The sequence below is a fragment of the Ostrinia furnacalis genome, unplaced genomic scaffold, assembly GCF_004193835.3.
Source record: "Ostrinia furnacalis isolate ACB-3 unplaced genomic scaffold, ASM419383v2 OfSCF0312, whole genome shotgun sequence".
Classification (NCBI taxonomy): domain Eukaryota; kingdom Metazoa; phylum Arthropoda; class Insecta; order Lepidoptera; family Crambidae; genus Ostrinia; species Ostrinia furnacalis.
The window spans coordinates 758,399-830,487 of record NW_021130551.1 but is presented as its reverse complement, the minus strand read 5'-3'; the positions used below and the strand labels follow the sequence as shown (position 1 = coordinate 830,487).

General features: G+C 35.2%; 2 protein-coding genes across 4 annotated transcripts; both read right to left on the bottom strand.

Annotated features, from left to right (window-relative positions):
* Positions 1-44,708: 44,708 nt before the first annotated feature.
* On the bottom strand, positions 44,709-56,356 carry LOC114359174 (hemicentin-2-like). Of its 2 annotated transcripts, XM_028313460.1 has the most exons (24): positions 56,102-56,356; positions 55,792-56,027; positions 55,129-55,251; positions 54,837-54,926; positions 54,628-54,759; positions 54,310-54,478; positions 53,053-53,234; positions 52,610-52,688; positions 52,191-52,348; positions 51,940-52,111; positions 51,462-51,707; positions 51,051-51,193; positions 50,624-50,795; positions 49,451-49,699; positions 49,309-49,381; positions 48,898-49,091; positions 48,524-48,695; positions 48,276-48,370; positions 47,670-47,838; positions 47,116-47,240; positions 46,731-46,868; positions 46,014-46,148; positions 45,230-45,342; positions 44,709-44,874 (listed from the first exon to the last, which is right to left on the bottom strand). In XM_028313460.1, the coding sequence occupies exons 1-24, from the start codon at positions 56,343-56,345 to the stop codon at positions 44,737-44,739; spliced, it is 3,747 nt and encodes a 1,248-aa protein (XP_028169261.1). In that variant the 5' UTR covers positions 56,346-56,356; the 3' UTR covers positions 44,709-44,736. The 2 variants fall into 2 exon arrangements, with proteins under 2 accessions (XP_028169261.1, XP_028169268.1); XM_028313467.1 differs by lacking the exon at positions 55,792-56,027.
* Positions 56,357-57,026: 670 nt separating this feature from the next.
* On the bottom strand, positions 57,027-71,858 carry LOC114359066 (hemicentin-1-like). Of its 2 annotated transcripts, none has more exons than XM_028313326.1 (25): positions 71,575-71,858; positions 71,013-71,242; positions 69,942-70,064; positions 68,433-68,522; positions 67,425-67,553; positions 66,922-67,087; positions 66,136-66,320; positions 65,980-66,061; positions 65,636-65,793; positions 65,389-65,560; positions 65,066-65,314; positions 64,906-64,978; positions 64,630-64,826; positions 64,136-64,307; positions 63,868-63,962; positions 63,538-63,694; positions 63,084-63,211; positions 62,664-62,804; positions 61,522-61,659; positions 61,322-61,434; positions 61,011-61,244; positions 59,922-60,093; positions 59,167-59,843; positions 58,519-58,698; positions 57,027-57,357 (listed from the first exon to the last, which is right to left on the bottom strand). In XM_028313326.1, exons 1-25 carry the CDS (start codon positions 71,792-71,794, stop codon positions 57,079-57,081), a joined length of 4,560 nt encoding a protein of 1,519 aa, XP_028169127.1. In that variant the 5' UTR covers positions 71,795-71,858; the 3' UTR covers positions 57,027-57,078. The 2 variants fall into 2 exon arrangements, with proteins under 2 accessions (XP_028169127.1, XP_028169119.1); XM_028313318.1 differs by lacking the exons at positions 69,942-70,064; positions 71,013-71,242 and adding exons at positions 68,798-68,920; positions 69,547-69,776.
* Between the last annotated feature and the right edge of the window lie 231 nt (positions 71,859-72,089).

Here is a 72,089-nt window from a genome sequence, read left to right as displayed (position 1 = left end):
TAACCTTTAGTTAAAAATGAATCAAATGATCGTAGTACTACGGTGACCCACAAGCTAGTTCTCAGCGCGCTTCCCACGCATTGTCGTTGATGTCTTTTTGATGCGCCCGCGCAGTTTGCGGTTAAATTGGACTGCTATGGGTGTATAATTTTGTTTTACACTTAATTTAGGACTTTAAAATGTTTTACAGAATATTTACGATGACTTAAATATTAGAATAATATAAAATGTAAAAAAAAAATATTATTATGTGTTTTTAAATTCGTAATAATCATTTGTATTTTTGCGTAATTTTTAATTTCTAACCAAATCATTAATTACTAAAAGTTTTTAAGGTAATTATGAAAAATGTAATCGATTCTAAAATATTTTATGTAATTATTATTTATAAATATTATAAATTTTATTGTTTACCAAAATATTTACTAACAATTTTACATTTATCAAAAATTTAAAATAATTGCCAAAAATGTTTTTAAATTTTTTCATAATTACCAAAACAACGCGTCCCAATTCCTTTAATTTCCAAAAAAAAAACAACTCACCTTACGCACGAAAAAAAACACGACACTACGTCTCACAGCACTGTAACACGCGAGGTTAGAGTTCGCTCGCGAACGCGACTCGTGCGCACCGAGAGAGAAAGTGCTTATATAGCCTCTGCAGCGCGCTTAGGGGCGGCCGTCCTGATGACCCTTGAATAACTATTGAAACTGAAAGCTAGGATGAGTCAGTCAAGGTCGGAATTGCAGTCGCAGCGTCTGCCAGAGTCCCTTGGTATACACCAGCCAAGACGATATCAGTATTCAAAGCATTCCTTACTTTTGATGCATAAAAAAAGATGTAGCCTACACTGCCTAAGAATAATTGGGGCTTTACAATTATGATGATTAAGGCCCGACTCGACAAAACTTATATCCGAGAATAACTCCTGGTATAATTGGGACATTGACAGTTTCAGAGATATTTTTGGTCAAATCCCTAAATCGAACTTAAATTATTTATTTAAAATAATTTTTAACGTAACTCTGAAAACTGTATTTTAGGGAAAACTGTCACTATTATTTTATTGCATTTACGTGGAATAGCATATTTAAGTATATTGTATCTTTATTTACAATAAACAGAATTTTTTCAGTAAATTTAAGTGTTTTAATATAAGGTCCATGTTTGCAGCTTACAATTTTATTAATTGGGTCACAATAAATTGATGGAAAACTTTAAGCTAGCTAGAATGAACTCTGCAGCCTCCGCGCTTAGGGGCGGCCGTCCTGATGACCCTTGAATAACTATTGAAACTGAAAGCTAGGATGAGTCAGTCAAGGTCGGAATTGCTGTCGCAGCGTCTGCCGGAGAGTCCCCTGGCAGAGACACATCGGCCAAGACGATATCAGTGTCCAAAGCCTTCCCTAGTTTTGATGCATAAAAAAGATGTAGCCTACACTGCCTAAGAATAATTGGGGTTTTATTAATGATGATTAAGGCCCGACTCGACCAAACTTTTATCCGAGAATAACTCCTGGAATAATTGGCACATTGACAGTTTCAGTACCAATGGGAGATATGTCAAAACTGACGATTTATTCTGAGATTAATATTTTTGGTCGAATCCCCCCTAAATCGAACGTAAATTATTTATTTAAAATAATTTTTAACGTAACTCTAAAAACTGTATTTTAGGGAAAATTGTCACTATTATTTTATTGCATTTACGTGGAATATCATATTTCAGTATATTGTATCTTTATTTACAATAAACATAATTTTTTCAGTGTATTAAAGTGTTTTAATGTTAAGACCCATGTTTGCAGCTTACAATTTTATTAATTGGGTCACAATAAATTGACTGAAAACTTTAAGATAGAATGAACTCTGCAGCCTCCAAGTTTAGGGGCGGCCGTCCTGATGACCCTTGAATAACTACCTAATTGAAACTGAAAGCTAAGGTAAGTCATTCAAGGTCGGAATTTCAGTCGCAGCGTCTGCCAAAGTCCCTTGGTTGGTACACATGAATACCCTGGCCAAAGAACACGATATTGGTATTGAATGCCTTCCCATTTTATCCTATTTTAAAAAGAAGAGACTTAACTACCAATAATATGTTTTAGATAATATTAATATTGTTTTAAATGAAAGGCTTCATATCATTAGGTCGAACTAAAATTATTTATTCAATTTTATATTTTTTATCAAACAACAACTGAAAATAATGTTTTCAAAGTTACATTTACAACTCTGTAAATCTTTGTTTAGACTTATTCGAATATCACAGTTACATGTAACTTAGCTGGAATCTAAGCCGAGCTTAAATAATATACCTAAAGACTCACTCTATACCTACAATTTTGTCTTCCCGCATAAATACTAGTGCTCATCACATTAATCTTTGCACCCAGCTGGATTCGAATCCCTGACCAGCGGGGGTCGTGAGCAGGCACTTAAACTACCTGTATGACCTTCATTTTGATAGAGTATGCACTTGCTAGACAGACATTCGTTTTTTCATAACTTATTTTCATATTTCATTGCAATTAAGGGCTAATTTTTCAATCGTCGGATAACTTTTAACTGAAGAATAAGTTTGGCACATTGACAGTTTTAGTATGGGAAATATGTCAAAATGACAAGACTATTCGTCAGTTAAAAGATATCTGACGATTGAAAAATCAGCGCTAAATATACTAAAATGCAGTCGTTGTTTGTTCTATAATCGTTAGTGCAATAAAAAGGCAGAAGAATAAATGATTAGTGTGACGGCACCATTAAATTGCTCTATTACTATAATTAGGTATTTGTATCCTTTTCGGCCATTCATTATTATTAAATTATTATACTATTAATAACATGCTAATGCTTCTGCCGGCGGTTTTGCTTGCTTTTTGGACTTTCAAATATTAGGTACGTGATCACTACATCTCTTACATAGTATAATTATTCAGGTCCCTTAATCGAGAAATGACTGGTCCTTCATGAAAATGAATCCAAGCCCTACCACCAACTATACCAAGCAGAAAATGTTTCCCTATTGGAAATCAAACCCGGGATCTCTGAAATAGGTCGTCATTAGGCCACAGAAGCGTTCCTTATATCACTGACTAAACCCTGTGACATTATGTTCGTCTCAGCTAAATGACGTCCACTGCTGGACAAAGGCCTCCCAAAGTATTTCTTTAACAACCGGTCCTCCGCTGCTTGCATCGAGGTCCTTCCCGCGACCTTAACCAGATCGTCGGTCTACCTGAGGTGTCTGCCTACACTACGTCTTCCGGCCAGTCGCCACTCGAGAACTTTTCTGCCCCAAAAGTTCACGAGTAACACAATAATTTGTGGCATTAAGTACAGACTTTTATACGAACGATAAATGACTCATCAAGCTTATTGTAACAATAATGTAGGTAGTCATAGTGATTTTGTCTCCGTAAAAAACAGTTTTAAACAAAATTAAACTCAAAAATGAATCTTAAGCATGCGCGAACAAAAAAGAGCTACAATATTTTTATCTTTAAACACGTTTTAATCATTTGTATCCTCGTTATCACGATTACTGTCTCCAGTTGAAATAATGAGTAGTAAATTTTTGCCATACCTCGGGTGAAAAAACATTTTGTTTATGGCAAGCGGATCTTAAACGGCTTAATTAGGATCTCACAAAAACAATTACGTAATAGAGCTTACAATGTTCTCGGTGTTAACGGTGTCTTTGTACTTTAATGAGATTTAATTCAATTAAGTTGTACTTATTATGTATTTTTTATGTCATTCAGTGGAGGTAGTATTCTCGTTTCAAGCAACTGGCGTGTTGGACAATGGTGTCCACCATCCCATGGATCTCCACAACGACAGGTCTGTTTGCGTCAGTCATCTGTTTGTTTACTCACTGTTTGCATCCAGATGCTTCTCGCAATCTATTAAAATTCTTAGTCCTATTAAACCGGCAGACAGTGGTGACTGAGTTTGTTGCGGCGCTTCTTCTCAGCACTTGCCAAATGTTTGTCTCGAAGCGCTGGTAGGGCAAAAAAAGAATGAGACATGTATAGGCTCCTTAAGAGCATTTGACGTTTGTAAGTAGGTACTAATTTAATTAGTCTAAACAAATAAAGATAATTTTGATTTTGATTATTCTACCTACTCTGATGAAACCACACTGCCATCATTCCTTGAATAATAATATCAGGTCAGGCCTCCCCAAGTTGTCTTTTCAGCGTGAGGTCGCGTTAAGGCCAAATCCGCTGTTCGTCAGGTTTGCCATATAGAAGGTTATCTGATGATGATGACTGTGATGATATAAAAGGTACAGTAAAAATTACACAGATTCTATGTAGATGAAAAAGATAGAACAGGAATGATACAGAGCTTGGGAGTCAAAGCTTGATAGTTTACACGATAAAAATAAAGCGCGTAGCTAATTCTACACGGCAGCAGCAGACGATGTGTCGCCGCGACATACTATACATATATATTTCTATGACATAATGTGTACCTACTTTCAGACGACGTGCTAGCAACGAATGCTATTTCACAGAAATGCATAGAAACCAGTAGTCGGCTACGAAATTGTAAATATAAATGAATAGGTAGATTATTGTATTTCATGAATTATCATAGATCCAAAACATAACTTTGAACTTATTAAAAAAATCATTCAGGCAATGCAAATGCAAATTAAAAACTTGAGAAATGGACTACTTCGGGTGGAAATTGAACCCACGACCTTTCGGGGACTTTGGTAAACCAGACACTCTACTAGTGCTCATCACTCTAATTGAATTGCAGCCAGTGGGGTTCGAACCTGCTACTGGAGTTGGCCTTAAAAATCGGTGTCCAAACCTCCAGTCCAGGCGGCAGTCATTGCATACTTATGTATTCATTTATTTTATTTGGATGATATCAGATGCCATAAAATATTTTTACATTTATTTTGGTACATTCATTTTTAGGCATAAATTACCTAAATATAGAATTCTATATTTACATTAGTTAGGTATAAATTAAGTGAGTGAATGTATCATTACTTTTTAGGGTTCCGTACCTCAAAAGGAAAAAACGGAACCCTTATAGGATCACTTTGTTGTCCGTCCGTCCTTCTGTCAAGACCCTTTATCTCAAGAACGCGTGAACGTATCAAGCTGAAATTCACATGAAATACTCAGGTCTATTGTCCCTTTAAGCTGTGAAAATATCAAACTTCTAAGCCAAGCCAATCAAAAGATACAGCCGATTATGTCGATATTTTCAACAAATTTTCGACACTCGCAAAGGAATCAAAACCTACAGGATACTTCCCGTAAACTCAGAATCTTGAAATTTGGCATAAAGCATTGTCATATAATGCAAATATAGGAAAAATTGCGAAAATTACATTTTTTTAGTTATATAATATAATAAAAATATTTTAATAAAATGAAACTTACTACCTTATTTCTCACGAACGAATAAAGGTATCAAATTGAAATTTATACCAAATACCTAGATCTATTGTCCCTTTAAGAAGTAAAAAAATCAAACTTCTAAGTTAACGCGATCAAAAGATACAGCAGTTTATACCGACACCTTAGACGAATTTCCGTCACACGCTAGGGAATCAAAACCTACAAGGTACTTCCTGTGAACTCAGAATCTTGAAATTCGGCACGAAGCAACGTTATATATTGCAGCTCATTGTTACAATACTTTTTATTAAAATCGGATTTTATTCCGGAGGTTTTACAATTTCTTACTACTTTCGCAAATCATTACAAATGAAGAAAGGAATTTACGGTGTGGTACCCTCAATGTACAATTAGATTTCGAGCGATACCACTTTTGGGCATTCTCCTTTTAAGTAGTTACTTTCCCCATTGTAATGTTATGAATTTCATTATCACTTCACGGGATTTATTGCAACAATATCTATTTTAACGGTAAATAATATTTACCCTCCCGACGTTTCGGCTCGGTTGCACGAGTCATGGTCGCGGGCAGACTAAACGGGCGAAACGTCGGGAGGGTAAATATTATTTACCGTTAAAATAGATATTGTTGCAATAAATCCCGTGAAGTGATAATTTTATAGTACAAAATGCAACATAATAATTTTAAAATGTTATGAATTTCATTTTGCAATAAAAATACCATAGTTATGACTCGATTGTCGTAATGAACGAACTTTGTAAACCTTGCAGGTTTGTACGTAACCCTCGGTGCGCGAGTCCGACTCGCACTTGGCCGGTTTTTTATGAATAGACTACTACTATGGGCGGATTTCGATAACACTTTACGCTCTTAGGCTGAGTTGCAATACCTAACTTTGACCGTAACTATAACTATAACCGACGTTTTTTGTATGGAGTTTGATAGATTTTTGACGTTAGTCAAAATTAAAGTAAGATGGTGCAACCCAGCCTTAAAGTTGAAGTCACAATAGCACAGAGTGTAATATATTTTACCAATAACTTTTTCATGAAAAAACTACTGGACGGATTTTGATTTACGCTATTATAGTTCAAGTCACAATAGTACAGCACAGAGGCTATAATTCATCAAAACTACGCAAGCAGATCCGCGGGCAGATTCTAATCATTCACAGAGCCTATTCAATATCCCCAATCCCATCAGTCCATCACCAATAATTGCCTACGGACTGGTAATGTAAATCAGTTGCTATGATTAATCGTCAGCAGTTGACATATTAACTATTGTACGACAGATTTGGGCAACTAAGACAATGGCTGAAACAGTGTCAGCGCGGTCATAGGAAGCGTTGCGCGAGCGCATGTTTTTTGTTTTTTAATAAAGATCCCAGCGGGTCGTGATTTGATATGTTACAACACGTTGGGTAATTAGAGGAATCTTTCAAGATCTTTTTGGAATAATAGGCTATGTTGCTGTCTAAAATACTCTAGATTTTATTTGAGTTTGTTGAGCTTATACTGCAGTTATTTTTTTGGGACATCATTATGCTAAACGGTAACTTTAGGTTAGAGTGATGGTAGGGCTTGTTCTAAGTCCGCCTGGCTGGCTACCCACCATTTTATATTATCAACAATGTTAGAGAATTGGCATTATTGTGTTTTGGCAGCTGGTGGTAAGAAGTTTTTCGATGTTCAAACACTTTAAAATGTTATTTCACAAAAAGTAGCAACCCACGGTTTGGATGCACCATTACAAGGAGTATTTTTAAAGTAAGTTTCAATATATTTTTATCATAAATCTTGTATCCTAAATATCGCTGAAATCTATTGGCGCAAGCGATAGGTACTTTATATTCTACTTAAAAAGGGCTTCAATCACTAATTATTTCTTATTTTCCGAAAGTGGTAGACTTAGTGCTCTTTTAAAAATTGATTGATTCAAATGCCATTTATATAAAAAGAAGTGAATTAACAATAACATATTAGGCCTAAAACCACCTAATAAATAAACTTTATCTTAATTCTGTTGGAGATCCAATCGGTATTCATATCTACCGGTTTATTAATAGATGAATGAAATTCAAAACTAACGAGCCTTCACATATTTTAATACTTGTTTTGGTTCCGTGCCGTGTTAATGAAATAATTGATTCTGTTCTAAAACCGTGGTATAACGCACGTAAGTTAAAAGAAAACTTTACTAGAGGTCAGTTACGGTCTGCTAAACTTCACAACAAAACACCTACTGAAAAATTGGATAGCTGACCTGTTTTATTTCTCTCTAAAAATAACTGAACTTTCAGTGATTAAAACTTCAGATGGTAAACACCTGTGTAAACATCCAATGTAATTTTAAGGCAAGTTAAGCCAGTCAGCCATGATAGCTGACTTTTGCACTGGTCAGGTTTATTGATTCTAATTTAAATATTATAAATAACGGTAGATATTAATATTTCGTGGTGTAAATGGGTCATTTATACGATACTCTTTAGTGAGGGACGCAAAATATTCAACAAAACTTAGAAAAAAGTATCTTCTAACGCGCTCACAGAATAAAACCAAACGCAATGATTAAAAAAACACTGTAATATATCAAAAATATTGAAAAACAGACAAAATACCGTATAATATTGGGCCAAACACTCAAAACCAAAATCAATCAATAGAGCCTAAAGGCTTTAGCTTACATCTTTAGCTGTGAAGTATCGGATGACCGTCTACAAAAGTATGTCCGGCACTCCCTGACTGACCTCCTTAATCATAATATAGCTAGTGGACCTCCTCAGACAGGTCCCACGACGTATGTCGACATAAGGAAAGAAGTCTTAAGAACGGACCACATTAGTGTTTCGTTTTACCAGAATCTGCTTTGTAATAAGGCTGGGTCATCTTCTTAATTCATGTGAGGCCAAGTATAAGTTAATAAAAAAAAACATATGAAACTCTAATAGTGATTTTTTTATGAACAAAACTAATTTAATAATAATAGTTTTAGCTCTACACAAGCAATAACTACTGTTACCCATATAAGCCTGGTACCTAGTTCTTAACTTAAACGTAGCGTCAGTCGCGTGTTTGATGTTTGTTTGATTATTTATTTTATTCCATAATATTCAATACATAGAGCGTTACATTATACATAACTTTATATTAACTAAGTATGCCTTATTCGCACCTATGAATGAATGAATTCGCACGAATGACTTATTAAGGTCATTCTGATTGCTGGTTAATACCTGACCTAGGTACGTGTACATACTTGTAAATAAATAATTCGCACTACGAACAAAGTCACTGTAAAAATTGTAACTTAATTATTCGAAAATAAAAATGCCACAAACAGTCAAAATTACGAGTAACCAATAAACTTTTTTATTTCATCGATATGTTTTTCATACTAGAGTTCAAGTATAATCTTTAAAGATTCCACCACAAGAAAACGGGTTTATTTTGCATTCTAAATAAATATTCATGTAAACTCAAATTATCTAAATTCCTAAATAATCAATCAACAGTATTCAAGTGTTCAGGCGATAACTGAGCATGCTTGACCGTATCCAAACAATTATCACACTCAATTTAAACATTTTCATCAAGGGAACTCGTTTTATTTCCTTCTTACAGCGCGATTTATACTAACCGATTTTACGTTACAGTTTATTATAATGTTATTATGATAAGAGGCCGTTTCGAATTGAGCCATAACAACAAGTGCAAAAATATTGCATTTAATAGAGTCGATGTTTGCACTTTTCACGTGTAAAATTGTAATATTTTTGAATTTATGACTTAAGACTAAGGTTTGTTTCAGACAAGCTGATTTTTTTTTAAGAATATCATAAGACAATTTTATTGACTCTACCATAAAAAGTACAAAGTAGTAGGTCATTTCGACTACAATATCTTAACCCAGGGTTATTTAAATACAATATTTTATTACTTGTAGTTAAGGAATAAAAAATGCTTATAACAGAAAATATTGTAACAGTGATTTTTCAGGATGCCTGAAAATTTACAAGTAGGCAAGTGATAATTTAGATGTTGTTAAAGATAATCGTTAGGTGTAAATCGCACATCATAATTCGTGCGGTCGATTCAAGTTGTTGCACCTTGTATTGTGGCTAACCGCGTATTAGGCTGCATTTAGCCGTAAATTGGGCACAAATCAGCACCTCTGCGTTTTCTAGTGATAAATAATATTGATACGATAGCTCTCTAAAGTCAAGAAATTGGGGAAACATAATGTTTATTTCTTTATTTTATTTTGTTCGGGAAACATACAGTGAAACAATAACATGTTAATGTTAGCAGATATAAGTAGCTCAGAGTATATTGTTATCGTGTACTTGAAATTATAAATAATTCCAGCCTTGAAAATTGAGTCATATTAAATATTTTCATAAAATTCGATTTTTTAAATTTAAAAAAAAATATCTATTGAGGTCACCACCTGCAGGTAGGATGCGCGCTGTGACATAATCTTAAGGAGTCTTTTTAAACAGACATAGGTAGGTAGGTACATTAATTGTAGTCTAAAACTTACGATTAGATTATATTTTAAGGTGACCTTAATCCTTATAGGTCCCCTTTGAAAAACAAAATATTTAGAAGAGTCGCGTTTTTATAATAGCTCATAAGCTCATAAAAAGTTCAATTAATTGGTGGTGTCAAATACCCTACTGCAAAAAAGGAAGTACAATTTTGTTGTAAAATGTCCTGTCACTGTTCTAAAAAAGCAAATCTATTTATTTTTGATAAATTATTTAAGATTAATTGCAAGTTAATAACTGTGGAAGTCCACAGTTATTAACTTGCAATTTATGTAAATGCAATTTATGCTTGCAATTTATTTTAGAAGGTTTTCATGTAACTTTACGTCACATATTTTCTTGCCAAATAATAACCACGTTTTCGCAAGTAAAATTTGACTCCGGTCATTTACACAATATCTTCTTTTTATTTTTAATTGACAGATGTCAACTGTCATACGGCAATCATGCCAGACACGCTTGCGATAAATACCACCCCTCCGCCACTGGTAATAAGGATGTGTAGGTACTAAGACAGAAATTATTGTGTGATAGGTATGGTGACATCATCAATTAACTGTTTTAATTTTATGATCCACCAAAATTGGTAGATGGGAGTATAGCGATGTGACGTCACACGCCTTTGAAGTAAAGTAACTGAACTAATAAATATTTTATACTTTAGATTCTGCTTTATGTGCTAACGAAATGTCATCAATCAAAAGCTTACTATGCATGAGACTTGGTCAAGTTTTAAGGATTATGCTTTATTTGCAAGTGAGCTTACAGAGTGGTCTTTAATTACCAACTTTCTTACTATTTGTACGGGAATAACAAATAATTCAAATAGTACTATGAAAAAAAAAAAGATATCATGTATGATTTCGTTACGCTAACGGTTGTACTTAGCATACAGGTATTTTTTATTTTATAGTTACGTAAAAACTTTGACCATAAATCGTTTTCATTATACATTTCTGCATATCGTTTACACCATCTTGAAGTAAGATATTCATATCCTAAAAACCTAAAAACATTTAAAAATGCTATAACATAGGTAGGTACTTTGATCAGTATAATTTTGTTGTAATAGTTTGGTCTCATTCTATAATGTGTATTTCAAATTCCGTTTTTTTAATAATCTACGAGTATAATATAAAAAATAATTGCAAAATGTGTTGGTAAGCGCATAACTCAACAACGCCTGGACCAATTTTACCAATTCTTTTTTTTTAAATATTCGTTGAAGTTCAAGGATGGTTTTTACGGCGAGAAAAATTCGAATAATTTTCGGGAAAACCCTAAAACAGCCCTTTTTCACGTGGGCGAAGCCGCGGGCGGAAAGCTAATCATAAATATTGTTAGTAGATTTTTTTTTGTATGAGTATTTAGGTAGGTACGCATGCTCGAACTTTAACATGATTTTATTTAAAAGCTTGTATAACTAGGCTATTAAAAGAAAATTTCAATTTTGTGACACACCCACTGAATCTTTTCTCAGTTATCTTGATTTGGAAATTAACTTGGTATATGGTGTTTTATGTGGATGGATGTCACATTTTGTAAAAAAAAACCTAGCCAGCTAATAATAAAAAGCGAATAAATTACACCAACCTGTCTTCTATTGGAGACAGAAGGAACTACCTAATAATTTAAATAGTTATGTCATTTGTGTTGAAAGAATGTTTAATTATGATCCTACCTATTCACATAACTAGCTTAGGGGGCACGGCATCATTTCCATGCATTATGGTTGCCAAGACATCAGATATTAATGGCCATGGCCATAAAATCTCCGCCTATATAAGGACTAATCTCACCTAGTTCCTACGACAAAAACTATATATCGTTTCATTCACGAAGACGCGCCCCACCAATTTTTTGTCGAGGGAAGCGCAGGGTGCGGAGAGTTTGATCCGAGCAATCCGAGCGTCATTATTGTAGTGTGCGTGTGCACTCATGGATAATTTAGCGTGTACCGATAACAATCAAACATTAGCGGAAGAATGGTGGGGCGCGTCTTCGTGGATAAAACGATCTATATCCCAACGCCAACGAATCCAACTTGTGAAGGTTTTGTAGTCTCGTGGGGTAGCTGACTGTTTTGGAAGTATTTTATCAACTGGCCTCCTATTTGATCTATCATCATCATTAAGTCCTTAGTCTCCATTGCAGGAGAACAACCCTCTCTAATCTACCAGAGGCAAATGACTGGTTTTGCCTACACTCCTCACGCTGGCCAGACGGGTCGGCTTTGGAATATTATTTGACATATATTTCGTCTCCATTATGAATCTCGATATTCTACCTATACAGGAGTCCAAGTGACCTCGAGGAGGCTCGATTGACCTCTCACCTCATGCCCATTTTTGGCAATTAATTGATGTTGATCACAATCCGTAGATCGGCAGCGTATTATGTATTAGTTTTATTGCCAGTCATAAAGTTCGACTTCAACAGCTTCGAATAAGTCATGTCGAATCATAAGTTAGGAATCAGAGTGTTACAGGTACGATGTTTAATTGAACGTTTTGAAAAAAGCCTTTCTTTATTAGTTCTTATACTCGTTTTACCTTAGTGGTAGTAGTTGTTACTTACTTGGGAATTACATATTATAGCTCCATTTTGATAAGTTTAATAGAATAGAGCCGTTACGATCGAAATAATAGATGTCGAATTTTTTTTTCCGTAAAGTACCTAATTACAGTTATTTGCAGTTTTCATTATAAATTTGCTTTACGAAGCGAAGTAATCTGCTTGGAAAAAACATCGTAGCAAAGCGATTAATTGACACAAGTAACTATGTCTTGTGTTGATGGGAGGCTAATTTGGTTTTTTCTACTTATTTATTAAGTTAATTAACTGTATCTTTTTTCCATCATTCCTATTACTTGGGTAACTTTGATCGCGAATTATTATAAATATATAGATTCAGTCATATTTTTTTTATCTTAGATCTGTTTCATCATGAAATAAAACTTTTGAAACAAAAAGAGTATAAACATTTAACTACTGTATAAATCGGTTTTCAAATACCAAACCGATCATAACTACGATTCTGTATTACTACGACTTCAGCAAGGCAATGCCTAGACCCACTGTTAACACATCGTACAATACATTAGAACAAGATTTGCGAAACCCAATTTTGTTTTATGAGAGTCCACCACAGGTCAAATGTCAACAATTATACGTTAGTCAAGAGATATCATAAGTGTAATGTGTTCGGATCGATGTTCCGATGTAATGTAATTATTGACTGGGCTCGCTTACAAGTTACAGCGTTTTGTATTACAATTATTGTATTGCGTAACAACGTTTAGGCTTCTATGGTTTTTGATTGAATTCTTGTTCGTCATACGATTTGGGATTGCAACATCGGTCCTTCACTGGTTTCTACAACAACACATTTAAATACAGTATTTATGGAAAATATAGAAATAGTATGCTCGCGAGTTTTTTTGGAGAATAAAATCAAATAGGCATTGGTCCTAAACGGTTGTGAGAAAATATGATAGGTTCGGATTGATTAGCAAGCAGTGGATCTAGTAGTTACCAAGGCAATCTGTGGTTCTGTATTACGGCAATGAAATAGAGTAATAGAGCTGATTGTGATAATGAATAATGAATAACCTAGATGACTTCTTTTGATTGTAATAGCACGGATTGTCAGTAATATGTATACCTTTTTTCTCCATGTGACATCTTTCATGACCATAATCATAGCCCAATAATCCACTATTTTGTCATCATATTTGATACATACTCACATTTTTTTTTATTCTTGAACCTAAAGTACAATGACCTTATATCAAATGTTTATACGGATTAGCGCAGTTCACATTAAAATCAGTCCAGCCATGTTTGTCCAAGCATAGTTAAACACTCGAACACGTAGGCAATATTTGTGTGCAGTGAACATCAAATGAACCGATCATCCGAATAAACTGGCCATGGATATTGGAAATTAGGTTCTATTTACTTGTTTGATGAGTTGGTTCATATTAATGTTGCTTAATATCTGTTTACATAGAATGACATAATTATTATTGTAAGTAAACTTAGGTAACATTGTAATAAATCCTCTTTACAATATTGTACTCGTAATGTAAGTAGTTTTCCTTCTTTGGTAGATGAGATAGAGATCATCTTCAAGCACCAATTATTAAAATTACCTAGGATACTGGTATAATTTTAACAATCATCCTGTTAAAAATTTTTCCCATTGAAGATATGACGACTTCCAGAAGATAGGTGGCAGGGTCTAGATGAAAAAATTGCCAAGTGCGTGTGGTAGTTGTCCGTCGTTACCATAATATATTTCAGAAGCAAGCAAGTAAGTACTTCATCTAAAGTCACTTTTCATTATTTTCTTCTAAGGAATCGTGGAGTGCCATTGGCTGAAAAAAAAACGACGATGTCTTTACCGAAGGGGCAATACAAGTAAAGTAATAATTATATGTACATAGAAAGAAATAGCACCTCACCTATTATTATTTTAGTAGTTAAAGCAAGTTTATATTTATCGGTGTGGAAAGTCCTAAATTCCTAATCTTTAATTTTTATGCCTGGCCCGCTTTCCGAAGTCGGATTGAGCTGAAATTTTGCATACTTATGTAAGAGATGACAATACATTCTTTAAAAAACATCGCGTAGGTGTATCAACGAGGTCAACCCTGGCGTGGGACTTTAACCTTTGACATAGCTACTAATTCAGACGGACGACTTATAAAACGTCTGAGGCATAGAATTTCTATAAAGACAGTCGCAATGATTGTCTGGCTGAAAAATTACGCAATATCCATACAAGGAAACTACTTACACAAAGCATTTTTATTTAAGTGTTATGTTTATTTATGTTCCACTTGGAAATTGAGAGAGATTCGTGTAGTCTAAGGCTGAGTTGTACCATCTTAATTTAACTTTGAAAAACGTCAAAAATCTGTCAAACTCCATACAAAAAGCACCGGTTATCGTTATCTTATAGTAACCGCTAAAGTTAGGTGGTGCAACTCGGCCTAAATATCTAACTACACTCCATAAGACCATATAAAATGCTTTATTATCATTTACTAACAATTTCGTTTTCAGTATTTTTAATGTAGAAAATATGTAGGTAGCAGCCAAATGTACTCAGAAAAAGCATTCATTGTATTTATATCCTCGTAGCAAAGTACAATAACTTCCTTACTCCTGGTGCAAGTTTATTTATAAACGTAATTGTTTACAAAAACAGCCATCAATCAATGGATGCCAATGAGTTTTATTTATTGACTCACGCACGCTCTAGCGGATATCACACGGTGATGAGATCGTGCTATCGGCACTCATCGCTATAACTATAATTAAAAAACATTATATTTAATTTAAAAAATACTCATTATGTTTCAATAATGGTCTCATGGTCTGTCTGTCATTGATGTTAATATTATGTCATGTATTGTCTGACAGTTTCATGATCCTTTCATAACCTTTTCTAGTGTTTCTAACGTGGGAAACACTAGCTCTTCTTCGTTTAATAACAGACGAACAATCCTAGTTTTTGGTAAGCCGCCATTACAAGATAAGTTAAGATAATTTTATTGAATAAAAACTTAGCCTAAATACAAGTAACTTAAATGGGACTATGAAATTATCTGACTGAAGCGCAGATCAATCTGTTCAACGACGTAACAGGAATTGTCTCTATGGTCCAGTCTACCTTTCTCAGATCCAGCGATCCCGGGTTCGATTCCCAGGGGGGAAAAAATCTGCTCAGTCCAGTTGGCGGTAGCGCTTTTTCTGTTCGCATTAACCATGACAACACAATGTTAACAGCATTGTTAAATTCATCATGTAAATAAACAGTTTCAAATTACACTTATGGGATTGTTATTTGTAACTACGTTCATTCAGCACTACAACAATGATAATGTTATCTAATCGGTTACCGTTACCTGGACCCTACAAGTTATTCAATTACCGTGATCGCGTCTACTGTTCACAAACAAACCAATTGGCGGTCAGCCAATTGGTTTGTTTGTGAACAGTAGACGCGATCACGGTAGACTGAGGATTATCTAGACAATGCTTTGGACTAATGTTTTTGGAGTGAAAAAGAGGTTTAATTAAATTTTCCCTTGTTCACGGTAAGAAGCATGCTTTTCGTTCTTAGGTTTCCAGTTTTTCTAATTTATGGCTTCAATCTGAAATTATTTGCAATTTTGGTAAATAATACATAATATTTACAATGTTGAAAGTGTTTTAAATAACAGAGATATCAAATCAAACTTACTTGCCAAATTAACATGGTCCTGTACTCATCAGCATTCAGCTTATGGCAGTCCACTGCTGGACCTATGCCTCGCCAAAACATCACAAAGAACGATCTCCTGGTTTTTTCAATATCCGATGTCAGCCTTTCCACTGAGGTCGTCGGTCTATTAAGCAGGTGGGTTTCTTCCTATTCAATACAGTTATTTATTTGTACAAGTTTTAACACCCGTAGAAATATCAAAAAGTGCGTTAAAACTTTTAAAGGACAAAAGTCGAAGTCCAATCTATATTTTTACTGCTCTACATGAAGAACAGCAAACCAAAACCACAGATTTCGATATCGGCCAGTTCATTCATATCGGCAACAGTGCTAGAACAATAAAATTACACGCGCAGGCGCATTGGGCAACCGATGGCATCGCGAATGTGTTATATTAGCTCTCGGGCGCTAACGCGTCGATGTCTAAACAATGAGACAGTGACTTGGGTTGGGAAATACAATGTTTATATTGGTTTATTTAAACTATTTACTATCACAATGTCACGTCGAGAAAGGCAGCATTAGATGGTCACAGTGTTCATTGAAAAAATCTTTGGAGCTAAAAATACATTTAGTTTTTCGAACTGAGTTGACAAAAGAAAGTAAAATAAAACATTTAAAAATGAACATGTCTCAAAAATAGAAGTGAACTTCTTTTTTGTCCACCAGTAATTTTATACAACACATAATGTTTTTCAATAGTCTTTTGAAAACTAATTAATTATAGTCTCTTTTTAAGGTTTGTTTGTAAGCTTTATAGTTAATGTATGGCAACGCACAATGGGAAAGCTTAGTGCGACAAATCTACGTAGTCAAAGTTAGGATTTAATAGCGCAGTGTGAAAATGTCCAAGGACAATTTATTATTCGTCCGCTAATGCGTTCAAATTATCAATGAAAGGCTCGTTTTTTATAATGGCCTGTGGGCATAGCCATGAACAAAAACGTCAAATATCTTATAGAATTCAATCCCATTATTCCATGATATTTGTTGTCAATTTTCAAGGTTTAATTCAAGTTAATAATTTTACAATGAGGACGTCTATTGTGCTTTACTTAAATCATTGGTAAATTAAGGACGTAATTATTATCGTGATTTTGCGAAGGAGCTCTATTATAAATCTTTAGCCTGTATGACATACCTGCTTTAGCAACCTTATTTAATTCAGAATGATCATCTTATTAAATGCCAGTTTTCGGACTTAATTGAAAAAACTTTAAAAATACCTATTGTCAGTTTAAATCCTGAACTCAAGGTCAACCAAACCCATATCAAGTTAGATCCACAAATTCAAGCTGACTTCCAAACAGTTTTTTAATCTACATGACATCCGCAATCGATTAAAAAAGAAAAAGAAATGTTACCAACAGAAAAAGTATTCTAAAAGTTAAATAGAAAAAATAATGGCATCTATAAATCAATATTTTAATGAGATAGTTTCAAGTTTTACTCTTTATTAGCATATTGTGCCCATAATTATTATCTTAACTAGGCAAATTCTTTGGGTTTTGTTCCTTTGACACTATGCAGGATAGGCCACTGTACCTGTTTTGGCCACATAAGGTAAAATTACTGTATTATAAATATGTATATCACTGTAATTATACATTACATAGTTAAAATTGAAAATGAAAAGAAGGACCATTCATTATGGAAAGCCTTGGGGGAGGCCTTTGTCCAGCAGTGGATGTCATTTGGCTGAAACGAACGTAAAATTGTTTTATTTTTAATATTTTACATAGATTAGATAAAATTCCAAAAACGGTGCCACGTTATAAAGACGGCCAAATCCGGTAGGTACTTCTACCATACTCGACTCATGGTAGAGTAAAAAAAAGATTTTTCTCGCTCCGATTCATCTCGCATTCGACTTGGAAAAATAGAATTCCTTCGATAGTGATCTAATGTCCTTTTGTGAACAAAACAAAGGTGGAATCCTATTGACGAGTCAAATGAACTGGCAACACAAAAACTGTGGAGTTGACTATTTTAGGAATCTTATTCCATGCTTTGGACTAAATTTCTTAGGTAAGCCTTTTTTAAGTCACAATAAAAAGCACTAAATATACAATCGCGTGTTTATTTTGGACCATTTATTTAGGACAACTGATGCGTGTAGTTTTTTCAAACATACTTCTAAAAATTAACTTAAATAGATGCTCTATTTAAGTTCATTTTTAGAAGTATGTTTAAGTCACACAAAGTAATTTCAAATTTTGTTGAGTTTCTTCCACCACTTCTTCTAAGTACCTACCATCCCATCCGTTATGTAGGTAAGTGAAGATTGAGCTAACTATCTAAGTATATTAGGGCGTGAAAAAGTGCCTTGAATAGGGCCTACATTGTAATCAAGACAGAATAAGGTTAGAGCAGTCGCCCGACAAGCTCGAATCCCAACTCGATGGCTCCTACGTATACTGGCGTAAGTGAAAAAAGTAAATTTTACAGGAGAGCCATTTTAGTGGCCAGAACCATATTTATGGGTCATATCTTCTGACCTATTAAAACGAATTTAATGAAATTTCACATTTAGCCTTAACATGTAATGCTTTTGCTACTGCTGTTATCAATTTTTATATTTTTCTTATATATTTTGAGATTTTACGCATTGCCCTTTTACGTCGGCATATTTCTATAATTTCATGTATATTGTTCAACGTAAAGAGAGGTCCTTAATGATCTCCAAATATATGTAACACCTAAATGTACTTAAGGAAGCAATAAACATATTGAGTATTGAGTATTGAGACTTAAATGACAACGTAAATATAATATTTTAAGCGATTACTCTCTTTATTTATGCATGTAATTATTTTAATTGTTATCATGTGCTATATCAATAATAAATCAGTTAGAAAAAGTCGTTTAATGTACCGTTTTACGTTTTAACGCAAATACGCCCATATACTGTGCTCGAGATTTAGTTAGGTCTTTTAACAAAATGTGTCAAATTTTTAAGAAATATAATTAACTTGAAAAAATCGAATTGCCTAAGGCGGGAATTGAACCCACGATGCCTTAGGCAGTTCGATTTTTTCAAGTTATTTATAATTTTCAAATTAGTTTGAGATGCGACTCTTAACGCAAAAAATTAAATAACTATACCTTAAATGAAGATCATTCATAATTTATCCGTAGATCAACTAATATAGACCCAATCATTAATATAAAGATAAAATATAATAAAAAACATCATTTATTTTTAAAAGTGCACATACAAAAAAGATCAATTAGTTTTTAGAGGATCAAATAATATTGTCCCTTTTTTTAACGAATTCATAACTAGATTGAAGTCTTAAAATCAGGATGCCTGTAAATTTACAAGTAGGTAAGTGATAATTTTAGGGGATTTAATCGTTCTGTGTAAATCGCACATCTTAATTCGTGCGGTCGATTCAAGTTGTTGCACCTTGTATTGTGGCTAACCGCGTATTAGGCTGCATTTAGCCGTAAATTGGGCACAAATCAGCACCTTTGCGTTTTCTAGTGATAAATAATATTGATACGATAGCTCTCTAAAGTCAGCAAGATATTGGGAAAACAAAATGTTAGCAGATTGATAGGTATAGGTAGTTGTTGCAAATCACGATGGCGAGTGAGCTTTACATGTGTGGTGGCTCGCTACTGTTGCTACTGTCCGTTTTCCAAAAGTTTTGATAGAAATTACACTATCGTTATGTCATTATGTGCATGTACACGTACACACACAAATAAAGCTCACTCGCCTTCGTGAGTTGCAAGAATCATGTATGTAGCTCAGAGTTCTATTGCTATCGTGTAGTTGAAATGATAAACTAAAAATAACAAGATAATTTTCCTTAAAAATCACTTAAATACAGCCTAGAAAATTGAGTCATTATGAATTTTCTTTAAAATTCGATTTTATAAATTGAAAAAATAAATCTCTTTAGGTCACCATCTGTAGCTAGGATGCGCGCTGTGTGGCTGTGACATAATTTTAAGGAGTCTTTTTCTCTGAGTTGCACAATCTTACTTGAATTTAACAAACGTCAAAAATCTGTCAAACTCCATACAAAAAACACCGGTTATCGCTATAGTTACGGTCAAAGTATGGTGGTGCAACTCGGCCTAAAACTTACGATTAGATTATATTATCCTAAGGTGACCTCATAGGTCCCATTAGAGAAACAAAATCTTTAGAAGAGTCGCGTTTATTTATAGCTCATAAAAAGTTCAATTAATTGGTGGTGTCAAATACCCTACTGCAAAAAAGTAAGTACAATTTTGTTGGAAAATGTCCTGTCATTATTCTAAAAAAGCAAATCTATTTATTTTTGATAAATTATTTAAGATTAATTGTAAGTTGATAATAGTAGACTTTCTGAGGTTTTCATGTAACTTACGTCACACATTTTCTTGCCAAATAATAACCACGTTTTCGCAAGTAAAATTTGACTCCGGTCTTTTACACAATATCTTCTTTTTATTTTTAAATGACAGATGTCAACTGTCATACGGCAATCATGCCAGACACGCTTGCGATAAATACCACCCCTCCGCCACTGGTAATAAGGATGTGTAGGTACTAAGACAGAAATTATTGTGTGATAGGTATGGTGACATCATCAATTAACTGTTTTAATTTTTGATTCCACCAAAATTGGTAGATGGGAGTATAGCGATGTGACGTCACACGCCTTTGAAGTAAAGTAACTGAACTAATAAATATTTTATACTTTAGATCATGGACCTATAAAAAATGGCGGACGGAACTCGCGCTACAACAAAACTGTGACGCAAAATTTTGACGTCTGTCTATTGTGTGAGTGAATTTAGGGATGCCATGTTAGCCACATTTTACCCGTTTATTTTAAGAAAAACATAGATCGGCAGATGTTACATACTTGGAAATGTAGACAGAATTTGAAAAGGATGAAAGGTTAATGCGTTGAGGTAGGCGCGAAATTTTCAATGTTCAAATTTTCTTACATTGTTTGCAAGTCAGTGTGTCAGGGTATGTACATAATGTTGATCAAAAATGATTCACGCAATTACAAATTACGAATCTTGTGTACATTATAATCATAATCTTATGCATCATCAATACAGGGTGTTAGGTAAATGGGTATATGAGCCGACACTAGCCCATGTTAACATGGGCATATAAATGGTATGGTGAAGTCAGAAAATTGATATTGTCTTCATTTTAATTATTTTAATTTTCATACAAATCGGATTTTATAAAATTTATTTTGTATATCCCATTAAAACACAATTATTATGATAAATTATTTTATTTCTATAGTATGCGTAATAAATAACTAAAAAGTCCTAAAATTATTATTAATTTCCCATATTTTGGGTAATTTTCCCACGTAAATAACTGAGAACACTGGTCTTTGACGTATTATTTTTTCGAGTGAATGACGTTTAATTTCAATTAATTTAAATATTTTAATGTCGGGAAATAAGTGATTGGATTATTATTTTACCTGTGAAATGTGATTCCTTAAATTTTTGTTTGTTCGAACAGAACGGTTTTTACACATTTTCATCACACAAGACATTGTCATGTCGTGTTCGTGTTGTTTTTTCGCCGCCTAAATGTGTCAACTGTGTGAAGTTTGCACTCGAAGTGGTGCGTCAGGGTGTGAATGTGTGCGTGCCGGCCTGTACGTACAGGCAAGCTGGTGTATCCTAATGTCACAGTATTTTGTTGATGAGAATCCGTCCGACTTTTTTTTATAGGTCCATGCTTTAGATTCTGCTTTATGTGCTAACGAAATATCATCAATCAAAAGCTTACTATGCATGAGACTTGGTCAAGTTTTAAGGATTATGGACCTGTGAGCTTTTTATGCAAGTGAGCTTACAGAGTGGTCTTTAATTACCAACTTTCTTACTATTTGTACGGGAATAACAAATAATTCAAATAGTACTATGAAAAAAAAAAGATATCGTGTATGGTTTCTTTACGCTAACGGTTGTAGCGTACAGGTATTTTTTTATTTTATAGTTACGTATAAACTTTGACCATAAATCGTTTTCATTATACATTTCTGCATATCGTTTACACCATCTTGAAGTAAGATATTCATATCCTAAAAACCTAAAAACATTAAAAAATGCTATAACATAGGTAGGTACTTTGATCAGTATAATTTTGTTGTAATAGTTTGGTCTCATTCTATAATGTGTACCTATTTCAAATTCCGTTTTTTTAATAATCTACGAGTAATATAACATTTAATTGCAAAATGTGTTGATAAACGCATCACTCAACAACGCCTGGACCAATTTTATCAATTCTTTTTTTTGTTCGTTGAAGTCCAAGGATATTTTTTATACGGCGAGAAAAATTCCAATGATTTCCGAGAAAACCCTAAAACAGCCCTTTTATCACGCGGGCGAAGCCGCAGGCAGAAAGCTAGTCATAAATAATATTGTTAGTAGGTACGAGATTTTTTTGTGAGTATTTAGTCAAGCGGTACGCATGCTCGAACTTTAACATGATTTTATTCTTAAAAGCTTGTTTAACTAGGCTAATATAAGAAGAATTCAATTTTGTGACACACCCACTGAATCTTTTCTACATTATCTTGATTTGGAAATTAACTTGGTAAGATGGTGTTTTATGTGGATAGATGTCAACATTTTGTAAAAAAAAACCTAGCCAGCTAATAATAAAAAGCGAATAAATTACACCAACCTGTCTTCTATTGGAGACAGAAGGAACTGCCTAATAATTTAAATAGTTATGTCATTTATGTTGAAAGAATGTTTAATTATGATCCTACCTATTCACATAACTTGCTTAGGGGGCACGGCATCATTTCCATGCCTTATGGTTGCCAAGTCATCAGATATTAATGGTCATGGCCATAAAATCTCCGCCTATACATATAAGGACTAATCTCACCACGAAGACGCGCCCGACAAGTGACAAGTGGGGCGCCTCTTCATCGATGAAACGATCTACATCCCAACGCCAACGAAAACCAGCTTGTGAAGGTTTTGTAGTCTCGTGGGGTAGCTGACTCTTTTGATTGACTTAAGAAGTTTAAAGTATTTTATTAACTTGCCTCCTATTTGATCTATCAACATCAAGTCATTACTTTCCATTGCAGGAGAATGACCCTCTCTAATCTACCAGAGGCAAAAGGACGATTTTACCTACATTCCCCACGCTGGCCAGATGGGTTGGGTTGGCCTGTTCCAAAGACTACTATTATATGCCTGTTCTTTGGAATATTATTTGACATATTATTATATGACGTCTCCATTATGAATCTTGATATTCTACCTATACAGGAGTCCAAGTGACCTCGAGGAGGCTCGATTGACCTCTCACCTCATGCCCATTTTTGGCAATTAATTGATGTTGATCACAATCCGTAGATCGGCAGCGTATTATGTCTTAGTTTTATTGCCAGTCATAAAGTTCGACTTCAACAGCTTCGAATAAGTCATGTCGAATAATAAGTTAGGAATCAAGAGTGTTACAGGTACGATGTTTAATTGGATGTGTTGCAAAAAGCCTATCTTTATAGTTCTTATACTTATCATAACTTTTACCTGAGTAGTAGTAGTTGTAACTTACTTGGGAATTTGCTCCATTTTGAAAAAAATATATATTAGCCATTACGATCTATAAAACAGATGTGGAGTTTTTTTTCTAGGGATACACAAAGTTATTTATAGTTTTAATTTTAATTTGTTTTAAGGAGCGAAGTAACCTACTTACAAAAAACGTCGTAGCGAAGCGATTAATTGACACAGTTAACTTTGTCTAGGGGATGGGACGCTGATTTTTTTTTCTTATACCTGATAATAGTATCTACGTACGAATATTATCGATTCCTATTTCTTGGGTATCCTTGATCGCGAATTATTATAAATACACTGTTATACAAAAAGAGTTAAGACATTTAACTACTGTATAAATCGGTTTTCAAATACCAAACCGATCATAACTACGATTCTGTATTACTACGACTTCAGCAAGGCAATGCCTAGACCCACTGTTAACACATCGTACAATACATTAGAACAAGCTTTGCGAAACCCAATTTGGTTTTATGAGAGTCCACCACAGGTCAAATGTCAACAATTATACGTTAGTCAAGAGATATCATAAGTGTAATGTGTTCGTATCGATGTTCCGATGTAATGTAATTATTGACTGGGCTCGCTTACAAGTTACAGCGTTTTGTATTACAATTATTGTATTGCGTAACATCGTTTTGGGATTCTATAGTTTTTGATTGAATTCTTGTTCATCATACGATTAGGATTGCAACATCGGTCCTTCACTGGTTTCTACAACAACACATTTAAATACAGTATTTATGGAAAATATAGAAATAGTATGTTCGCGAGTTTTTTTGCATAATAAAATCAAATAGGCATTGGTCCTAAACGGTTGTGAGAAAATATGATAGGTTCGGACTGATTAGCAAGCAGTGGATCTAGTAGTTACCAAGGCAATCTGTGGTTCTGTATTACGGAAATGAAATAGAGTAATAGAACAGATTGTGATAACCTAGATGACTTCTTTTGATTGTAATAGCACGGATTGTCAGTAATATGTATACCTTTTTTCTCCGTGTGACATCTTTCATGACCATAATCATAGCCCAATAATCCACTATTTTGTCATCATATTTGATACATACTCACATTTTTTTTTATTCTTGAACCTAAAGTACAATGACCTTATATCAAATGTTTATACGGATTAGCGCAGTTCACATTAAAATCAGTCCAGCCATGTTTGACCAAGCATAGTGAAACACTCGAACACGTAGGCAATATTTGTGTACAGTGAACATCAAATGAACCGATCATCCGAATAAACTGGCCATGGATACTGGAAATTAGGTTCTATTTACTTGTTTGATGAGTTGGTTCATATTAATGTTGCTTAATATCTCTTTACATAGAATGACATAATTATTATTGTAAGTAAACTTAGGTAACATTGTAATAAATCCTCTTTACAATATTGTACTCGTAGTGTAAGTAGTTTTCCTTCTTTGGTAGATGAGATAGAGATCATCTTCAAGCCCCAATTAATAAAATTACCTCGGATACTGGTATAATTTTAACAATCATCCAGTTAAAATTTTTACCCATTGAAGATATGACGACTTCTAGAAGATAGGTGGCAGGGTCTAGATGAAAAAATTGCCAAGTGCGTGTCGTAGTTGTCCGTCGTTACCATAATATATGTATTTCAGAAGCAAGCAAGTAAGTAAGTACTTCATCTAAAGTTACTTTTCATTATTTTCTCGTGGATCTCGTGAATCGTGGAGTGCCATTGGCTGAAAAAAACGACGATGTCTTTACCGAAGGGGCAATACAAGTAAAGTAATAATTATATGTAGAAAGAAATAGCATCTCACCTATTATTTTAGTAGTTAAAGCAAATTTATATTTATCGGTGTGGAAAGTCCTAATCTTTAATTTTAATGCCTGGCCCGCTTTCCGAAGTCGGATTGAGCTGAAATTTTGCATACTTATGTAAGAGTTGACAATACATTATTTAAAAAACATCGCGTAGGTGTATCAAAGAGGTCAACCCTGGCGTGGGACTTTAACCTTTGACATAGCTACTAATTCGACGGACGATTTAACGTCTGAGGCATAGAATTTCTATAAAGACAGTCGCAATGATTGTCTGGCTGAAAAATTACGCAATATCCATACAAGGAAACTACTTACACAAAGCATTTTTATTTATGTGTTATGTTTATTTATGTTCCGCTTGGAAATTGAGAGAGATTCGTGTAGTCTAAGGCTGAGTTGCACAATCTTAATTTAACTTTGTAAAACGTCAAAAATCTGTCAAACTCCATACAAAAAGCACCAGTTATCGTTAACTTATAGTAACCGCTAAAGTTAGGTGGTGCAACTCTGCCTAAATCTCTAACTACACTCCATAAGACCATATAAAATGCTTTATTATCATTTACTAACAATTACGTTTTCAGTATTTTTAATGTAGAAAATATGTAGGTAGCAGCCAAATGTACTCAGAAAAAGCATTCATTGTATTTATATCCTCGTAGCAAAGTACAATAACTTCCTTACTCCTGGTGCAAGTTTATTTATAAACGTAATTGTTTACAAAAACAGCCATCAATCAATGGATGCCAATGAGTTTTATTTATTGACTCACGCACGCTCTAGCGGATATCACACGGTGATGAGATCGTGCTATCGGCACTCATCGCTATAACTATAATTAAAAAACATTATATTTAATTTAACAAATACTCATTATGTTTCAATAATGGTCTCATGGTCTGTCTGTCATTGATGTTATATTATGTCATGTATTGTCTGAGTTTCATGATCCTTTCATAACCTTTTCTAGTGTTCCTAACGTGGGAAATATTAGCTCTTCTTCGTTAAAAAACAGACGAACAATCCTAGTTTTTGGTAAGCCGCCATTACAAGATAAGATAAGATAAATTTATTGAATAAAAACTTAGCCTAAATACAAGTAACTTAAATGGGACTATGAAATTATCTGACTGAAGCGCAGAATCAATCTGTTCAACGACGTAACAGGAATTGTCTCTATGGTCCAGTCTACCTTCCTTAGATCCAGCGGTCCCGGGTTCGATTCCCAGTGCGGAAAAAAATCTGCTCAGTCCAGTTGACGGTAGCGCTTTTTCTGTTCGCATTAACCATAACAACACAATGTTAACAGCATTGTTAAATTCATCATGTAAATAAACAGTTTCAAATTACACTTATGGGATTGTTATTCGTAACTACGTTCATTCAGCACTACCTACAACAATGATAAGGTTATCTAATCGGTTACCGTTACCGTTAACTGGACCCAAGTTATTCAATTACCGTGATCGCGTCTACTGTTCACAAACATACCAATTGGCTGACCATAGACTGAGGATTATCTAGACAATGCTTTGGTATGTTGTAGGGCGGAAAAGAGGTAAGTACAAATTTTCCCATTTTCACGGTAATAAGCAAGCTTTTTGTCCCCTTTATTTGGTATTTTGAACTAGGTATTGTAGAGCTACATCTAAAATGGTGTTTGTAATTTACAAACAATGCATATTTGCAACGCTTAAATGACAAATCTGAAACTTACATATTATTGCTTACCTTTACTTATCATGTACATTCAGCTTATGGCAGTCCACTGCTGAACGTAAGCCACAAAGAACTATCTCCCGCTTTTTTCAATAATCAGTGCCAGCCTATCTATCAGGTCATCGGTTCATTAAGCAGGTGGGCGTCCTACTATTAAGTGTGGACCCAAAAAAAATAACAAAAACTCGGCGAAAAATTTTTCATGATCAAATCTATTTTATTCTGGTCTACATGAAGAACAGCAAACCAAAACCACAGATTTCGATATCGGCCAGTTCATTCATATCGGCAACAGTGCTAGAACAATAAAATTACACGCGCAGGCGCATTGGGCAACCGATGGCATCGCAAATGCGTTATATTAGCGCTCGGGCGCTAACGCGTCGATGTCTAAACAATGAGACAGTGACTTGGGTTGGGAAATACAATGTTTTGATATTGGTTTATATTTAAACTATTTACTATTACAACGTCTAGAAAGGCAGCATTAGATGTTCACAGTGTTCATTGAAAAAATCCTTGGAGAATTATAAACTTTTGGTTTTATACTCCAACTGAGTTGACAAAACAAAGTAAAACATAGTATTTAATAATATTGTCCCAAAAATAAAGGTGGACTACTTTTTATCCACAAGTAATTTTATAGAACACAAACCTATGTTTTTTAATTATTATTAAGCTTTTGAAAACTAATCATAGTATATAAGGCATGTTTGTAAGCTTTAAAGTTCATTTATGGTTTCAATAATAGCAATACACAATGGGTAGGCTAAAGAGTGAATTTGCTCCATCAAAGTAATGATTAAAAAATCACAGTGTGAAAATGTCCAAGGACAATTTATTATTCGTCCGCTAATGCGTTCAAATTATCAATGAAAGGCTCGTTTAAATTGATAATAGCCTGTGGGCATAGCCATGAACAAAAACGTCAAATATCTTATAAAATTCAATCCCATTATTCCATGATATTTGTTGACAATATTCAAGGTTTAATTGAAGTTAATAATTTTGCAATGACGACGTCTATTGTGCTTTACTTAAATCATTGGCAAATTAAAGACGTAATTATTATTGTATTTTTGCGAATGACTTCTATTATAAATAAATCTTTAAGCTGTTGAATGACTATTATCTGCTCTAGCAACCTTATTTAATTCAGAATGCTCATCTTATTAAATGCCAGTTTTCGGACTTAATTGAAAAAACTTTAAAAATACCTATTGTCAGTTTAAATCCTGAACTCAAGGTCAACCAAGCCCATATCAAGTTAGATCCACAAATTCAAGCGGACTTCCAAACAGTTTTTTAATTTACTGACATCCGCAATCGATTAAAAAAGAAAAAGAAATGTAACCAACAGAAAAAGTATTCTAAAAGTTAAAAATAATGGCTTCTATAAATCAATATTTTAATGAGATTGTTTCAAGTTTTATTCTTTACTAGCTGACCCGGCGAACTCTGTTCCGTCTTAAAGGCAATAAATAAGCCATCGCAATTTTTCCTTATTTGCTCACCGTTTAGACCTACCCTGGACTACGACAAACATTTTAAAACCAAAATCAGCTCAATCGGCCCAGCCGTTCTCGAGTTTTAACCCTTAAGTAACACCGTGGGGTAATTTTTTACCCCAGGCGTATAAAAATTGGCATATCTTTTTTTCTAGTGAAGCTAGAACAATATCGTTTTTTGTATTCTCAATGCAGAGCGTGCGCTTTAAGCTCGTAGACGTGGGATGTGAAAAAAATCATCCGTTTGGCTTTTACAGGTAGGTGGGGTAGAAATTTACCCCAGGGTGTTAGTTACGCATGTTTTAATTTATCATCACCTAACATGTAATTAATAGGTTTTTATGATATTTAAACAAAATGAATAAATACTTATATGACGATCAAGTAGCACATTGTTTTGAGAATGCAGAGAGATAAAAAGAGCTAGATTTACATGATACTTTTCGAACTTTGAAGACATCCCCTCAGAACAGAGCGTTTATAAATTCGACACAGAAATAGAACTCGAAGGTCATAATTACGTAATAATTCAGTGTGTTTGATGTGTTCTGAAAATAATAATTAAGAATAAAATAATATAAAAATTAATTTCTCTCAATTTTATAAATTTTTTATTTTTTTATTTTGCTTTGTTATAAGTCCAGAAATTTTCGTTTTATTTAACTTTGAGTTCATAGTGTGTATAAAGCAGCTATTCGATGTCCAATTAGTGCAAGTTTTTGGTTCCCACAATAACTTTCCAAGATTTTTCTAGAAAACCATTTGATTGTCGACACTATTAGTTGCAAATGGAAAATTCTTTGTTTTCTGTTATGGTTGATTTAAGATGTTTCTTTACGCTAGATAGACGATTTTTAAGGCAATCGTATAATGTAGTGAGCCCGCTAATACATATAAATCACAAATTGAATTTATTTTCAATATTTATTTAAAAATTTTCAATTTCCGTTTGGGGTATTTTTTTTACCCCAGGGTGTTCAATGTGTAACCAAAAATAAGGATGTTACTTAAGGGTTAATCAGACTAACGAACAGCAATTCATTTTTATTTATATAGACAGATTAGCATATTATGCTCATATTATTATCTTAACTAGGCAAATTCTTTGGGTTTTGTTCCTTTGACACTATGCAGGGTAGCCCACTGTACCTGTTTTGGCCACATAAGGTAAAATTACTGTATTATAAATAGATCACTGTAATTATACATTACATAGTTAAAATTGAAAATGAAAAGCAGAACCATTCATTATGAAAAGCCTTTGTCCAGCAGTGGATGTCATTTGGCTGAAACGAACAAAGATGAAAAAGAAATAAAAAAACAGTTTTTTTTCATGTTTTGATTGGTTAAAAGATTGGTTAAAATTTTGAGTGGCCAAAAGATGGACAAAACCGGTACTTCTACCCTACTCGACTCACGGTAGAGTAAAAAAAAGATTTTTCTCGCTCCGATTCATCTCGCATTCGACTTGGAAAAATAGAATTCCTTCGATAGTGATCTAATGTCCTTTTGTGAACAAAACAAAGGTGGAATCCTATTGACGAGTCAAATGAACTGGCAACACAAAAACTGTGGAGTTGAATATTCTATGAATCTTATAAAGGACTAAATATACAATCGCGTGTTTATTTTGGACCATTTATTTAGGACAACTGATGCGTGTGGTTTTTACAAACATACTTCTAAAAATTAACTTAAATAGATGCAGGTTCATTTTTAGAAGTATGTTTATGTCACACAATGTAATTTCAAATTTTGTTGAGTTTCTTCCACCACTTCTTCTAAGTACCATCCTATCCGATGTGTAGGTAAGTGAAGATTGAGCTAACTATCTTAGTATATTAGGACGTGAAAAAGTGCCTTGAATAGGGCCTACATTGTAATCAAGACAGAATAAGGTTAGAGCAGTCGCCCAACAAGCTCGAATCCCAACTTAGGCAAATCATTTTTTTCGTTTTTTTTTATTTTATTTTATAAAACACATGACAAATTACAATTTAAAAAAGTAATCAAAAATTTCAATAAAATTTTGTTTTTTATTTTTAATTTAGTTGGACTTCAAACACTTCGTGGTCGCAGCTGATACATTATGTGGTTAAGATGGCCGCCACAACAACCCCATTGTATTTGTATCAATGGGCCGCGTAAGCTCGGCAGGTATGCGGATTGCAGGTCAACGTAAACTGCAATTAATATTTGATCGTCATTTGATAGAACTAGCGCATTGCTGAGCCAGTGCCTGAGGATCAACCGCCTCTGTNGCCTCTGTTGAATAGTGGTAAGACCACCTGCTTCAGACGCAGAGGTCCCGGGTTCAATTCCCAGTGGGGGCAGATTTTTCTGTTCGTTTTGGTTGGTTGCAGGGCTTGTTTTAAGTCCGCCTGGCTAGCTACCACCATCTTACCTAAGTCTGTCGCCATAACAACAATGTTAACAGCATTGTTGTGTACCGGCAGTCAGAGGCAGGTAGAGGAACAGCTAGGGACTGGAAATCGCTGCGTTTTCAAGGCGAGAGTGAATAGGCACTTACAGGGCAGATACCTATCTACTATCTTAGACTTCATCTCACTTAACACCAGGTGCGATTGCGGTCAAATACCTGCCTTGTCTAGCATAAAAAAAGGTAAGATACCCAGTTCCTCCGTGGTTGAGGATTCCGGGTCAAGCTCGCTTCTACCTTGGGCCTGATCATCACTTACCATCAGGTGAGATACAGGCCAAGAGCTTCCTCGTTGTGGATATAAAAAAAGGTAGGTATGGGAGCGACACGGGAGTTTTTGTGATGGTCTAACGTCAGCAGGACTTCAAATGGCAATGCCAGATTTTGTATGGAAGGTGGAGTCTTTTTTTTTCGCGCGGCCATCGACCAAACTTTGTTTTTTGATTACAAAATAGTGTAATAAACCAAACTTACTATGACATGTATACCTCTAAACTCAGTCTGAACTGAGTTACGAGCGTTAGAAGTTTGATGATTTACATACTAGATTTGCTTTTTGCGCGCAAGTTTTGTAAGAAATTGCAACAAAATATTCCGCTATTTTTTTATTGCGCTGATTCTACTCCACACTGATGTCTGGAGCCTTTGATGGGGGTCAATTTCAACAAGTGCATATTTTTGCCTAATTTTGGTGGAAATTGTTATTTGTGTATTTTTATTCTTTAATTATAGATCAACTTTATTGGAAACTTATACTGTTTCTAAAATGATTAAGACATTAAATTTTGTCCAGTAGTTTTTTAGATTTTCCTTACACCAAAATTAAGAGAACACCAAAGTTTATATTAAAGCACCAAAATTTATATTAAAGCACCAAAATTAGAAAATATGCTGTCAGTCGGTCATATCTTAGTGCCAAGCTCAAGAAATGGTTTTAAATTTACCAGCACCGACTCCAAAAATATTAATCATGGTATATTGTCCTAATAAATAAATAACGACGTACTTATTTTCTATTTTTAAGTGATTTTGGCGTCGGTTTTAATTTTTTTGTTAAAATTATTTTTTTTCATGCTTTTTAGTTGATTAGTCCTTGTTATTGTCACTGAAGAGGGACAGTACCTATGTTTAATGTGATTAAGACTATAATTTTCCATTTTGTAATGACTATAATTTAGACTATAGTCTTAATCACAATCCAAGTGTAAATAATCTTCCTANAATTAATATAAAAAAAGTTCAAACTATATAACTATAAATTATGTATTAACTTACTGTCAAAAGACCAAAGTTTAGCATACAAAAGCTTTCATACTGATATCATGCTTGGTTATTTTTAAATAAAATGTTAAAGTCGTAAGAGCCTTAATATACCGAAGTAGGGGGCACTTACTTAGTGTAATAAACCAAACTTACTACGACATGTATACCTCTAAACTCAGTCTGAACTGAGTTACGAGCGTTAGAAGTTTGATGATTTACATACTAGATTTGCTTTTTGCGCGCAAGTTTTGTAAGAAATTGCAACAAAATATTCCGCTATTTTTTTATTGCGCTGATTCTACTCCACACTGATGTCTGGAGCCTTTGAATGGTATTGTTTGTTTACACATACAATGTCACTATTTTGTTGCAATTTCATACAAAACTTGTGCGCAAAAAGCAATTCTAGTATGAAAATCATCAAACTTCTAATGCTCGTCACTCAGTTCAGACTGAGTTTAGAGGTATACATGTCATAGTAAGTTTGGTTTATTACACTATTTTGTAATCAAAAAACAAAGTTTGGTCGATGGCCGCGCGAAAAAAAAGAGACGCTAATTTCCGGCATTGTCTTTTGCTTCAGATTTGTATGCTCTGTCACGTCATAATATGTCAATGTCCCATCTCCCGTGTCACTCCCATACATCAGGCACTGAGACAGTTAAGCGCTATTATCTGTAGTGATGACATTGGATGCATAATCAATATTCTAAACTTTAATTATAAAGCTGAATGGCAAAACAATTGAAATGAGTAATAAGTATTAAAGTATCGATTCAAAGCGTGAGGTATCAAATTGATAGGTTAACTTTGGATGAATATTTATTTAATGGAAAGAATACGTATTATTATTATTATTGTTGGACACAAGTCAAATTAGTAACTTAAATGTAGGCCTATACTGAATACTTAGTATAAATATTAATGAACAGATATAAAATCATCTTTAAAATACCAATGCGTGGGTTGATATTAAAATTAAAATAAACAAAGAATATTTTGTTACCATTGAAAAAACGTATTTGTATACTTAACTACCAATATTTTGTATGAAATATGTATTTAACTGGATGTGCCGTCATCTGTATATTTACTTGAATAATGAATTTTAAAAAAGTGCAGCGAGAAAAGTATGTCAGAACCCATTAATATTTTGAGCTTTTCAGTTTTCCTCACTTCGTTTGCGACCCCTCATTACAACGATAAAATAAAAAGGTATGCACTAATTACATCAATTATTGCATTAATATCCAGATTATCTCGTCAACCTTTACATTCAACCTGTACGATGCTATCGTCCGTAAACTATGCTGTTACCTTATCAGCNAAAGTGCAGCGAGAAAAGTATGTCAGAACCCATTAATATTTTGAGCTTTTCAGTTTTCCTCACTTCGTTTGCGACCCCTCATTACAACGATAAAATAAAAAGGTATGCACTAATTACATCAATTATTGCATTAATATCCAGATTATCTCGTCAACCTTTACATTCAACCTGTACGATGCTATCGTCCGTAAACTATGCTGTTACCTTATCAGCCCATCGATACAAGGCACACGAGGCTCAAGTCAAGGCATTAAATTGCAAAAATACACAATGATGATACTATGAAACATTTGAATGAGATAGTATCTTGACATTTGTGCCAATCATCTAATGATATAATATACAAAGGTGTTGTGCACTATCGTTTTGTTGCGCAACATAGGATTTTGTATCCATGAGTTGTATGTTACGTGCCTACCAAAACATTGACCGGTCTTGGTAAAAACTTCTTTTGTGGAGCAGAAAAGTTACCTAAAGCTTGAAGTTTATTATAAAATCCCCAAAATTACTTAATAGAATCCCAGAAAATAATACTATGGTCTATCTATGCTTACATGTCTTACACTTATGCCCGATTTCACCATTAATCTCTAATTTTAAGTGATCCTTATGAATACAAAATTCCTGTTATGTGTAGGTACCCCTATACAGGGTGGAAACGATAAGTGATCTCAAAATGAACTCGTAAATTGCATTCTTATTTAAAAATATTCTTGGAAAGCATTGGTTTTAGGCTTTACTTGCTATAATATTAACAAGACATGAGTGACATGAGTGCCATGACTGTGGTTATACTAAATGTATGGAAGCTGGAAACATTGAATTTTCGAATAGATCCAGTTTATTTTGTAACCTATTAATGGTGCCATTAGATAGAGCTCATGAAGCACTTTCAGGATCAGTTACCAGTTTTTGAATATCTTGTATAATTTATAATAATATTTAGTTTTACTAAATGTATGGAAGCTGGAAACATTGAATTTTCGGATAGATCCAGTTTATTCTGTAACCTATTATTAGTACCGTTTGAAAGAGCTTGTGAAGCACTTTCAGAATCAGTAATCTGTTTTTCCATATCTTGTATAGTTTAGAAATAATAGAGTGAGATCACTTAACGTTTCCACCCTGTATGGTATAGGAGTCACTTAAAAATTAGGGATTGATGGTGAAAACGGGCATTACTCACTCATTTACCCATAGGTATAGGATAAGATAAATTCATTTCTCTACATATTTTCCATTCTTAGTTCACCCCTGTGTGCAATCAACTCACAAGTTACTCTTTTAGCAAAATCATTTTCAGTACTTCAAATTACTTGATATTATTATTATCATTATAATGGCAGTCTGTCTAAATTGGCGGTCAGTGTCTTGACCTACGTCTTGGCAAAGACTGCTAACTCTATAGATAAATTTTTGAAAACATATCATTCGATTTGCAATACAAATATCTAAATATGGGTTATGTATATCTATAAAAGCGAAAGGTCACTGACTCACTCATCACGAAATCTCAGAAACTACAAGTAACTAGGAGTCTCAAATTTTGCATGGGGGTTCCTTTTACAACGTACTAGGTGCTCACTAAGACGGGATTTTGCAAAATTCAATTCCTAAAGGGGTAAAACGGGATCCACGCGTACACAGTTGCGGGCGGTCGCTAGTAACTACTTTTTAAAATTAAGGGCCGAATATTGTAAAGAATCACTGGCAGGATAATGTAGGAAGTAGTAAATGATTTAACTTACTGATCTTGCAAACGGATCTGCTTCAATCCTATAATAATGTTGTTATGATCTAAGCTACCGCAGGTACATACAAACACAAAGAGCTTATAAAATTAATCATTAAAAAGAAAGAAAAGGGCAAACGCAGTTTATTTAGTCTGCATGTTTTTTTTTCAGTATGGGAATAATGTTAGTTATCTGGTTATTTTCACAGTTTTTGTAGTCAATAAGACTTACCTACATTAATTTAAGAAATTAGCAAGTATGTTAGTAGCAGCAGAATACAGTTAATGAAATATACTAATTGATTGTAAAAAAAGTTTTTTTAAATAGTTTTATCAGCAAATTAAATTATAATGTATCCAGTAGACAAAACATAATGTAGGTAATGGATTATGGTAGCATATCATACACTTTTGTTTTCGATTGTTCAAATCATATCAATTCATCACCTGATTTTGAGCCTGTCTTCAAAAGCTTCCTCATTAATTAACACTTGAGTCACATTAAAGATAGGTCCAGTAGGTTTACTTCAACAATCTTACTAATTGTACAGAATAATTTAATTGTCACTTACATAGTGGAAGCTGATTAAACTGAAAAATAATAAGTAAGTATCTGTTAAGCCTTGATCACACGTACCGAGTAAACGGTACAACTTTAGGATAGTTTTCCGAGAGCATTATACCAAGGCTTTGTTTTTCTTATTAAGTTATTATAATTTGACTTATGGTGATCCTATGTGACTACGGCTATGTATTGACCAAAGACTTATCACTCAAGTAGGTACTACTAGATAGGGTATACTGAAATAAGAACGCATACATCATATCTTGGTACTTAGGTAGTCATAATTTCAAAGGCTAAGTTGCACCACTTAACTTTAATAATAACTTTAACGATAACCGGTGCTTTTTGTATGGAGTTTGACAGCCTTAGATAGAAGGAAAAATATGTTTTATTTAGATAGTTTAATTGGCCCAGGTTCAATAAGAACGACACTTCTACATTTTAGTTCATTATGTCTAAGTACGAGTCAGGTAATAGTTTTTATTGGCTTAAACTGTTAATGAGCTAATATAATGATCACGCTTGTCTGTTTTTGTAGACATTGCTTTAACGATATTATGACAGCTGACTGGCTCGTCAAACAAATACTACCTATTTTTAAAATATTATGAAATATTTTTTACTACACAAAAAGTGTACTTAGGTACGTACATCAATAGTTTCAATACATGCATTTAATCTTGTACCTATTTAGATTTTGCTTGAAGAGATCGAGGACATTTTGTAAAGTCCTTTCTCATAGAAATATCGTTATTTATAGTAAGTCTTTTAGGCCAGCAATGAATGTATAGATATTGCCTTAAAAAATAATTGCTAAGTAAGTATATTTATTCAATTTAGCCCAGAATAAGAAATTTTCCATGACAGTACGTTACTAATGTTACCCTTAAGCTTTCATTTCGGATTCTGATTCCGTCTGACTGTGGCCAAAAATATAGAAAATCATTTAAACGCAAATAAAAAAAATAGATTTGGTCATTGCGATTTCACAAAATTCACATTGCACACAAAAAAGATTGACAGTGCCTACCTGAAAAGAATGTATTGTTACTTTACTACTAATGCTCGTACATCATAGTTCTTTTTTGTAGGCGTAATGTAATATTTACATAAAATCTCTATTACTATTTGACGAAATTGCAAAACTGCGACTCGGGTGACTTTTGCGTAAGAGTATGAATGCATACTTCACATTACAAAAGATGGCGAATAAAATGAATATTTATTTTTCGATGCATGTTCTTGGGATGCATCAGTCAATTTTGTAATTAGAAATAACTCTACCACATGAAAAAATATAATTTTGGAAGGCAACATTGAAAGTTTAAACTATATGACAGGACAAACAAGGAGTTGAAGGATCTGGTAGAGTCCAATGATAAAGTGGAAATTTCTCTTCCAATAAAACAAAAGTTCTAGATCTTAAATGAGGGCTTTCGCGATTGAAAAATCCGCCAGATGGCAATACGTAGACGCGAGGTCCAAATGCTGCATGATTGGTTATTTTTGACATGACATTGACAGATATGTCAAAACCCACCAATCATGCAGCATTTGGACCTCCCGTCTACGTATTGCCATCTGGCGGATTTTTCAATCGCGAAAACCCTCATTGTGAATGAATGAAGAAATTACCTTGTTCATAGCTATGAACGTAACAATTTACATAATTTTGATTATATGGTAAATGGTCATAGTTATCAACATAACATTTTACGTAATAATTTCGATTTAATGGTGGATTACCATTAACCTAACCAAAGTGTGTGGGAACGTGTATGATTAGGAAAATGCAAAGACAAAACAATTTTCAGATTGACTCAAGAATCCGCGTAAGGATTATCATACCAATAAAATGTCAAATTTTTACTGAAACTCAAGGGAAAGATACCTATTAATATATTATCATTTATCATCATTATTTACTTGACACTACTTATGTGCAAACCACACGTAAAAAATAATTTAAATTACGCTGAAGATTTTGACCTAAAGAAACAAATACACCGCAAGTTAAAAAAAAGCTTCAAAAATAATGATGTGACAGTTGGACAAATCTATTTCTTAGAATCGATCCTCAGTTCCATAGGAAACCGCGTGAAGTACAGTGACCTCACACCTGTTAGCGGGCTAAAGGGCACGAGTGAAGGTCGCGCTTGACCGCATCCGTAAGTGTTTCTACCATTGCTCTATTGCAGGGTTTCTCAAAACTTTGAGTGCGTGAACCCCTAGGGGTTCGCCATTCGAGGGCAGGGCCTGGGGGTTCGTGACAAGATTTACGTAATGGTAGCAGAATGACAATTGTCCAAAATTACTCCTAAAATTGACTCCATTGGCGACGAGAAACAATCATAATATTAATACAAATACAAAATTGATAATTTTAGTTTCAGGATTGAATTTATAACAGGGTTTCTATTGGGGTTTTCTTTTAATATTAATGTTTTTAATTAATATTTTTAACATTTATTGAAATTAAAACCTTATTTTCTTCAATAGTTAATTTTATTATTTTCTTTAGTTAGGGGTTCGCTGTCACCTGGAAACCTTAACAGGGGTTCGTGAAGCCAAAAGTTTGAGAAACCCTGCGTTAGTGTTTCTACCATTGATCTATTGAATTGTACATTAGACTGTACATATTTGTTTCAAAATAGCCTGTATACCAACGAAATAAGATGCCACTGTGGTGAACTTGTTGTGCCGTTGTCTCTANCCCTGTATGTAGGTATGTATAGTTACGATATCCTTTCGAAATATTATGAAGTGTTGAATCCAATCTTTTCAGGGTAATTAATCTGATATCTGTGCTAATTTAATTGTTATTTCAAGATTGGTAAAGTCGACGAACGATGGTTTAACTTGACCTTTTTGGAACTGAATCATCTTTTTTGAAGATTGTATTGATTCAACCCAAAATGGGAAGAACTGAGTTGAGTGATTTTATAATATTTTGTGTCTCATCTGGGCATCGAACCATGACCTGAATGTATGAGAAGTGTAAATCTCTATAACCACTCGAATCTGAATCATGGTCTTACAATGCCCTGACAGATTTAAATTCAAATTGATTAATCGTCTTTGTCAGTCATATAAAATAACGACATACCAGTAGACATCGTACAAGAGAATCTTATTCAATTGTCTCAAAATAGGAGACAATGTCGGATTTTCCTGAGTGAAAATGGGACATCGAAAAACGTGGAATTCCCTCGAATCTCGAAAGAGAATTCGAAAATTATCTCTAAAGATGCATTCAGATTTTCCCCAAGTTTCAATCGGATAGCTAAAAATAAGGTATTGGAACATACTCGTAACAACGTCTGTCAATGTCTATTAAAATTAACGAGCACTAAACTTTTTAATGCTTTTAAGAATACATAGGCGTGCTAGTTAGCTTAACATGATTGCCTACATACAACACGAACAATAGCCTAAGGAATCAAAAGTTCAAGCGTATTGAAATAACTTATGCTTGTGACAAATTGGACAATAAGTAAAATTACAACAATATTTTTGATTGCCATTAACTTTTAATATCTTTTAAAAGCTTTTTATTGAATATTTTTATGAGTATTGAGGCATTTCATCTGTAGTTATTGTTGCTTTGAAACTAAAGATATGGCAATAGGTAGCCTTGACCACGGGTGTGACTTTCAGTTGATATGGACTGCGGCATTGGTACATTAGACCTAGGTCAAAATTTCATGCATTGTCATATTAGGATGTAAATAAAAAGAAAATAACCATTAAGATCTGCAAAAATACTCGACCTTTGATTTAATTGTTTTTAGTGGTTAATTTGAGAAATATTAGGTCTAGAGTTAACTACCAATTTTCGTAGTAATTTTTATGCAGTCTACAATTTAGCGTTCGGTTTGTAAATTAATTGTTGTGCTAAATATTTTTTTACGATTATTGTTATTAATAACAGTCTTGAAATATTGCTCCTATTGATTTCACAAAACTCTATAATAATTCCATTTTTAAACCACGATTAAAATAATGTTGTATCAATTTAAAAAGTTCCATTTCGATTGAAGGTTGCATCCATTGCACCGCTTGTTTAACCGATGAATTTGTCTAAAGTTTACGTTGTGTGACGGCGATTTATTACAACTTTGTCATTGGAGTTTTACTTGACAATTAACTATTATTTACAAATGTCAGTCAGACGATTGTTTGGCGTTTATTGGTTGCTATTTAACCTTTTTGTTGGGCTTGGGCAACACCGAATGAGAGTTAGATCTTTTTTGTTTCATTTTATTTTTCAAAAAAAGCGTTCTTACTCATATCACAAAATTACTGACTATTATTTAGATCTTCATTCATATTTTTGTTAATCGAATTATCGCCTTAATTGTCGCCAAGAAAATAGTTTTTACTCTTATCACAAAGCTAATACAGATTTCATATAATATTAGGTTTTAAAAGCTGTCAAAATACAATATGAACAAATGCTTAACTAGGCTTTTTGCTTAGTCACTAACATCAGTTGAAAGTAACATAGGTCACTTAATATTACAATTGCCATAGGATGCCATAGTTAGCGGATTCATATTCCGCAATACCTACGTTTTCCTTGCAACATCAATTAATACAACACACGTTTAGATATTGGGTTCATTGAAATAATCCAAAGAATAAAATATAGTAATCAACATGTATAACAATCTGCCATTTTATTTTTAGCATGTTTACTAAAACTAAACTGATCTTTACGAAAGAGGTTACCTTGCAGTTAGCATGTCGATAAAACTTACTATGTTATTCGCAAACCATAGTTCGTGAGGTCGTCTCCAAAATTATAAGGCATTTTATTGCACCTATTGTGAGATAAAAACAAAGGCCATATAATTATTGAAATAGAGTCCAGACTAAGACGTCGTGATGACGATCGATACTTAATCACGATCTTTTGTTAGCCTTTGTGGTTCATTTGCTAATGACAGTCTAGGTCTTCACTAAACTGACTCTATTCGGTCAGGTTTTCCCAAACTGTTCGTTACCCCCATTTTTTACTATTCCCACTTCTCGTTCCCACCGCTGCAACTCCTGTGTAGCCAGGTTAGGATCTACAGCTTGACCGCCAATAAAAACCCAACCAGTGAAGGTCAAGTTTGTCCCGGGGGAAAGTTAAACTGTCATTGGACCCGCAACGAAATTAATCAGAAGAACATAGGAGGAGTTCGAAGTTCCATTTTCTTAATTGTTTAGCACCCCATAATCCATGATCATCATCATGGGGTCAGGTCATTTAGTCTCAACTACAGGGGAACACGACTTTCTCCAGGCAAAGAGGGCAATCTGCACTCTCTAAGTAGGCCAAACGCGTTTGGGAGGATGAGGAATGATGTTCGCATAATTCCTCCCTGAATCACTTCTTACACCATCCACGGGTAATTAGTTTACATTAAAAAAATTTGCCATTTATGAGATCTTTTTAGAATGTGGTTTAATTCATGGCAAAGTTTGAGAGACTATGTTTATGAAGGTCAACTCATGATTTATTGTTTCATAGCTTTCAATCATAATTTTCAAAGGCTTATGACACTTGCGTTACTTATGATGAAAAGTAAATTATAAAAATTAATCAAATCTTTAAATTATAAGTGTCTCATGAATATGAAAAGTTATTTAATTTGGTTTTCAATATCTTGTCAATCGGGGTGTAAAATTGTCATTAAAATTTTATTATCATTAAAGTAAGTAACTTACTTCATTAGGTATTAGCACAGAATACATAAATTAGAAAGAAATTGACTTATAGAATCCTTAATAAATTAATATTCACACAACCTTATTGTTTAACAACAGAACCCTAAACAGTTCAAAGATAAACCGATACAAAAATTAGCATCTTTGTGCCCAAAGCTCATGTGAACTTAATGGACAGAAACTTGTAAATCTAAACCAGTGTTTATTGTGAAATTAATTAGACAAGCCATGACCTCGGCAGCCGGACCGATGGGAATCGAAGTGACTGATCACTTGGCATTTATTGATTGTGATGCTAATACCAACTATTGTGCTCTTTAAAAATACACCTGTGTTTAGTGTCGGACAAATAAATGTTGAAGTTTAGTTAGACATGTGAATAAAGTTACGGATGACGACACCTTACGTAGTTGTGTGACTACTCATATCGTATAAGAAAAAGGGGTTTGATGTGCTAAAACTATTGCGCCCAATATGTAGATTTTTAGATAATAAATATTTGAGCAATAATTACTTAGATCATGTTTCCTCATCAGCCAGGCAGTTTTGACAAATCCAACCCCTTGCCAAACAAGTCCTATGGGACGTCCACTGCTGAACATAGGCCTCCCCCAATGCTTTCTATGTTACCCGGTTGGTAGCGGCCTGCGTCCAGCGCTTTCCTGCTACTTTATGCTGTCGTCGGTCCACCTTGTGGGTGGACGTCCCACGCTGCGTTTTCCGGTACGCGGCCTCCACTCCAGAACCTTGCTGCCCCATCGGCCGTCAGTCCTGCGTACCATGTGCCCTGCCCATTGCCACTTCAGCTTGCTAATCCGTTGGGCTTCAGCTATTATAAAATAACTAACGGTGTTCTCTTGGGCTCTGGGGCTCTTGCTCTATGTATAGACGACAGCACATCAAGGCAAACACTGTGTCATCTTATGTACTTGTAATGGGGGCGATTTACAATAAAAATGTGCAATCTGATGTGTTTCCCACTGTAGGTACGTTCGTATCGTTTCAGCCAAACGATNCAAATGACGTCCACTGCTGGACAAAGGCCTCCTCCAAGGTTTTCCACAATGCACGGTCCTGCGCTGCCCGCATCCAGGCTTTTCCCGCGACCTTTACCAGATCGTCGGTCCACCTAGTAGGAGGCCTGCCCACGTTACGTCTTCCAGCCCGTGGTCGCCACTCGAGAACTTTTCTGCCCCAACGGCCATCGTCTCTACGAGCTATGTGCCCCGCCCACTGCTACTTGATTTTAGCAATTCTGCGTGCTATGTCGGTTCCGACTGTACATTGTGAATCAAAAGCTTGATCTTCCGACCAGTGTATTCGAGCTTGGGAAGCTGCATCGCTCATTGATTGTTTATAGTCTTGATAATGACCGCCCAAATGCAAATGATGAAATAATAGTTCGCAAATCAAGCGTGACTACAATTTGTAGTTAATGTTGAGGGGAGTTCACATACGAGCATTTCTATTGTACCTGATACATTGAAAAAGCATTTGTTAGACTTTTTATATTGTTTTGTTTTTTTACCATGCTTTAATCCAGATTTTACCATGCACGTTTCTTTTGTATTTTAAAATTTTAGAGTGCATTAAAGTTCCAATGTTCGTGAAGTAAAGATGTCGTCATACGTTATACTTATTAATACGTCATTAGGTAAGTATCTGCAGATTTATATTTTCATGAATGGAACGATAAAGTAATTGAATGAAGAGACTGATGATAGAGATGAAATTAATGTGACGTCACGGTTTTTTAATAAACAGTAATAATTATAGCCCTAGAAAAAAAATCCTTCTATACATACATTATTTTTGCCTATTTTATGACGAGAATCACTTTAAAAAAATACTTAGACGATTCAAATGGTCATTGCAGGTCGATAGATAACAACTTAAAGTTCAAAGTGTACGCACCTTTATGTTTATTGTTTATGGCAGATGTTACTCTATGAACATGGCTTTAATGTCAATGTCGTAGCCTTCGCTTCATTCTAAATTATTTTAAATGATTACTCTTTTGTTGTTACTATTGATTGGAAAACAAAAGACAGTAATATCAAGATTGACATTTGTAATTAGAATTTGACATTAACCTGAGTCTACATTCTTTTACCGCCATCAGTAATTATATTGACAGTTAAGAGCCGGTATTAAGCAACATTGCTAAAAGTCGATTCTATCTTATGTGCAGATTTAAGCCTTCGAATAGTTGAACTTTAACCCCCTTATAAATAAAAAGACACACCTAGGATGAACTCTGGATTAAAATGACATTTCCATACTAAATGACAATAAGCCAGAGTTCAACTAGGGTGTAATTTTAAACTAATCACAGGACAGAAAAGTTCTCGAGTGGCGACCACGAACCGGAAGACGTAGTGTGGGCAGGCCTCCCACTAGGTGTACTGACGATCTGGTGAAGGTCGCGGGAGGTGCCTGGATGCGGGCGGCGCAGGACCGGTCTTTGTGGAAAACCTTGGGGAGGCCTTTATCTAGCAGTGGACGTCTTTCAGCTGAAACGAACGAATCACAGGACAGCAATCCAACAGTTCAAATTGGCTTTTCAAGGATATTACGGTCCTAAAATGTTTCAGATACCAGTCAGTTGAAAAAAAGTTATTATGTATTTATTTTTTATGTATCTATATTTTATGTAATTTTAATGAATACCTTACACTATTGCTTTTACAATCAATGAGTGTTTTCATCTCATCTTAATCTAACGCCGTTTGACTTCGTGCTAGCAATTACTTATACCTACCGCATAGTAAATTTATTATTCATATCAAGGCAGTATAAAACATTTTTGTTTAAGTAATATTAAAAATACAATACAAATACAATTAAGTATTTTAATTTATTTATTGCTTTTGTGTTTTATTTTTTATTTAACTGTCACTTGGACACTTGCAGATTCAGACTTCATAGTAGAGATATGCGAAACTCGGCACGTGTAAACCCCAGCGTCAAGGTAAGTAATTGTGTCGAATTTCAGCTCTTCTGAATCTTGTTTTCTACTGTTCTGTAAAATAATATTAAAAATAAGTTACTACCTTCTACGTAAAAGTGATTATTTCAGTCGAAAATCGAAATAAAATTAATAAGGCTCAGTTGCACCACCTAACTTTGACCGTAACTATAACGATAACCGGTGTTTTTTTGTATGGAATTTGATAGATTTTTGACGTCTGTCAAAGTGAAAGTAAGATGGTGCAATCCAGCCTAAATAATTTATTTTTTTGGAGTAGGACACATCCTTCTGGATAGAGACTTGTATGAGAGAGAGAGAGAGTTATAAAATAAGTGTCTTGAAATGGAATTAAATGATTATTCTAACTTTATTAAGCAGGTAGTTAGGTATAAAATAGGACACCCACCTTGTACCATCGAACTGAATCGACTAACGAGCGAGTAATAGGGCAGGTGACTACCGCTGCCTCACCGTTATTGAAATTGAACGTAGAGAATATCTTAGTTTCCCTTGGATATTCTGAAAAAGAAGACAATATTGTATACCTAAGTGCAAAGTCAATATAATACCTGCATTGATATAACTAGCTTTTACCCGCGACTTTGCTCAAGCTCGCACGCTCATCATTCATCATTTCAGCCGCAGGACGTCCACTGCTGAACATAGGCCTCACCTAATGATTTCCACATCGCACGGTTGATAGCGGCCATCCATCGCCTTCCTGCTACATTTATGAGGTCGTCAGTCCACGTTATGGGTGTCTCACGCTGCTTTTTTAGTTATGTGGCCTCCACTCCAGAACCTTGCCCCATCGGCCGTCAGTTCTGCGTACTATGTGCCTTGTCCATTGACACTTCAGCTTGCTAATCCGCCGGGCTATGTCAGCGACTTTAGTTCGGATTCGAATCTCCTGATTTCTTATTCAATCTCGTAAAGAAACACCGCACATCCCTTTCCATAGCACGTTGTGCATCTTTGAGCTTCTTTATGGGGCCTATAAGCCAATTTAGGCAATGTTATCGTTCTAAAAAAATACTAAAGTATTTACCGACGACATCATAAAGGTAGCAGGAAGGCGCTGGACGCAGGCCGCTACCAATGGCCAACATGGAAAGCATTGGGGGAGGCCTATGTTCAGCTGTGGACGTCCTATGGCTGAGATGATGATGATGATGATGATTTTTACCTACCTTCAAGGTCTACTTGAAATACCTTCTCATGAGGGGAGCTAAGCTCGTTGTCAGCCTTACAAACAAAACTACCCCTCTCTGAGATTCCGTTGATGATCAAAGCGCCATCTGTGTCCAGGGTGTAGGAATCGTAACCTGTAAATGGATAGAAACAGATGTACANAGAATCAGATGTACCTATATTGTAAATGCCCACAAAAACTGAAGAAACACAAAAGTCCGAGTGTCTGTGAAGTGACTGACGCCCGTATTCACAAACGTTGCTTGCTTAAGTGAAGCAGCAAATAAAACGCACAGCGTTGAATAGAGCTCTGTCCGTGGCTCTGTGGTTGGTTCGTGTGCGTCCACGCGCACTGTGAGACCTCATAGTGATGTTTGTGAATACGGGTGTGAGTTTCTTCCACCGCTTCTTCTTGGCACCAGCCAATATTGTCCTGAAGTGGTGATAGGGAAAGCTATATTTGGACGTTCAAAAGGGCCTACCTACATACTAATAAAGGACTTGAACTTGTAGAGCGAGCTATAAACCTAGGGACGGAGGCGTAGAGACGAATGTTCAATAGGAAAATAACTCGTTGCTCCGTCTCATTGGGCTCTGGCGCATACCGTCGGGTTTCGGGATTTATCCTCCACCCTTCTGGCAGAGACAACACCACATAATTCACTGGCCATCCTCGTTGGTGTGTAATATGCAGTTTATGAAGAAGAAAAACATACCTGTAGGGATTTCGTACCCATTTGTCGACCAGGTAATGATAGGCTTTGGTTTTCCTTCAGCCTGGCAGGGAATCCTCACTATGTCCCCTTTGACTGCTTTTATGGGCTTACTTAAGGCAGTAATTATGTAAGCTGGTTCTGAAACATAATTTTTATAACGGTATTATTTTAGTATCATCTACCTACTTAGATTTCATCATCATCATCATGTCAGCCACAGGACGTCCACTGCTTAACATAGGCCTCTCCCAATGACTTCCACATCGTCCGGTTGGTAGAGGCCTGCATATAGCGCCTTCCTGCTACTTTTATGAGGTCGTCGGTCTACCTAGTGAGTGACCTAAGTGGTAATGGTACTTTATTGATATTTAAAGCAAGATCTTACGTTTAACGTCGACTTCAAACAGCAACCTTTTTTCACTTTTTCCGTTGCTAGCTAAACAAATGTATTGTCCAGCTTGATTTGCCCTTATCCGTTTGAATACATATTCGTCAGGAGACTTCACAGTCCTGCAAAATGAAAAAAAAAGTATTATAGTTCGCGACTTTTAGGCGAAGTTGCACCATCTTACTTTAATTTTGACTAACGACAAAAATCTGACAAAGTCCATACAAAAAGCAGCGGTTATATAACAATGTTACGGTTAAAATAAGGTGGTGCAACTCAGCTTTAGTAATTTACGAGTATTCTTTTTTTTTAAGTGACAAGAGGCAAACGTGCAGACGGATCACCTGATGGTAAGTGATTACCGTCGCCCATAGACACCCGCAGTCCCAGGGGCGTTACAGGTTCGTTGCTGGCCTATAAGATGGTTCATACGCTCTCATTAGAGATAGGTTGCCATAAAACACGTTTTGTCTGTAATGCTAGTTGCGATCAGTCTACCATATTACCATCCCAGGAACATCTTCTTCCCAAAAACATGCTTAACTTCATACCTTAGGATAACTTCTTTCACTTTACTTCCTGGAGCCAGGTCCTCAGAGCTGATGAAGATCCAGGTAAGGGTAGGCTCAGGGTAACCGGTAGCTTCACAACGTATTTTTTCTTTCTCACCAACATACGTGTTAAGGGAAGTGTATTCAGGAATTACGAATTCTGGTTCCTCTATAAAAGTTCAAAATAATACACCTTGCTTGTTTTAACTCATAAAATCTCAATTTATTATTTGAAAAATTCTGATGAAAAGGCGAATAAAAATATTCATTCGTAAGAATTTGCGAACACCACTACCTATATAGTTCATTTTTTAAATCAAAATGTCAAAAGAGATATATGTTTATACAGGGTGTTAGGTAAATGGGTATATGAGCCGACACTAGCCCATGTTAACATGGTCATATAAATGGTTTGGTGAAGTCAGAAATTTGATATCATCATTTTTTTTTAATATTCATACAAAATAAATTTTATAAAATAATTAAAATGAAGATATCAATTTTCTGACTTCACTATACCATTTATATGACCATGTTAACATGGGCTAGTGTCGGCTCATATACCCATTTACCTAACACCCTGTATATGACCATTAAAAAACTTACCGTAATACTCAACTTTGATTTCAATTTCGGCTGTGCCATACTTATTTGTAGCTTTGCATTTAAATACCCCATTGTTTAACAGTGATGCGGAGAATCTGTAAGATTTTAACTTTCATAATCGTTTGTCAAGACAGGGCCGGTCATTGTGGAAATCCTTGGGGAAGGCCTTTGGCCATCAGTGGACGTCATTTGGCTGAAACGAACGAACATAGGTAGGTACATGAAAAAAATTTGAAACATTTGCTGACCTCAACATGTTATCCCGAAATATCTTATACTCTCCACCATCGATTAAGGGTGCACCATTTAAGCTCCACACTACTTCCGGTGTCGGAAAACCTTCAACTTTGCAGTTCAGACTTGTTTCATCGCCTTTCTTTGAGTTTACTGGTCCTTTTTCTTCTTCTATGGTTGGTGGGACTGAAAAGGGTAAAATTGGAGAACAAAAGTTTCTTTCTATATTATTAGACTATTGATACAGCTGTTCTATTTTCTAAATAGAGTAGCTCTGAAAGGACAGTCAAACATTTACCAAGACTAAAGCATAGTTTCAAGTGGTCGACTACCCATGGCTGTACTTATCTCTAATTCTTGTAAATATTAATTGCTATACTTTACCTACATTCAACAGTCAAGTACACGTGATGTTTGTCATCTCCAGCGACGTTGCTGGCAGTGCATACGTACTCTCCAGAATCATAACGAGAAACTTCGTCCAAATGAATTTTATTACTAGTCTCTTCCATTGCACCAAATACGTCGCCATCTGGTTTGAATGCCCAAGTGTATGTCGGTGGAGGTATACCTTTAATAATTCTAAGGAAATGTTTAATTTGAAATTTAATACTAATATGAGTAGCTTGCGAAAATAATGTAGGTTTTTAATGTGATTTACTTATTTCGAGTCAGAAAAGTAATAAATATCAAAAACAATATGATATGATTTATATTGTAGAGATATATCTTTTGGTTTTGTTATCATCATCATCATTGCCTATGATGATCATTGCATGCATCATCCTTTAATTTTTACCTGCATTCGATGTCCAGCGTAGATCCCTCTTCAATGTGTACGTCATTATTGATTTTCATTATTCGCGGTCTCTCTGTACAAAGAATAAAAGATCTATTATTAGGTCGCATAAATACACCTACTGATCAAGATTAGACTTTACCTGTTCCACTGATAGTGATTTCAAATTTAAAGTTCTCAAAGTGGTTCTTATTGTCCACTCTGCAGAAGTAAGCCCCTACTAGATCCGGCTGCATGTCCTTTATTACTAACGATGTACTATCCGACGAAATCTTATAGTGATCGTTTTCTTCAATTGGCCTTCCCTTGAACTTCCATTGAATCTTTGCTGGAGGATAGGCATCTACCTTACATAATACTTGCCCATCTTCTTTAAACTTGATAGCAGTATCTAAAATAACATTAAATTGTGCATGTAGAATTAGTTTATTCCCAACAAGATCAGCATTGTGAATTTGGAAGAGTCCTGTAGTCAAACAATCACCTTTATTTAACACTGTTTGGTACCATTCTTAAGCGTTCTTTATGTTGTAGACGGTAAGGTAATTGACTAGAGAAGAGTCCTACAACTATTACCTGAATATGCAAATAAAAAAAGATATTTTGTTTTTGCAGTTTTCAGAAAAGACAACTGCTTACCTTTAGGTGCCTCTTCTACATCAAAATAATCTTTAGGTATAGTCACAACTATCACAGAAGAGCTGTGCTCGCCAAATTCATTCTTAGCAATACATTTGTATGTCGCATTTTCATTTGCTCTGTCCATTTGCATTTCTTGTCCATAGTCAAATGGAGCTGGCACTTCAACTGGCTGAAGGAAAAAGGGTAATTTATAAAAAATGAATATCACTAGAGTTTTGTAGGAAACCACACTTTAGCGACCTCCTCCCTTCTGTTCTGGGTGAAAACCACATTTATGTGATCAAAAATATTATTAAGCGTTATAGGGGCGGATACTTTATAATGTAGTTAGAAATAATTTTGATGAAGACTTCTTTTATTTAATTTGGTACTAAGTTTAATATTTGAAGATATTACTTACAGNATCTTCTTCAAACTTGATAGCAGTATCTAAAATAACATTAAATTGTGCATGTAGAATTGGTTTATTCCCAACAAGATCAGCATTGTAAATTGGGAAGAGTCCTGTAGTCAAACAATCATCTTTATTTAACACTGTTTGGTACCATTCTTAAGCGTTCTTTATGTTGTAGACGGTAATTGACTAGAGAAGAGTCCTACAAAGCATGATCTGAATATGCTATTACAAAAAGATATTTTGTTTCTGCAGCTTTCAGAAAAGTTAACTGCTTACCTTTAGGTGCTTCTTCTACATCAAAATAATCTTTAGGTATAGTCACAACTATCACAGAAGAGCTGTGCTCGCCAAATTCATTCTTAGCAATACATTTGTATGTCGCATTTTCATTTGCTCTGTCCATTTGCGTTTCTTGTCCATAGTCAAATGGAGCTGGCACTTCAACTGGCTGAAGGAAAAGGGTAATTTATTAGAAATGAAACTGTCTGTCCTGGGTGAAAACCTACACTTTGAAAAGAAAACTGCCAGATGATAACCACATTTGTGTGATCAAAAATATTATTAAGCGTTATAGGTGCGGATACTTTATACCTACATATGTAGTTAGAAATAATGTTGATGAAGACTTCTTTTTTCATCCACAACGAAGGAAGCTCTTTCATTTAATTTTGTACTAAGTTTAATATTTAAAGATATTACTTACGGCAGATCTTATTCCCACTTCTGTTTTTTCATTTATCCAAGTAATATCAGGTTTCGGGTACCCTTCTACTTGACACCGCAAGAATAACGGCTTGTTATATTTCGCATTTACCTTTGGAGGTCCCATGATCGATGTGCTCGGTTCTAAAAATAGGTAATTTACCACAAATTGTGTAAAATAGGGATCCAAAATCGCCATTATAATCAACATACGTAGTAACACATTTATAGGTTTAAAACCGTTACAAGTTTAAAGCGCTATAAATCACCATCATGATACCACTGCTCTGATACTTTTCTACTTTCTGTACAAGAAATGGCATTATTTAAGTTTGTAATTTTATCAGCTCTATGACTGCCTAAAAAGTTATGTTAATCAAGTTAGGTTTAAAAGTTATTAATTCTTACTCACTAGTTCCTGTTAGAGATAGTTTGAATGACAAATCCTTTGATTCTAATCCATTAGTCGCTTTGCAGGAATAGCTTCCTATCAAATACGGCATCATTTTCTTGATAGTGAGAACTTCTGCGTCCGTTACGTCAAAAAACTCGTTAGTTTTTAGGATTTCTCCATTTCCATACCAAGTTATGGTAGCAGGTGGTAGTGCATCAACTTTACAATTAATTTTGGCACTATTCTTGTAGATTACATTAGTGTCTGTGAAAATAAACGGGAAACAAAATTTTGATGAATAAAGTTAATTGAGGTGATTCTCAAAATCGTTAAATGGTTGTTAATTTTAAGCCAAATAAAGCAGGTAAATCGGATAAAATATTATTTAAATTATGTAAGCGGTTTGTTGTAAGTGTTCCTTCTAGAAAACTTTATTCTATGTCTAAAAATGCATCATAGAACAAAATATTAATGAATAATATTGCAATGCAATTACCTACAGGTTCTTCCAATATATCCAGGTATTGAGTTCTCTCAGTTTCCACTTTTATTTTACGACTGATATCGCCTTCTGAGTTTTTAGCTGAACATTTATAGGTTTTAGTCATAGTAACTTTATCTATTTCTAATTCTGCCTTGTAGCTATATGGTAGCATAAAAGGTAATACCTAAAATATCAATAAATTGAAGAACTTTTTTGCAAATTATTTCTATGTTACAAGACCAAAATAATAAATCTCAACTTACTTCTGTAGGTAGTATAATACCATCTTCATCTTGCCATGTTATCTCTGGTTTGGGATATGCTTCGACAGTACATACTAGTTTTATAGCGTCGTTATATTTGACTTTTATTTCATTCCCTTTATCAATCTCCATGTCTGGAGACATACTTTTGGGTGATTCTGCAAAAATTATAATAATAATGTAATTAATATCAGAATTTTATTTATTTATTTTTTCACAACAACACTTCACTGTTTCAATTATAAATATTATACCAGTTAGCATAGTATCTAAGTGCTTTACATTAATTTATTTGAGAATGGTAGGTATTATATCAGTAGGTTTTTTCTATTTCTTTTGTAAATGATTGTAATCACCTAAATAAGATTTTTAGGAGGTAATTCTAAGTCAGGTACCTATTCCGATAATAACATACTTACCTGAAATCTTTTGTACTTCGATAAATGTATTACTTACTCGAGTAATATTGGTCTTACTTTCGTTATGATATCCAAACACCTGCAACATAAATGGAAGCAATAAACTTGAGCATTGAAATACAGCTTCAATACAGATCAGATCAGATCATACTCGTAAATGACAGCTTGACCAATTTTAAAGTGGCTTCTAGCCGTGTAACAATACAGATAGCGAAACGAACACAAACTCTAGCATTGATTTAGCCAGCGATTGATTATTATCAAATCCATTCACGGACGGGCTTCAATAAAATTCAATCTTGACTGTAGGTAGGTCTTTATTGTAATTAGGAATGCTACTCTATTAAGTTACTACATTTATTTTAATATCGCAAAAGAAAACAAGCTCTCAATTTTTGCTCTTTTGCGTGTAAAATAATTTTACACAAATTCGTAATACTTACACCGATTTTAAATAATCCTTTTTGAGGAACCATTTTGTCAGTGATATAAATATTTTCTTTCGCATTAATTAATTTTAACGGAAGATTTCCAATTGTCGCGCCTTCGTCATTGGTTAAAATTATTTGGCTGGGAACATATGCCTCTTCCGTGAAAATCTGCACGCTTATATGAGATTTTGCATCTAAAAACAAAATTTCATCATCATCATCATGATCATTATCATCATCATCATCAGGTTATTTAGTCTCCACTGCAGGAAAAAGGTTCTCTCTAATTTACCACAGGCAAATAGAGGGTTTACCCTTGGACATTACCTATACCTACTGCACATTTTAACAGTATTCCGTTTAGTACAAGGCCTAAGCTTCTTTCGTGGTAGGAAACAGTTGAATTAGAGATAACCTTTAGTGTCGTTGATAAAACGATTGCAATTAAAAACAATTCATTTGCAATTTTAGTGGGTACTCATTATCTACTAAACAAGGTTAGGTATTATACATCCGAATTTCATGTTTTTTAGCATGCTAATTGACGTCATTTAGCTGAAACAAACAAAGGCCTTCACTGCTGGACAAAGGACAAAAAAAATTTTTTTTTCGACTTGAAAATGCATTGAGTTGCATACCCAATGGCTCGGGGGGAGGGGGGGGGGGGATGGGTTATATGGGGCTCTCCCTGCTAGAAGAGCAGGGGGCCTACCCACTAAAAACCAGTCGGGTCCTTCTGGTCGCGCTTAGTAGGGCACACCGCTAGTCAAACGAAATGTTCAGGTGCGTGCCCCCACGCTACGGCCGCAGCCTCTCCCTTCAGGCGTCCTAATAGGACGCCCTCTCTCCAAACTTCGGGCCTCATCGTTAGAAGGCGGACACCTCCGCTCCGTGTCCACCTCCATGAGGTTAGCCGCCATGCCATTCTGTGGCACCTACTTAGGCTTTTGCGGCGGCTGGGGGCAGTATTTTGCCCCCAGAGTGTGTTCCGGCGCCCATCCCCACCCTAATCTACACTAATATTATAAAGAGGAAAACTTTGTTTGTTTGTTTGGTTGTAATGAATAGGCTCAAAAACTATTGGACCGTTTTTAAAAATTCTTTCACCATTCGAAAGCAACATTATCCACGAGTAACATAGGCTATATTTTATTATGGAAAAAATAGGGTTCCGTAAAATATTTGGGTTTTTCGGAGACCACGTGGGCGAAGCCGCTTGCGGAAAGCTAGTACTCAATAACATTATGGATTTATGAAATTATAACTCACCAGCTATTGGCAGAGTCACTGTATCCTCCATAGTGGTTGGCTCAACAGGAGAGAAGCCATATTTAAAATTTATTTTACTTGTGGCCGTGCATATAAATTTTGTGGCAGACTCACTTCCTACAGTTGCTGTATAGTTACCCGCCATACTGATGTTAAATACTTTTATTGACTGAAAAGACATTTTTTATAAAAAATTCTTCAATGTAGCAATCGAAAACAAAAGGATATTTAATAATAGTACAATATAGTACATAAGAAACATTATGAAACCTTAATATAATTAAGTATAATGTTATAAAATAATGTAACAATACTTACCGTGACGCTAGGGATATCAACAATTGTTTTTACTTCTGGCTTCGAGCCATCGGGCGCTGTAAGATCCGTAATTTCAGGATGAGTTCCAATGCTTGTAAGCCTTGAATCTTTCATGGCTGAATCGATGGGAATCTGTAATAAAAAAACGAATTTTTAGACGAAAAAAAGACTTCGTGAACTCACAGACTAAAGATTACAATAGAACTTACCGTTACATTGTGTCCATATCCCGGAGGTAATGATTTAGACAAAATTTCCGTTTGCCTGGATTTAACTGTATCTTCCATTAAATTTAAAATCTGGTAACAAAAGTATATTTTCATCAAAATTATTAAGACGAGACTAGCAACACAGTAAAGTTAAATATCAAATAACATTACAACATATGGCTGAAATGATGACGATGATGATGAATAAGACAAACTAAGCAAAAAAAAAATTAGTCCTTTCACTTACTCATGAATCGTGAAAACCCTATTCCCTATAATATCGTCTACGTACCTCTTTGATGTATTCTTTGTCCATATAAAACACTGCACCAGAAGTAGCATTTGCCAGTTTATGATATTCATTAAATGTCTTGCTTCTTCTACCGCATTTGTTATGAGTTAAAATAAACACCACCTAAAACATAAGATTCAAAAGTTAGAACTCAGTAACATCTTTATTCTTCTTTTGTATATCTTTCATTGTGTAACTCATTATTCTGATGGTGATGGTGATGAAGCCATAGCTATAGGTTTCTAGCATGACTCAATCATACCCACAGCACAACGTTCCCTCTGAAGTACCGAATCTGAATCATACTTCTTTTAGGTTATGACATGTATAATTTATTAAATATCTCTTAAATAAATAATATTTATTTATTTCTATCTTTGAAGAAATATGATTCGATGCTTCACAGGTACGGTATAATATTATACCATTAATGTCCAAAAATCTCTAAATATCTGAATTTAACCGTGTTCATACTTTCTGAATCAAAATAATGTATAATTATATAAAAACCACTGAAATGCATCTGGTAAACCATTGTTTGTTGATTAATAAGATCAAGTTGAGAAGATCTATTGACTTATCTATTAATGATAACGTCAATAAATATAGTATACCTAATAAATAAGTATTTTTTGTCAATTGCTTAAGAATACTGATAAATACCTGAGTATATTTCTTTATAGCAAGACTTTGCACATCATCCAACAAGTCGTGGTCTTTGGCCTCATCATCAGTGAACACATACAAAAACGATCCAGGCAGACCTTCTTTTAGACCAAGCTTTATTCCCGACATAGAACTCTCTGGACAATCATCACCTCCATCCGCAATGATTCCTGAGAGTTTTGCTTTGAATATAAATGGATCTTTTGTTCTAGTTAACATATCTACCTGAGTCGCTAAAATGTGTAACACAATTAGATTTGTTGAATATTTTATTATTCTATAAAATTTGTAACTTTATTTTACTTACGTAAGTCGTTAAACGCTATTAATATAACGTCTTCTACCGGAGACTCCACTGAATTAGTTACAGCATTGAATATAAGTTCCACACCATACTTCACTTGATCAATATCACGTTGCATAGATTGAGTATTATCAATCACGAACGTCAGACTACCCTTTTCCATTTCTCCTGTTGTCAAGGGTATGAACACTAGCACAAAATAAAATAAATTATTTAGAGTCATTATTACACTACTTTTCTGATACATTACAATGCTGGGCCTCAAACACAACTGAAGTGAGCATTTTAATTTAAAACAGGAAATCTCTTACAATGACCTCAAGATAATAATTGCCGATATTGTAAATATGGCAAAACCATAACTAAATTGAAATAATTAAATAAGCACGCTGTTAGTGATTAATAGTAAAATATCAGCATCTCGAAGTTATCCAGCAAAAATTCAGTTAGGTAATTGATTTACGCCCGTATTCACAAACGATGCTTGCTTAAGTGAACGCACAGGGTTGAATAGAGCTCTGTGATTGGTTTATAATTATGTCACCCTGTGCGTCCACGCCTACTGTGAGACCTCATAGTAATGTTTGTGAATGCGGGCGTTAGGTTCGGTTCGGTCGTTCGTTTCAACCAATGCTGCTACTGGACAAATGCCTCACGGATTTCGGCGCTGCCCGCATCCAAGTGCTTCCCATGAGCTTCACCTTGATTCATCATCATCATCATCATCATTTCAGCCACAGAACGTCCACTGCTGAACATAGGCCTCCCCCAATGCTTTCCACGTTGATCGATTGGTAGCGGCCTGCGTCCAGCGCTTCCCTGCTACCTTTACGATGCCGTCGGTCCACCTTGTAGGTGGACGTCTCACGCTGCGTTTTCCGGTATGCGGTCACCTTGATTAGGTACTATAAAATAATTCAACGCAAGATCTATTTAAAAGGTATTTATTTTTAAATAACCATTACATTAAAAAATAATAATTAATATGAATATTCTCCCCACATGGCGGATTCCTTAAGGACCTTGTGGTTGCCAGTGCCGAAAAGGCCTTTGAAGCCAAAAGTGGTTTCGAAGTCTGGTAGACTGCAGCAGACGGTGTATCCCTTGGCAGGGTCTCTCCAGACGTTCCCGCTCATCCACTCTATGTCCGGGCAGATGTCCTTGCAAGGCATGTGGGAATATGCCTTGGATACCGTCAAGTCCGGGATGTTAAGCTGGATCACAGCTAGCGATGTTCTTGCATCTTGATTTTGGATTACCTATGAAAAGATAAACATGTGCATTCTTTGCCATTCTTACAAATTTTTATTTAAATCAACTAAATATTGAATTAAGTCAACAAAGAGACGTCTCAGGATCGAGCCGTCTGGAGACGCATGATGAATGGGAAGAAATGGGAATGGGCCAGGCAAAGAAGAACAAAATAAATGTAGTTATTAAGAAAAATATTAAGTCTTCAATATTGTTGTGAAATTGATGATAAGACACTTCTTTCATAAAGTGAAAATAACGATAGCTTGATGATTAAATAACATTCAAGCTTCTAACGATTAAAATAATTAATTCTTCAGTTGGAAACTTAGACAATTAAGTATTTATAAATGTTTGAACCATATAATATTATCTAGTTTCCCAGAGGCATGGAATATCCAGACACGTCATATGCCTACTTATCAACCCACGATACGTTATGACGAATCTCTATGTTTATTTGACCCAACACTTCTGAGGGTTGGTATTCCCAAAGATAACAGAACGCAAGCATTTTAATCTTTCTACTATTATTATACAAGTTTACCAACTGACTAACTAAATTAAAGGCTGAAACTAAACAGTTTTTTTATCTTGCTGTTATTAGGTATTCGTCTACAAATTTTTCCAAATAAGACGGTTGTTTACTGTTAGTAACTCGGGCCTATGTGATGCTAGAACTTGTCTTATCAAAACGTTAAAGGTTATTTCTGAAGAGACGGTTACAAACTAAGTCTAATAACAAACACGAAGCCGACCGAGCGAGGTGATTATTTATTTGATTTCTGTTTTCCTAAAGAGGGTTAAAAATAATGGAAATCACATTATTATAAACTGGTAAACTGGTCGAGAATGCTTTAGTGCATTATGTACAAATTTATTTTGGCATAAAAGTTTAAATAAATAAATAAATAAATATTATCTTTGTATCATCATCATTTCAGCCACAGGACATCCACTGCTTAAAACAGAACAAACTAGCTTTTAACTGAACCATAGAAGAAAATTTAACAATAATTTTGTAAAAAATACGCGTACGTTGTTGACTTCCATGGGACCATGGTTCTTCTATCCATAGAAGGGTCTTTATATAAAGTGCATATTTTGGTCGGTTTTAGAAAGAACTCTACTAAATTAATAATGAGTTTGCATGAGTCCGACTAACTCACCTTCCACAAATACTTTGGCACAGGTATCTGGCCTGTGCGAGTATCGCGAAGAATTATGTTTTCAGGGTCCTTCAGGGCATTATTCAGGGTAAGCTGCCCAGAAGTGCCTGTCCATACCATCATGTTGTCGTATGAAGACTTGGCCAAATCCCTCACCCGTCGTTCTAGTTCATCCCAGTTCTAAAAAATTAAATTACGTACAAATACTGTTCCCAACAAAATTTACAATTAAAAAGTNTAAAAATTAAAAACCCGACCTCTCTATTAATAAAGGCTGTGGTTTTGTAATACAACACCCATCTCAGGGGTAATTACAAGAAAAATATAAATAAAGATTTTACTATTACTTTATTAGTAAAAAACCTTGTTTAAACTTTTCCTAAGACGTTCGAGATGGTGCTTGTTACCGCCCGCACCAACCCCGCGTACCCCGCTACACCACCGAGCACATGCGGCCGCGCCCCGGGAGAGCGGGGGGACTGACCGATAGCTGTCGCCCTTGTAATAATACCATTTTCCTGATTTCATAGATTTTTCCATGAAAATTTAATGTATTTTTTTTGGCATCAGTGTCGTGTATGTATACTACCACCCCTGAGATGGCCGTTGTTTTACAAAACCACACCCTGTATAAATCGACATTCATACCTTTGTATTACAAGTACTCCAATGCGGGACAACGTTTAGATAAGTCAATGCAGCTTTTTGGGGCAATCCCCCGGAGAGATCACGGGAATTCACCAGCTGTCTTCTATCGAAGCAACACCTATCTGTTTCGTGGAACCATCTTCGAAGAAGAGACGATACAGCATTGATCTGAGTATCACACCAATACAATTCATCGAATTCCAATGGGAACGAATCGCTTTCCCACATGGGACCTTTCAATTCCTTATCAGCTAGTGATCTTTGGATTCTCTGCTTAGCATACACTGGTACATTATAATCCTTGTCAATACAAACTTCGTATACTTCTTGGAAATCATCCGGAAATTCGTAACCTATTTTGATCACTTCAGAATTGCCAGAGTTGCAACGTCTTCCAGTATTTCTTATTTTGGGCTGGATTTCTTCCTGGCAATTTAAATCTGTATATTCATATAGGTGTCCATTGACCAGGAAATTAGTCTCTCGTTCACAAATGACTGATATTTTTTTCTCAGGAATAATTTCAAAACCACTAGGGCAATATAATGACAAACGCTTTTTGGATGGAATGCGCAGTACTCCATTGTTGTTTTCGAATTCAGCTAGTTTCATGGTATCTTCATCAATCATGAGTGGTTGTTTATTTAATAAGTCGTCTTGAATGCTTAATAAACAATCTAAAATTTAAAGCACATCATTAAAAATCGTATTTTTTGCAATGTTATGATGAAGCAATAAAGTAAAATGCAACGCACCTTTTGAAAATACTTCAAACGTCCGATTTATGCTCCCAAAGTGGTTGGATACGACACACGTGTATTCCCCTCTTTTATCGAATGTCATCACTAAATTGTATCTATCCATCGACAACACTATTTCCAATGAATTATTGTTTTCGATATCTTCGCCATCAAATAGCCATGTTACCTAAAAATGTATAGACACGTTATAAATCCACGACTATAAAGCCTTGATCACACGTACCGAGTAAACGGGCGAGACAGTAGGGTGAGCGAGTCACATACTCGAGCGCTCGGCCGAGCACTCGGCGTAATGTTCTCTCGCACCGAGTACTCGGCCGAGAGCACTGTCTCGCCCGTTTACTTGGTACGTGTGATCAAGGCTTTAGGTGTAGTCACAGACTACTAATAAGTTACTACGTCTAACGTTTAACTCAGTCAGTGCCTTATACAGGGTGGAATTTTGTAATGCCACCTGGAGGTAAAGTACTCTTAATACTGTAGATAGAAAATTTTACTGAAAGAAAACATTCCTTTATTTTTGAAAAGAAAGAGAACTGCATTCAAGGATTTTCGAATTTTTTTCGAAAATTCTCTACCATACCATACAATTTCCTGTACCCAATTAAAATAATTTAAGATTTCATGGTTAAATTCCTTTAATTTGATTTATCAAGTTTGTTAGAGAGATTTCATCCTTTTACTTAACCCTAACGATCGATGCAATAAAAATACAGGGTGTAATTTTAACAGATTTTAGTTATGTTCGAATGCCGGGTGTGGCAAGCAAATTTTTGGAAATCTTTGAATGCAGTTTTATTTCTTTTCAAAAATAAAGGAATGTTTTCTTTGAGAAAAAAATTCTATCTACAATATTAAGAGTACCTTCCCTCCTGGTGGCATTACAAAATTCCACCCTGTATATGGGAGGGGCGTGGGAGGGGTGACATTGACATAATATGACGTGACAGAGCATAGTCTCGCTGACGTATCAAATACACCATCTTGTGCCGCTCCCACACCTCAGACACAATACATACTGAGTTAATAAGCACTAGACCTTTTAAAACAATATTTTTCATTTCGTAACATACAAACAAATACCTGTGGCTCAGGCTCTCCCCTGGCTTCGCAGTTTAATACGGCTGGCATTCCCTCACTAAAATTGATAACTGTTTCCACTTCCGATTCAAACACTGGTTTGTATCCAACAACAACCCTTATGCTTTCAGAATCAGCGCCATTAAAATTACTGACACGGCATGTATAAATGCCTGCATCAGTTACTTTGATATCCTCCAGTTTTCTCGTCTCACCCAAACCTATTGGTCTTCTGTCCTGAAGTATTATAATTTAACCATAAATAACTTGAATTATCAATAATAACAAAAGTGATTAACTATTTGCTTTCAAACCTTGAACCAACGAACTGTGTCTATTATTGTATGAGGGATATCACATTCTATTTCATCCGACTCCCCTTCTTCTAAAGAAATAGTTTTGGATGGAGTTTTTTCATCAGGATAATCTGAAACATAAAAAAGTCTTATAAAATTTGTGTACTTGTGAATGGAGTTATTTGAAATACTTAAGAATAGTAACATGGAAGACATACCTTTTATATTGACGTATAACGCTTGAATAGCAGAGCCTAAGGAATTCTGGGCAGTGCAAACATAGGTGCCAGCAGACTTCCTATCCAGATTCTTTATGACCAATGTTCCATCTTCCTCTATGTCGTACCATTCTGAACCTGCAACCATATAAGATAAGAGATCATGATTATTCAGTGTCTTTGATTCACTATGATCACAAACAACATTCGTGAAACGGTTGAGGTCATATTGTAAAATTCAGTCATCTACCATATAAGATAAGAGATCATGATTATTCAGTGTCTTTGATTCACTATGATCACAAACAACATTCGTGAAACGGTTGAGGTCATATTGTAAAATTCAGTCATCTACCATTTTGTTTTACGATTGAGAAAAAGTAGAAAATAATAAAGTTCTTATTTAAACTCTGGATCCACTTTTGAAAGATTAATTTGTAACTCACGATCAATGTTCCCAAGAGACAGGATTAGCTAGTTTGGGAACTACCAGTAATCTTAGATTGTTTTTTTTTATGCATAACAAGGCAGGTATTTGACAATCGCACCTGATGTTAAGCGGGATGCAGTCTAGGATGGTATAAAGGGTGGAATATTGTAATGCCACCTGAAGGGAAAGTACTCTTAATACTGTAGATAGAAAATTTTACTCAAAGAAAACATTCCTTTATTTTTGATCAGAAATAGAACTGCATTCAAAGATTTTCAAAAATTTGCTTGCTACAGTCGGGAATCGAACCAACTAAAATGTGTTCAAAATTACACGATGTATTTTTATTGCATCGATCGTTAGGGTTATGTATATGGATGAAATCTCTCAAACAAACTTGATAAATTAAATGAAAGGAAAACCATGAAATCTTAAATTATTGTAATTATTTACAGAAAATTGTATGGTATGGTGGTAAATTTTCGAAAAATGTTCGAAAATCCTTGAATGCAGTTCTCTTTATTTTTAAAAATAAAGGAATGTTTTCTTTGAGTAAAATTTTCTCTCTTCAGTATTAAGGGTACTTTCCCTCCAGGTGGCATTACAAAATTCCACCCTGTATATCTGCCTTGTGAGTGCCTATTCACGCTCGCCTTGAAAAGGCCCAAAATTATATTTACAAAAAGACTTAATCTTTTTTATTTCTTCATACCTGAGGCAACGTTGAGTCCCCCTCTGGACCATGTGACCTCGGGCTTGGGGTACCCTGAAGCTTTACAGGGCAGCCTCATTATCAAATCATCAACAACTCCTGTAAACGTGTTCGTTGCTGCTCTTTCAATTCTGGGTGGTACTGCAAAAACCATCGATCAGTTATTACTTATACTTACTTTAAACTTCTTCTACTGATTATGTAAACAGCTGCCAAATTAGGAGCGATTCAGAATCAGTAATGTAATCGATTTACGTAAAGAAAACAAAAAAAAACATCATATTTCATTATTTTTTCCGCTGCGCGGGTTATTTTTCGAAAAATACCCCGATTAATAATTAGGATAAAGTTATTTGGCAACTGTTTGCAAAATCACCCTGTATGTGTTTTAGTGTATGAGAAAACACAATCACTACGTACCCATCACTTTGACTTGGTACGTGAAATTGGCTGAACTCTCCACGTTTCTTGCTATACAAGTATAGTATCCATCATTGGTCGACCTTATGTTCCTAAGATCTATTATTTGACCTGACGAGTCAGTCGGCCTGCAATGATGTATACAAGCTCATAACTTAAAGTACCACAAAGATTCACGTAATAATTTCCATGCCAGCATGCAAATTTTTGTAAAATAATATTAAGCCTACTTTTAGAAATGCAAAAAGAAAAACCAAACCTAAAGAGGATTTAGGACGCTATTTGGATCAAATATGTAATTGCTCAATAATGAATAATAAATAAAATAAAATAAATAAATAAATAATGCTTTCTGACCAATGGAGAGATATTAGTCCATGCCATTGCCTATTTCTTTAAAGTTTTACAGAAATATATTTAAAACAACAGCTATGAAAATAAATTTTATATTTACATCATTTTCTTAGGCTCTGGCTCCTTGTCAACTGAATTGAAGAACAGCCACGTCAACTTCGGTTGTGGGTAACCGCTGGCTCTACACGGTAACTGAAGGTTATCACCTTGTCTCACCTCAAATGTACTCTCTTCTGGAGAATAAATGCTCACTGGGACTAAAAGCAAGAATTTTTTTTAAATGGTCCAAATACCAACAATTTAACCCGTTCGAACTAACTGCGTACCCCGTCTGTACCAGAGCGTCAGTGTGACGTCACGGCTAGGTACGCAGTTAATTCGATTGGTTTGTAAGAAAAAAATACTAATCGAATCTATTCATAAATCTCACCTAAATAATCGACGGTTATGCTTTTATTATTTGATCCTAAGTGGTTTTTTGCCGCACAAGTAAAGCGTCCTACATTATCTTTTGAACCTGTAAACCTAAAAAAATAATAATTATAATTAAAATTCTCTGGCGTTAAGAGTCACCTATCTACATTATAAGTAACCAGAAAAAATCGAACTGCCTAAGGCATGAATGGAACCAACGACCTTTCGCTTGCCGGGAGACTGATTCCATTCACTATTTAACGTGTTTTAACTGAAATACATACTTTAAGCTGTTATCTCTGTAGATGTGATGGTTCCTATCGCTGATAATCTTCACTCCATTCAGGAACCACTCCACGCGAGGCTCCGGAGCTCCTTTGGCGTGACATTTGAGTGTGGTTTTTGCACCTTCTCTCGCTCTGACATACGTTTTATCGACGCTAACAGTTGGCGGATCTGAAATGGATACATATTTGGTTTCACTTTTAATTGGCAAAGGGCTAGTTTCACCCATTCTTCATAAAAGTCATCTGAAAAAATATTTATCTAACAAATTGTTTACCAGTAAAAATCTGTTAAAGATCCGAAACCAAGAATATTTCAAAGATTCATAGGTTCGCTATCAGAGACTTTTTCAACAAGTAGTGAAATTGACCCTAAATATTTTTATAGAGTCAAGAAAATTACGCCTAAAAGATCATGCAGAACTGAAAAAAAAATCAAGCAAAAATAGTTCCAAAGAGCCTAGTTATAAAGCTGATACAACTAATTTACTTACACTCAACGGTAAGTTCTATTAGATGGTGATCACGACCGGCGTCATTGGTGGCTATGCACCGATAGAACCCAGCATTTTCTTCATTAACGTTGGGTAGTTTAATAACTTCACCAGTATCATTTAATTTATCAAAATATTGCGTGTACAGAGAAAGATGAAACCAGGTTATCTGTGGTGCTGGTTCTCCTTCCAGGATTCTAAAATATTATGACTCTTTAAGTTTATTGCATTATTATAATTAAAATTTCTATAAATTTTAAACAGGAAAATGTTAACCTGCATCTGATTTCCGCATCTTCTCCTATTCCACTGCTCGTTTCAAATGCCACCTTTTCAATTTTGGGACGATCTAAATACAAATTAATATTATTAGTAGGTACTATTATTAGTACTATTACCGTCAAGGCAAAATAGACTATTTCCAAAAAGGTCTTACCAAATCCAGAAATGTTGATGTTAAAAATGAATTCTTCGTCATGGATACCAGACTTAGCTTTACAAGCAAACGTTCCACTTAGATGCTTTCTCATGTCCTTGATAGTTAGAACAGAACCATCAGGTGATATGTCGATGTACCCATCAGGTATTATTTCCTTGCCTTTGTGAAGCCATTTAATTTCGGCTGGCGGTTCGGCATTTATTTTACACGTTACTTGTCCCGTGTTTCTATACTTTATTGTAGTGTCTAAAATGTTAAAATTCACAGTCAAGATTCCAGTCAGAAATTATTGCAAGAATTTTGAGACGGTTATTTATTACCTTTAGGTGATTCAATAACTTCAAACACATCTTTCTTGATTGTCTTAACTTCTACTGTTTGTGAAGCTTCTCCATGCATATTAACAGCTTTGCATGTGTAAGAATCATTACTTCTCACTGTATCTATCGCCAATATGTTAATGAAATCATACGGCACTTCTAATATTGTGTACTGAAAAGCAAGGATAATAATTAAATCACCACAAAAAGTGAAATAAAGTGATAATAATAAATATTCGCTACTTACATCTGACGTCAATACTGATCCATCACTATGGGACCAAACTGCATCAGGTTTAGGGAATCCATTTATTTTGCATGATATTTTCAATGGTTGATTATATTCTGCATTGATAATGAGGCCTCCTTCGATTTTTACTGTAGGCGCCCTATCTTCAGGTCTCACTACAAAAATTTAACCAATTTAAATTTTTCCAAATAATTGACATAGTTTTAACCTGTTAACCATTTGCTGAAACTCATAAGTACTTAATTAGGGTCTCGCAAAAGCAAGCTTAGCAGGTAATGTGGAACCACTTAATTTATAAACGGACATTGCAAACGAAGAATTATTTAGGATAGTAATTTTACCTAAAATAGGGTTTTGCGGTTCTATTGGCGTAGGACTTGTTCTTTTAAATGGAGCTTTACTTTTCGTGTCGTAACCTTTGACCTGGAAATATTCAAGTCTATTATATTTATAAGATTTTTCACTAAATACAATCAAAGTTTTAAAAGTTTTCTTACCGTTATTTTGAAGGTGGTGTTAGGGGGTACAAATAGATTGGTGGTATAGAATTTTTGCTTTTCATCAATTAACATAAGTGGCATTTCGACAATATCATGCTCTTCGAGGTCTGACAACACAACTGTGTTTAGAACTGCACCATCATCATCGGTTATCAATTTTATTGATAAATGGGACTCTTTATCTGAAAATAATTAATTTCTATGACCATGACATTCTAAGTTACTTCAATTCTCCTTACAATTAGACAGATTAAAACGTTAGACAGTTTGTTTGTTTGTTTGGTTGTAAATGTTGTAATGAATAGGCTCAAAAACAACTGGACCGTTTTTGAAAAATCTTTCATCAAATTTTATTTTGTAAAAAAAATAGGCGGATCCACTATAGGCTATAATAATGTAGTCCACGCAGGCGAAGCCGCGGGCGGAAAGCTAGTTTTTAATATAATGAATATTTAACGGATGAATCAAAAGGTCTGATCTCCTGTTAGCTATCTTTCTTTACATTACAAAATTAGAATTGTTTTGTGCACTACAAATCACTAAAGATCATTTATCTAAAGGAACAGACACAAGTTCTATTGTTATTGAAACAAATTGTTTTGGATATACTCGTACGCTGTTTATAAAATTAATAGAATCATCATCATAAGACGTTCACTGCTGAATATAGTCTTCCCCCAATGATGTACATAGTGACCGGTTGGTAGCATATTAGTATGTAGTTAGTAGTACATTCCTGATTAATAGAATAATATTCAATCTTATCAGAAATAGCAGTTATACCTGGTAACGGCTGGATAGCAGTGCCTTCGATGGAGGAAGGCTCGGCAAGAGAGAACCCGTGCTTGAATTGGATGGTGGTGGTGGCAGTGATCACCACACTGGTCTCCGACTTACTGCCCACCTTGGCTGTGTAGTTGCCGGGCGTGGTGTCTTTTATTTTCACTGACTGAAGGGTAAATATTATCATCATTTATCATCTCAGCCATAGCCGGCCACTGCTGGACATAGGCCTCCCCCAATGATTTCCATAATGCCTGGTTGGTAGCGGCCTGCATCCAGCGCCTTCCTGCTACATTTATGAGGTCATCAGATTTATAAATACATATAACTACGGTGATAACGATTTAAAGTGAAAGAAGATTTCAGCCAACCTTATGATAGAATACTTCTTGTGATAAGGTACCTAAATTTTATTAAGATGTCATTGTTATTAATTTTTCATTCGATCAAATAAATTATTGCCTTCAAGCCGAGTACTTAACGTGATTAAAATGAGTACTTACAATAACTTCTGGTATATCTACAAGTTTCTCTGTATGGGGCTTACTGCCGTCAGGGGCGGTTATGTCAATTTTAGGTTCTGTTCCCGACCCAGCGATCACCACATCTTTCATATCAGCATCAACTGGAATCTGTAAAGTTGTGATTGGTTTATTTACAAATGATTCATCATCATCATCATCAACATTTCAGCCATAGTACGTCCATTGCAGGATATTACGCCTCCCCAATGATTTCCACAATGACCGGTTGGTAGCGGCCTGCATCCAGCGCCTTCCTGCTACCTTTATGAGGTCGTCGGTCCACCTAGTGGGTGGACGTCCTACGCTGCGCTTTCCGGTACGTGTCCTCCACCCCACATATTCTTATTTCTAAGTAATGGAAGATTTGGCCTGCACTTTCCACGTTGCCCAAACGGGTTGCGGAGTCTTATTAGTATTTTCTCCCTTAGTCGCCTGATACGACGTCCATCGGGATAGTTTAAACCAAATCATTCATTTCCTCTGCTAAATTATAGAGGAGGAGGGGAGGGAGTTAAAATTTTACTCTATCAGTCATAATTCAGTCTAAAAACCATAGCACAGATGAAACTTTTGACACAGTCACGAAATCGCGATGCTGCATCGATAGAGTCACTAAAATACGCGATACTGATACATGAGATGAAATTGTGATACTGCATCGTCAATCGCCGATGCTAAAAGTAGCATTTGTGCTGGTGCCTAAAAGTCGTTTATTTTCTGCAAATTGACTTTTGGAAAGCGCTTTTACGCGTCTGATGCTGAATTGATACATTTACACAACAATATTAACAGCATTGTTGTGTTCCGGCAGTTAGAGGTAAGGTAACCAGTTCCACCGTGGTTGAGGATTCTGGGTGAAGCTCGCTTCCACCTTCGACCTGATCGTCACTTACCATCAGGTGAGATACAGGCCAAGAGCTAACTCGTTGTGAATAAAAAAAATATTACCTAAACGAGGACTTAGCATGTTATTAATCTAAAACTTACTGTCAAATCGTGATCGTAGCCTGGAGGGAATGTCGTTTTGGTGACTACTGTTTTTCGACTAGATACTGTCTCCGCTACGTAGGCCAAAATCTGGAAAATATTTCAAAACAAAACTTAAGCTCTTTAGTTAAAAACGTATTGAGGGATCACAAAATTTTCATGCAAAATATCTAATAACCTTCATTTTAACAGGTAGTGACGATTTATGGTGCTGGCGTGCTGTAGTGTGGCATTATAATTATTAGCTACACATTTCAATATTTTAATTAAGGTCTGTATGTGTAATTCTCAAATATTACTTAAACATAAGGTTGAAAGTATAAGTAACTCATTAGTAGTCTACGTTTATTTTCAAGTATTACAACCTTTCCAACATTGTCCTTGGTCATGTGAAAGACTTGTCCATTAGTAGCATCAGATAGCTTGTGGTACGCTTGGTACCCCGGGTCGTCGTCGCTACCGCATCTACCAGTTAAAAGGAATACCACCTGCAATGTAATAAAAGTGACTTTTTAATATGTACGTACCTAACTTTGGGTTAAAAACTAAGGGACAAAACTTGCAATCCGATCGAGTTAACTGCGCTCCCAGGTGTCTTGGCTCACTTTTAGCTTGGTCCACGTCGGGCCAAAAGTGGACCAAGTCGCTGGAAAACTCGCATTTGGCAACCGTGACGTCACATCGATGGTACGCACGGAGCGAACACGGGGAGGTGGTGTACGGATAAGTACCAGGGAGAGTTCACTGAAAAAAATGTTTGGTTACTGCTTACACAACAAAAGTGACCACGGAACACCTGGTTATGAGGAACAAAATGTTGTGTAAATTAAACAAATAATTCTGTAGTGAGCTAGACTTAGTTTGGTTATAGTTAACACTTAGTTCGGTGGTCACTTTTGTTGTGTAAGCAGTAACCAAACATTTTTTCAGTGTTATTTATTTATTTATTTTTATGTTAAGTAAGCACAGTTGACAACACATCAAACCATAAATACCTTCATAGTTGTTGCAAAATAGCCTGTATTACAATGACATAAGACACCACTGTGTTTAGCTTGATGTCCTGTCGTCTGTACACAACCATCATGATTTGGTCAAACAAAACTTGAATTACCTGAGCGAATTTCTTGCTAGCCAAGTTCTTGACCCTGTCAAGCAAGTCTAAATCCTTGGCAGATGCGTCAGTAAGCACATACAGGTTGGAGCCGGGAAGACTCTGTGTGAGCGCCAGTTCGATGCCCGCCATGGACAATTCAGGGCAATCGCCACCACCGTTCACGTATATGGACTCGAGAGCCTTTTTAAATTCTTCTTCATTTTTTGTCACAGTTCGAAGCTGCGTACCTAAAATGTATCATTATTAGTAAGTTGTCATGCACTATAACCTCGTTTTTTTCATGTAGGACTGTAGGTACAGTCTGAGCTAATAGAAAATCNTTTAATACGATCGAAAGGTTGAAAGTATAAGTAACTTATTAGTAGTCTACGTTTATTTTCAAGTATTACAACCTTTCCAACATTGTCCTTGGTCATGTGAAAGACTTGTCCGTTAGTAGCATCAGATAGTTTGTGGTACGCTTGGTACCCCGGGTCGTCGTCACTACCGCATCTACCAGTTAAAAGGAATACCACCTGCAATGTAATAAAAGCGACTTTTTAATATGACTTTTTAATATGTACGTAACTTTGTCTTAACTACTTATGCAGGTTAAAATTAAAAACTAAGGGACAAAACTTGCATTGCAAGATTGCAACCCGATCGAGTTAACTGCGCACCTGGGAGTCTTCCTGCAACTTGGCTCACTTTTAGCTTGGTCCACGTCGGGCCAAAAGTGGGCCAAGTCGCTGGAAAACTCGCATTTGGCAGCCGTGACGTCACATCGACGCTCTGGTACGCACGGAGCAAACACGGGGACGTGTACGGGTAAGTGCCAGGGAGAGTTGCATTCCAGCGAGGTACGCAGCTAGCTCGATCGGGTTGTAAGACGTAATTATTTTTATGTTAAGTAAGCACAGTTGACAGCAAATCTGACTTTACCGTCAGTAGAAAGGAAAAAATGCTAAAGCGTCATATGGGCCAAATGGCGCTTTAGCATTTTTTCCCTTCCACTGACATATTATTTGTTGCAAAATAGCCTGTATTACTACGAGATAAGACGACGTTGAACTTGATGTGCTGTCGTCCGTACACAACCATCATTAATAGTCAAGGCAAAATTAATGATAATAATATGTTGTGACCCATATAATTCATCATCATCATCATTATTTCAGCCATAGGACGTTCACTGCTGAACTCAGGCCTCCCCCAATATTTTCCATGTTGATCAATTGGTGGTCTGCGTCCAGCGCTTCCCTGCTACCTTTATGATGTGATCGGTCCACCCACAGGACGTCCTACGCTACGTTTTCCGGTACGCAGCCTCCATTCCAGAACCTTGCTGCCCCATCGGCCGTCAGTTCTGCGTACTATGTGCCCTGCCCATTGCCACTTCAGCTTGCTAATCGGTCGGGCTATGTCAGCGACTTTAGTTCGTTTACGGATCTCCTCATTTCTGATAATTAAAGTTATTGAATTACCTGAGCGAATTTCTTGCTAGCCAAGTTCTTGACCTTGTCAAGCAAGTCTAGATCCTTGGCAGATGCGTCAGTAAGCACATACAGGTTGGAACCTGGAAGACTCTGAGTGAGCGCCAGTTCGATGCCCGCCATGGACAATTCAGGGCAATCGCCACCACCGTTCACGTATATGGACTCGAGAGCCCTTTTAAATTCATCTTCATTTTTTGTCACAGTTCGAAGCTGCGTACCTAAAATGCATCATAGTAAGTTGTCATGCACTATAACCTTGTTTTTTTCATGTAGGACTGTAGGTACAGTCTGAGCTAATAGAAAATCGATTTTTTTCAAATATCTTTGGAATATTAGAATGACTTTATATCCTAGATATTAGGATAGGTACACAAATCACTATTAAACATAGCTTCAGGTCGGAGTCAATGTTATTCGGGTTTATTAGTTAAAAATAATATATTTGTTTCTAATAACCTTAAATCTGACTACAAACCTGCCTATAATTTAATCAGAGCTAAGAAAAACAATGTTAGTATAAGATAAAAAGATGATGAAAGTAAAAACTCACCAGGGTCGTTGAACGTAACCAATATGAAATTGTCTATCTGTGAACGATTCGAACTTAACACCGTATCGAATACAAGCTTGACTCCATGTTTCACTTGCTCTATGTCATTGGACATAGACCCTGTATCGTCTATCACGAACGTAAGACTGCTTTTTTCTTTTTGTCCTACTGTTAATTGAATTATTAACAATAAAAAATAATATCCTCTAAAGTAATTCATTATTAAATATTACAGTTGGGACCGTATCATCGCGAGTGAAAAACAATACTGAGCCAGCTAAAGTTGCGTCTTATAATAAACATTAATAATCAAATCATATCAAGTGACCGTCGTCATCATAATAAAGGTAGTCGCACACATTTTATTTACTTCGTTGTTTTTACTGTTATCAGTTTGCTTTCAATGTAGATGATGATCCGATTGGTTAACGGAGTAAAAATGCTAACTGAGATGCTACACCACCATACACCATGCCGAGTGGATACCTTTTCATTATCATTGTAATTAAATACTC

Bases quoted from the DNA above. Each gene is read 5' to 3' on its own strand.
- LOC114359174 (XM_028313460.1), bottom strand. From the start codon at position 56,345: ATGTATCAGAAAAGTAGTGTAATAATGACTCTAAATAATTTATTTTAT. The intron at 51,708-51,939 runs GTAATTGCATTG...TTATTTTCACAG, and splicing joins TATATTGGAAGAACCTGTAG to ACACTAATGTAATCTACAAG. The intron at 49,700-50,623 runs GTAAGCAGTTAA...ATGTTATTTTAG, and splicing joins TGTAGAAGAAGCACCTAAAG to ATACTGCTATCAAGTTTAAA.
- LOC114359066 (XM_028313326.1), bottom strand. From the start codon at position 71,794: ATGAATTACTTTAGAGGATATTATTTTTTATTGTTAATAATTCAATTA. The intron at 64,979-65,065 runs GTAAGACCTTTT...ATTTGTATTTAG, and splicing joins CATCAACATTTCTGGATTTG to ATCGTCCCAAAATTGAAAAG. The intron at 64,308-64,629 runs GTAAGTAAATTA...TATCCATTTCAG, and splicing joins AATAGAACTTACCGTTGAGT to ATCCGCCAACTGTTAGCGTC.